The 72,089-nt window shown below is 35.8% G+C and overlaps 3 protein-coding genes and 3 long non-coding RNA genes across 6 annotated transcripts; 1 reads left to right on the top strand and 5 right to left on the bottom strand.

The window, feature by feature from the left end:
* Positions 1-25,259: 25,259 nt before the first annotated feature.
* Positions 25,260-26,021, bottom strand: LOC139193415 (uncharacterized). The gene has a single exon (XM_070816423.1). The coding sequence runs from the start codon at positions 26,019-26,021 to the stop codon at positions 25,260-25,262; it is 762 nt and encodes a 253-aa protein (XP_070672524.1).
* A 108-nt stretch (positions 26,022-26,129) lies between these two features.
* Positions 26,130-26,765, bottom strand: LOC114823117 (uncharacterized). Its single transcript, XM_029098467.2, has one exon. The coding sequence runs from the start codon at positions 26,763-26,765 to the stop codon at positions 26,130-26,132; it is 636 nt and encodes a 211-aa protein (XP_028954300.2).
* Positions 26,766-27,808: 1,043 nt separating this feature from the next.
* Positions 27,809-28,975, bottom strand: LOC103410377 (uncharacterized). Its single transcript, XM_017325520.2, has 3 exons — positions 28,610-28,975; positions 28,335-28,518; positions 27,809-28,239 (listed from the first exon to the last, which is right to left on the bottom strand). The coding sequence occupies exons 1-3, from the start codon at positions 28,973-28,975 to the stop codon at positions 27,809-27,811; spliced, it is 981 nt and encodes a 326-aa protein (XP_017181009.2).
* A 41-nt stretch (positions 28,976-29,016) lies between these two features.
* LOC139193677 (uncharacterized) lies at positions 29,017-30,935 on the bottom strand. The gene is made up of 3 exons (XR_011578043.1): positions 30,668-30,935; positions 29,512-30,536; positions 29,017-29,333 (listed from the first exon to the last, which is right to left on the bottom strand). It is a non-coding gene; the product is annotated as an uncharacterized lncRNA (long non-coding RNA).
* Positions 30,936-32,664: 1,729 nt separating this feature from the next.
* Positions 32,665-33,336, top strand: LOC139193889 (uncharacterized). Its single transcript, XR_011578421.1, has 2 exons — positions 32,665-32,967; positions 33,124-33,336. It is a non-coding gene; the product is annotated as an uncharacterized lncRNA (long non-coding RNA).
* A 14,581-nt stretch (positions 33,337-47,917) lies between these two features.
* Positions 47,918-50,217, bottom strand: LOC139193726 (uncharacterized). The gene is made up of 4 exons (XR_011578174.1): positions 49,995-50,217; positions 49,681-49,818; positions 49,006-49,064; positions 47,918-48,219 (listed from the first exon to the last, which is right to left on the bottom strand). It is a non-coding gene; the product is annotated as an uncharacterized lncRNA (long non-coding RNA).
* Positions 50,218-72,089: the final 21,872 nt, after the last annotated feature.

A 72,089-nucleotide genomic window follows, 5' to 3' on the forward strand; every position in this document is an offset into this window, starting at 1 on the left:
ACTGTAACACAGAATACAGTCTATGACCCGTCAAGTCAGAGACAAAAATGGCGTCGCTCGGATTAAGCTATGGTTGGATGCTCATTTACTCTGGTCTAGCTCACCCCGCCAGTTTCATAAAACAAGGTTGATGTTTTTCTTTTTTGTTAATAAAGTTACACGAGTGTAACAACGGGAACTAGTTTTTGAATTTGTCGTATCGTTTTGTATTCAGAGCTATGGAACTAAAATTGTGAACCCATATTGTTCCAAGAATACATGAAGCATATATGCTAATTAATAAACACGATTTTTACAAATAATTATCTATAAGCAACAATTAAGCTTAGACGGGCTTGGCCCCAATGGCCCGAAGACATAACAGTTCGCCTAAATTTAAGCATTCAATTCAACCAACGATGGACTTGTAGCTTATTTAAGGGTACCCCTTATTTAATTAAGTATTCAACATCTTGAGTTTGATTCTCACCCTTAAATATCGCCCGTCTCGATCTCTATCTCTCCCTCTCATCCATTGCTGCTGAATAATTGCTGGAGGATATTGAGACGTAAAGTAAAGAGGGGAAGTGAAACATGCAGGAAACTTCCATCTAAAAGAAAAAAAATTATATTTTCAATTTTAACTTTGATCTTTATATTACGACCATGGGATTTTTATCAAACGGATAAGAACAGAAGCTCAGGTAAGTGTCCGAGGAAGATAATTAGGACTACACAATTCTTTCCCTATATGGTATTCGTTGACCACAATCAATCTTCAATGTTTCACACGGTAATGTCCTCTGTTCAATTTTTGACGCTTGTGCATACACAATAATGGCTATGGAGGCTAAAATAACTCGGTAAGTCTTTTTGGACTCCAAAAAAATAGACTACCTTGACGAAGCAACCAGATGCTTCTTAATTTGAAAAATAAAATAAAAATAGTGGAACTTTTTAATTTTCCTATTTATGTCCCATCCTCTAATATATGAATATATATTTACGCAAAATATCATTATACCCTTGCATTCCTTTTGCAATCAACTTTATACATTTTATGGATACTCTTACTGTTTTTGTCTATGTAGTCATGCAAGTATGTAGACTAGCTAGATTTTTAAACTCGGTCACAAATATACATTTTACGCAAAATGTTACTATTTTTATTCATGTAGCTAGTGTGCATCACAAGTTTGACTTTCACAATTGTACATGTGCACGCTTTTTTTGTGTCGTACAAGAATCATAAGACTGGTCATACAAGTTGAAACAACATATTTAGATATGCTCTAAATTCAATTAACTTGTGGAAAGAAAATTTTGAACTCGAACATTCCAGACTCATTTACATAAACAAATATCGTAAGACCGACCATACAAGTCGAAACAACATATTTTCGCAGGCAATATTAACACCAACATATCTACTATTCTTGCAAACCAAACACCAGCTTCTCCCTCACATTTGCCCGGCACCTTGCTCTCTCACAATACAAACCAAAACAGCGAAGCAGCCACCTATTGCTAGACCAAAATTGTTGGAGCAGGCTTGGTGTTGTTATTGAAAACAATTCCCAAAAAAAAAAAGCCGTATGAGGCGGCATTGAATCGGAACCCGAGATCGTCGTGTTTGTCATCTCCAAGCCATGACCTGTTTTGTACCCCTTTGGACAAACAGAAAATGAAAATAGAAAAACAAAAAACAAGTGGCCAACCTCCTCCTCACACCTCAGTTGGAAATTGGGATTTCAATTCAACTTTTTTTAAGTATATATGGTATTATTGTCTCGTCAAAAACATTGTTAAATTCAATCTCTGATTACGATTTTGACTGTTCTCCTATTACAATTTTATACATCATAACACACATGATAACTTGTAGAGATTTTTGAAAATCTATCAGGAACAATGTTTGGTATAACAAAATGTAATAAAAGAAAACTAATGAAACAAGTTTGAAAATTTTGAGTTTTAATATAAAAATAAAACAAAGGGTACAATGAATAGTAACATGATTGACTTTTTAGTGTAAAAATGTGATTTTTCGTTAAAGTGAACAATACTGTAACCTTTTCGTTAAAGTTCCCATGTAATAACTTAATTAGTTGAAAAGTTAAAAAAAAAATCTACAAATTGCATTAGAACATTTGGTGTAATGTGTGTTTGTGTATTATGCTAGACCTATTGTATCAGAGACATCTATCAATTCAAGAGCCTTCAATCTCTCTCTATATCATCTTCTTTTGAACTAATCTTTCATTTTTTGCAATGTAGCTAACAGTTCCACAAGATAGATCGTGAGTACTGAATTCCATCTTCTAGTTTTAGCCTTTTAGGTTTGGTCTGTGACCGAGAGCTTGGTCTTGGAGACTTGTTAGGAGAACTCAACGAATTCTTCTCACATCTAGGTAAGACATTGGTTGGCATTTTGGCATTTTGGAGGAAGTGTTCGGTGTGCCCATTTCAAAGGAAGTGTTCAGTGTCAGGAAAATGACATGGTATACCAAGTGTTATAAGACAAATATTTGAATATTTTTTTAAGTATTCAACACTTGGTGTACCTGACATATTATCGGCACATTAAAAAATTTCTCAACAATTTGATGTTGTCTTGGTTTTTGCTCGGAGATTAGTTATTACTATAATGGTAAATCTTATTTATCTGTATTTTCGTTTTTTAAGGCTTATCGAAAATTGCGACACAAGGAGACTTATAATCCATAGCGTTACTGAGCCTAGCATGGAGATTTCCAAGTGCAAGTTATGCTCAATAGGGTGGAACGATGTTCATGATCTAATGTGACAATTCTTAGGCTTCGCATAAAACATTATCCCAGTAGCCGTTTATTCATGCAGTGTTTGATATGTCTTTGTTAGGAAAATGGACTATAAATTAAAAATGTAAATTGTTATTAGCACTCCACAAATTATATTTTTCATTCCAAATTTTTTATGATTAAAATATATATATATATATATATATATATATATATATATATATTTGTGAAGAATGTAGAATAAGATTTTTGAAGTACTAATAACAGTTTTTATTCAATTCAAATTACGTGATTCTGTAATTTTGGTTATGTTTATGCATTTAATTATTTATTTTGGAGAAAAAAAAACTTACCATTTACTCTCTGTTTAATTTCCTATAATCGAGGGGAATCAATACCATTTTCTCCTTCTCTTGACATAGCTGCCAAATTTGGAAAATAGAGCTAATTCACCGGGAGCATAAAAATATCTTCCAATAAGTTGACGGTGTTAAACCATAGAGATACCTTCCAATAATTTAGAATACATATTCTCAAATATCTTCCAAATTGTTGAGGTCGTTAGTGTGAAACCAGTTGGCTAAATCCTAGGCTAGGCTGTTGACAAACGAGAATTAAATTTACAATTTTAATTACGCTTTGACACTAAAAAAAATGGAAGACAATAAGTAAATTAGCATTTTCAATGTGTAATGAAGAATGTTTATTATATTATTAGCCTGAAAACTGAAAAATTATAGGAAAAATTAGAAATAGGTCCAATTTTATAAACATATTTTTGAAATAGGTCTAATTTTTAGTGACTTTTGACTTTTGAAATAGGTCCAATTTTTAGTTACTTTGGACCCATATCAAAATACCCCAAAATTATAAGGAAAATATGATCAAGTAATTAACATATTTTGAAGACTGATTTGTGTTCCCAACAATAAAAAGATTGAACCCAGATATAAGAGCTTTGATTTACTTTGCATTTCGGTTATGGATGGTCTAGAGATACATCTTGTTTCATTGATCTTAATGAAAAGAAATTTCAATCGAACATGTAATTAGTCATCAGTACGCGCTATTCCCTAGTCCTCGATATGTTGATATACTGAGGTGGGTGCAAGCTATGGGCACAAGAAAGAAGATGGACAGATATGAGATGACCTTCATCTACAAATCATTATTATTACTTTCCTTGTTGATCGAATGTTTAATTTCTTCCTAGAAAGCAATTGAGCAAGCAAACTGAAAAAATACAATGGATGTAGCTAGGTTACCAGAGAGGAAGAGAGAGGACAAAAAGTTGAATTGAATGGGCATGTCTATTGGGGGTTTGTATGCTATGCAACTTTCATGTGCCCCAGAAAGTGAAGGGCTTGTTTCTGGGATGGTGACAACTAACAAGGCCGAGCCCTCTCCTCTCTATCTTTCCAACCCGAAACGCATTGATGTGAATAATGCAGTAGATAAAAAAAACAACAAAATAGTACGTACTGAATAAGATATCCCCATTACTCTCACCTACCAACCTCACCTCTTTTCTTTTACCAAGGTATCCCCACTACTCATGCCAAATTATGCGATCACACAACATATTTTAGCGGATATTCATAGGTCATTACAAGGTTAATTTGGGAAGTGAGAGTCAGGTAATTTGAGACATGAAAACCCTACAACCTTTCGCTTCTCTAACACTATATAATAACACTACCACCTTCCCAATTCCAAATCATTTCATACTTCCTTGAGACCCTCATCTTTTCCCAATTCATTCTGCAATCTTCACGCCTCACTCTCTCACCCTTCTCAATTCCTCCCAACTCTCATCACTGCAAGGATATACTTCCTTCTGAAACACAAGAGGCTTTAGCATCATTTTCCAACTATGAAAATGTATTTTATCCCATATCTGAAATGTCGTAATTGCTTCTGTTGATCCTAGACTCAATATTTGTAATTTATTTTAAGATATATGTATAAGATTTGCTAGTGTGATAAGAAATTTAAAGTCGGTGAAAAAAAAATGCAGAGCGCAAAAATAACAGGATTAATGGTATGCGGACTCTTTCAGGATCCTTTATGATATGTCGACAACAGTGGTCAAGAAGGGGACCAATTGCTGAACAAGATATTGGTGGCAGTGGTCAAGAAGTGGGAGCTGTTGCTGAACCGGAAATCAAATTCACCACCGCAACAGTATGCTTCCATGTCTTTCAATGCTTCTTTATAGCACCATCTATTTTATTAATTCTAGCTTTTGCGGCCATCACGTCCCCTATAGATTACCTTTGTACCACAGTTCAATATGTGATTTGTGATATAATTATGGTGGAGATCATTTGTCGATTTAAGTAAAAAATCACCCCAAACATTGTCAAGTTCTTAGGAATAAGATGCATCAGGGAAGCAATAGAGATATTTTTATAGGCTCTGGGTCTTTATTTACAAAATATTATAGATCCCGAATGCATAATTTGTGTTTTTACCCTAGTATGTTGTTCCTACTACCTGATTTCCTATGTCTTATTTTTGAGACATAGTGGAGCCCTAAGTTTTCTGGATTTCGCCCTAGGGATATATGCTGTAATTCCAGTGCGTTTTATAAAATTGATGTACGGTGGAAAAAATCTTTAAGGTTATGAATATGCATTATTCGTTCTTTCAATTACAACTTGCATTTCTCTATTTTTATTTAAAAGTCATTAGGAGAATGTAATTGAAGGGATTGTGAATCCACAAAACTTTGTTTTTCTTTTCATTTTTAGGTGTATCATAATGTTTTTATTTTTAATATGTACCATTTTAATTCGCAACCCTAATAATGAGAAAATATATGATACACCTAAAAATGAAAAAAGGTCTATGGATTCTCAATCCCTTCAATTACAGTCTCCTGATCACTTTTAAATAAAAGTAGAGACATGCAAGTTGTAATTGAAAGCCCGAATAATGCATATTCATAATCTTTCAGATTTTTTCCACTGTCCGTTAATTTTATAAAATGCATTAGAATTACAGCATTTATCCCTAGGGCAAAATCCAGAAAACTTAGGGCTCTACTATGTCTAAATAATAAGACAAAGGAAATCAGGTAGTAGGAACAACATACTAGGGTAAAAAAACGCACATTATGCATTCGAGATCTATAATAATATGTAAATAAATACCTAGAGCCCATAAAAATATCTCTGTTGCTTCCTTGATGCATCATATTCCTAAGAACATGACTATTTTTTGGGATGATTTTTGACCTAAATCAATGAATGATTGCCACCATAATTATATTAGAGATGGAGCTGTGTATGAAGGTATTCTATGGGGGACGTGATGGTTGCGGTAGCTGTAATTAGTAAAATAGACAATGCTATAAAGAAGCATTGAAAAACACTTAAACCCTAAACCATACTGTTGTTGTGGTGAATTTGATTTTCGGTTCAGCAACAACTCCCGCTTTTTGCCACCCTTGCCGACATCTTGTTGATCTCGTCTACGACGACCGCGTGCTTGTTGATGACGGCCACGGTCGCCCCGCCCCTGTTGATCGCGGCTTACTTGTTGACCTTGCTGACCATTCCCCTCCCCATCCTCCAGTGGTTCTACAGTAAGAATAACAGGCGTACAAGACAAACAAGAGGAAAATAGCTCCGTAAATAGAATGGATAATGATAACTAACTTATGAATTGTTCGTGTCAAATGATTATCACTTACTAATTATCTCTATTTTTTTTTTTATGTTCCAACCATGAATAGCTAATGGTGGATACAACATTCGGTTTGTGATAAAGATGAAATTATTTATTTCAGGTAAGCTAGAGTTCAACTCTTATGATATCTTTATGATTTAAATAATAAGATTCAACTAGGAGTTAAGTCGGAATGGATTTCTAATTTTCGACAATAAATTTTTTGAATATGTACACAAATATTTTGAATCTGAATGTTTTTTCAAAAGTTAAAATGAAAGTCAGAATGGCATTTTGCAATTCTGATAACTAGGAATTTCTGATATAAATTTTTTCAAAGTATGCACCCAACTTATTCGGATACCAAAATGGTTTGATTTCTGATAGTTGTCTACTCAATTATAAAAATGAAAAGCCTAGCTCTAGCCTAGATTTTTTAACTCAGTCACGTATATACATTTTACGCAAAATGTTACTGTTTTTGTTCATGTGCTCGTGCGCATTACAAGTTCGATTTTCGCAATTGTACATGTGCACGTTTTATTATGTCGTACAAGAATTGTAAAACCAATCATGCAAGTTGAAATAACATATTTGGATATGCTCTAAATTCACTTAACTTATGGAAAGAGAAATTTGAACTCGAACATTCCAGATTCCTTTGCATAAACAAATATCATAAGACCAGCCATGAAAGTCGAAACAACATATTTTCATAGGCAATATTAACACACTAGAAAACGTATGATAAATATTGAGCGAAGTAGGTTTGATTACTAAATGTGAGTTTATTCATAAATTTTAGTTTTGTTGTTAATTCCAACTTTTACTTGATGATAATTATGAAATAATTATAAACAAAAAAATAACAAAAAAACAATCCACATTTAAAGTTGGTTTTAAGTCATATGAAGTTATTTGAGCTCAAATAAAATTTCTCTTCTTAAAATCTAGGGAGTTTTGTTAAAACACTGAAAATCGTAAGAGGGGTATATATTAAACAACATTAAATTAATTTAATGATTAAAATTTTAATCATTCTTACCTCTCTAACCGAACACCAACATATCTACTATTCTTGCAAACCAAGCTCCAGCTTCTCCCTCACATTTGGCCGGCACCTTGCTCTCCCACAATACAAACCAAAACAACGAAGCAGCCACCTATTGCTAGACCAAAATTGTTGGAGCATGCTTGGTGTTGTTATTGAAAGCAATTCCTGAAAAAATAGAGAAAAAGAAAAGAAAAAAAAAAGGCGTATGAGGCGGCATTGAACCGGGAGCCGAGAACGTCGTCTTTGTCCTCTCCGGGCCATGACCTGTTTTGTACCCCTTTGGATAAACAAAAAATGAAAATAGAAAAACAAAAAAACGTGTAGCCAACCTCCTCCTCTTCACACCTCAATTGGAAACTTGGATTTCAATTCAACTTTGTTTAAGTATATATGGTATAATTGGCTCCTTAAATACATTGTTAAATTCAATCTCCAATTACGATTTTGACAGTTCTCCTATTACAATTTTATCCATCATAACACACATGATAATTTGGAGAGATTTTTGAAAATCTATCAGGAACAATGTTTGGTACAACAAAATGTAATAACTCAATTAGTTGGAAACTTAAAAAAAAAAAAAGAATCTACGAATTGCATTATAACATTTGGTGTAATGTGTGTTTGCATATTATGCTAGACCTATTGTATCATAAAGATCAATCAATTCAAGAGCTTTCATTTTTTCTTTTCAATCTCTCTCTTGTTTCTCTCTATATCATCTTCTTTTGAACTAATCTTTTATCTTTTGCAACGTAGTTAACAGTTCCATTAGATAGATTGTGTGTACTGAATTCCATCTTCTAGTTTTAGGTTTGGTATATGATCGGGGGTTTGGTCTTGGAGACTTGTTAGGAGAACTCAACGAGTTCTTCTCACGTCTAGGTAAGTCATTAGCTGGCATTTTGGAGGAAGTGTTCAATGTGCCCATTTCAGAGGAAGTGTTCAGTGTGTCACGAAAACGGCACAGGATACAAAGTGTTATAATATAAATTGTTAAATTTTTTTTACGTATTCAACACTTAGTGTACTTGACATATTCTCATGACACTGAAATTTTTCTCAACAATTTGATGTTGTCTTGGTTTTTGTCTTTGAGCTCGGAGATTAGTTATTACTATAATGGTAAATCCTATTTATCTGTATTGTCGTACTTTTAGGCATATCGAAAACTGCGACAGAATGAGACCTATAATCCAAATGGTTACTGAGCCTAGCATGGCGATTTTCAGGTGCAAGTTACGCTCAATAGGTGAAACGATGCTTCATGATCTAATGTTACAATTGTTGGGCTTCGCATAAAATATTGTCCCAGTAGCCGTGTTTTCTTGCAGTGTTTGATATGTCTTTGTTAGGAAAATAGACTATATGAAACATGATTATCATTACATTTACACAAAACAGTAACATTATCCATCAAGGTTGCACTAGGTGTTAGTCAGACGGAGGCTAAGAAAAATTACACAAAAACAGTAACATTATCCATCAAGGTTGCACTATTTATACAAAATTGCAATTGTATATGAATATATACATGATCCTCAAAACAGCAAATAATGACTTCATCTCTCAATTATTTACACAAAATTGCAATTGCATATGAATATATATATATATATGCACATATATATGTGTGCGTGTGTGTTTGTGTGTATATATATATCAATGCATAGTACATAACATTACTACAGGTACGCAAATTTAAATTGCCATGATCGATGTCGCTGTTGTGAGATCTCAAACCAATTATTTATTATCGTGAAGAAAAATTAAACAACAAAATAATATGTAATTAATTCAAAATACTATTATAACTAATGACATCTTAACGTTTAAGATGCAAGTAAGTCTCTCTTCGCTCGGTATAAATAATGGCGAATGATGATCTCCTTATTTAGGTGTGAATTGGAATTTCTATTGCTTTATCATTTCTCTTTCAAAATTTAAGCTGTGCTTTAATTGGACAATGGGATGCATGCCTACTCGGTACTAAATCACACATATAATTATGTAAATGCGATCTCTATCCTGCCTAATACTTTCGTGGCTTTTTAGCCAAAATTGTCTATGAAATTTGTATAACTTCTCACTTTGGTCCTTGAAATTTGAAATCAATAAAAGTGGTCCATGAGTTTGTCTACCATCAATCATTTTGGTCATTTCATGAAAAAATTTCATTAAATAATGCTAAAATGACAAAAATACCCTTACTTTTTGTCAAATCATTTGGTCATTGTTCATTAAATTGAGGGTATTTTTGTCATTTTGCTCCTTATTTAACACAATTTTTCATGGAATGACCAAAATGATTGCTTGTAGACAAACTCAAAGACCACTTCTATTGATTTCAAATCTTAGGTATCAAAGTGATGAGTTATGCAAATCTCAGTGATTATTTTAGCTAAAAAGCCTACTTTTGTTGGGATCTCATTAATTTAAGTCCATTTTTGTATGTTTGGCTGCTAGAAAAGAGTACAAAGACTACATCTCTCATGTACCTCATTTTATATATGAAATCAGGAATGGTTTTGCTAGAACAGAGCGCAAGGCTCTATGACGTTTTTGCATTGTACTAAACGCTACTGTATTCTATATTTTAATCCGGTCACATATATACTGTTTGTCTAGAATTTTATTATTTTGTTTCATGTAGCTCGGGACCATCACAATTCGACTTTCACGATTGTACATATACACTTTTTATTTATACCGCACAAGGATGATAAGATCAACCATGCAAATTAATATAATATCTAGATGCTCTAAATTTATCTAGCTTATAAAAGAGATTGTATTAAATACATATATTCACATTAGTTATATATGTATTAAGTGCATATAAGTATGAGAAGTAAACGATTTTCATAAGAATAAGAATAAAAAAGCAAATATTTCCAACTAAAAAAGGAAACAAAACAAAATTTAATTAAACTAGCCTATCAAAGATTGGGTACGAACCATAAAGATGTGGTATACAACTGCGACCAAGAACGACTTTTGGGGCAACTAAAATGCCTAATACTCTTATTTGTGAAGGAAAATATTCCATAGTTACATCCGGTTGAGTCATAACACGAGTAATCAAAGTCAAAATAAATATTGTTTTTTTTCTACCTTTTGACCATAGAGTACAATATACGGCGGAATGGTGGTTGCTCACAAATAATACCCGACCACCAAGTTCAACAACCTTCATCCATTGTGGACCAGCATCAATATCACACTCCAGTTTGAACACTCGAAATCCTTTAGTCTTAGGTGGCTCAGTGTAACTAAGGGCTGATTTGGTATTGTTGTGCTTTGACAAAAAGCTGCTGTGAGAATAAGCGGCTGTGAAATAAATCAGCCGAGTGTTTGGTAAATTTTTTTGTAAAAGTGCTTTTGGAAAAAAAAGCAGTCTGATAGTGGGTATTTTCATTAAAGGAGCACTGTAACTCTGTGTGCTTTGAAAAAAAACTAGTTTTCCAAAGCTGTAAATAGCTGCTTTAGCTTTTTTTTTTTTTTTTTTCAGCTTATTCTCATAGCAGCTTCCAAAATAAGCCTTTTTTTTTAGTTTACCAAACACCTAAAACCCCTACAGCTTTTTTTCATGAGTGTTTTTTTTTTAAGCACCTCACTCCCAAACCACTCCTAAAGGTCTTTCCAAGCATGACCTTATGCCAAGGATCGGCTATTAAACATGTTTCTTGTTTAGGCTTGTAGTTTGGATTGAGGAGCCTCCAAATGTTATTCTGGACCTTCTCATTCAACAAACAATATAATTTTAGGAAAACTAATGAAAATGACTTGAAAACTTTGAGTTTTAACGATAAGGACAAAATAAAGGGTAAAATAAATAGTATCAAGTTTGACTTTTTAGTATAAAAATGTGAATTCTCGTTAAAATAAACAGTACTATGATCTTTTCGTTATAACTCTTTATAATTTTTCAAGTTAATGATGTCGACTTTTCCTTCCAAAAAATAAAAAAGCAACTCCATAGATGCAAAATCTTTTGGCAGGTGAACGAAATCACGGCCATTGTAATGCTCCACTCTTGATCCATCATAGTCAACGAATTTGTATCAATTGGACGTGTCCACCCATCAGCCACAGACCAAAGCAACGAGGTCATAGTCTGAGGAGATAAGCTGCCTACATCGTACCAAAATCGTAGGACAAAAGCTGATATTGTCCAGTCTTAGTCTTAGCTAGGGGGTGTCTACCCCTACCCCCAAACAACAAAAACAAACAAATTTTAGAGAAAACCTCTCAGTACTGTATATTTTAACGAAAAATTACATTTTTACACTAAAATATCAATTATGATATTATTTATTTTACCTTTTATTTTGTCTTTATGATTAAAACTCAAAGTTTTCAAACATTTCATTAGTTTTCTTAAAAAACAAAGCTCCAAAAAAAGGGTTTAGGACATCTATAGCCTGCAGCATGGCATATCAGAGGGATAAGGATTGTCTGCCCTCCACTTCTGATGCCCTCCCCGTGCTCTTCTATTTTGTGTGGTCATGGTTAAGCCACGTCAACATTTTATATTGTTTTTTTTATATATATAATGAGACAAAAATGAATAGTAATATAAAATGTTGACGTGGCGTAACCGTGATTACACAAACAGGAGGGCACGGGGAGGGCACTGGAAATGGAGGGCAGACAATCCTTGTCCATATCAGAGCCAGACACGCAGTCTGCGCCTGAGCCTATAAAACAAAGACAAGTCCGGCTTCTAAGCAGTCGGTGATCTGCCATCAACAATTGTTGTACAGGCGTGACATTTGCTGAGTCCAAGTTTTATGGAGTAGGAACTCCCCTCCTAATCTCTCCCCCCTTCCATCACCTCTTATTTAAACGGTTGCAATTACGCCATGTTTATATCTTGTTTTGAAAATTTTATATAGAAAATAAGGCAAAAAGAAGAGTGAGAGGAGGGGATGTAATGGGATGGTAATAGGAAGGGAGAAAATCCTACACCCATTGGCAGGGTCACTGGGACCCACCTCCTCCTTACTCCTCAATTGGAAATCTGGAATTCAATTAACCCTATTCAAGTAGATATCGTATTATTGTCTCCTTGAAAACATTGTTAAATTCCATCTGCTATTACGATTTTATCCATCATAACACACGTGCTAACATGGAGAGATTTTTTAAAATATAACGAGAACAATGTTTGTACATTACTCTAGCTACCTTAAGCCACACCATAGTTCATAAAAAAAATAACATACAACCTAAATCAATCACTTGGGTTCCAAACCCGCATGTTGCATCTAATCCTAACATTTTATTTTCTCAAGTACTGTAGTGTGTAAAAGCTTTGACACAACCCACGTTGAGGCCCCATCAACTTTTACAAGATCCAGCCCAAGTCAAGAGGCCTAGTGGACCGAGTCATATAGCTGACTAAACCTTTGGTTACCCACTGAGTTGAAGTGCTGATGTGTCCAATTTTTTTTTTTTTGAGAAACTGGATAAATTCATAACCAGGGCCAGAGCTAAAACACAAGGAAGCCTACCAGGAGGCAACAACCAGAGGAGAAAAATAGAAAGCAGTGAAGATGGGAGTACAGACTAAAGACACAGCACCAAGTGCCAAGCTTCACCCCTTTCACTACCAAAATACAATTATAGGGGACAAGGGAGACCATCCTTGTTCAAAATATGAACCAACGACGATGGGGGACGGCTAATCCAAGTAGACCCGCACATCTCCGTGTTACTTCTCGACGCCAAGCGGTTCGTCGCCAGATTGACCGATCTCGGAACCCAAGACCAGCGGCATGATTGGAAGATATCCTTAAGCCTTAAGATTTTAGTCAACGTAGGATAAGCCTCCTAGCGGCCAGAGGACATATCATGAGCCAAAGCAGAAATGTTCTCTTTAGAATCTGATTCAACAATAATTCTATGCAAGCCCATAGACTTAGCAAACTCACAACCATACCAAATGGCAAGTGCCTTGAAGTGTTCATTTACTTATATAATAACACTTGGTTATCAATTTATGTGTGCGGTACAAGAAAGTATGGGATGTGCTATCCACACATCTCATTTTACTTCTCACACACCCATTGATAAATTATGTCAGTTGATATTCTTCAATTCATCCAATCTTACGGTTGAAAATTAAAAAGGTATGTGTGAGAAGTAAAATAGGGTGTGTGAATATCACACCCCTAAAGTATTCTCTGTCAACTATTCACACACCCTAAATATCCAAAAACCATTTCCCGCCCCCCGGCTGAGTTACGGGTGGTTCTATCCTGAATATCCAAAAAACCAGTAATACCTTTGCACTCCTTCTATAATCAACTTAAAGCAAGACCACCCATGAACCTCGAACCTACTTCATTAGGCTTAATCCAAAGGTATTAGTATTATTTTCCCTAACTTAAGTAGAATGGTGCACATAGTGTTACCGCACAAGACCTCCAATTTTCTAAAACCCTCAAGTTTTTAGTCTAACAGAGACAATCTATGAATCTAAATCCGATCACTTATGTACAATCTATGAATAGTGTAACTATTTTTGTTCATGTATCTTGGGAGCATCAAGATCTCGACTTTAATACACAACTGTACATGTACACTTTTTATTTATGTCGCACAAGGATTATAAGACCGACCATGTAAGTTGATGAATACTCCAAATTCATATAACTTATGAGAAAAAAGATTTGAACTCGAACGCATATACCAAACCTACGACACCATGCTTGGGGATTCAAACCGGGGCACATATATTTTCAAAGATTTAATTCACATAACTGTAAGTTCAGAAAGTGTAAAAGAACAATATAAAGAGAAAAACTTAATTAATTGGTGCTATGTTCAATTAATAGAGCGGATGCAATCTGCAATTATATTAATTAAAGCCCAAGTAATGAGAAGTAAATATTAAACGGCATTGTTGTAACTATTCGAGATTTATTTGTTTAATATATAGTTCTATTATTTAATTAAAGTGCTTTGTTAAATTATGTTTTTTTCATAAATCAATGAAACATTATAATTAAATTTTATTTCTCAAATAAAAAGGGGTACATCTTAAAAATCTAATAAGATAACCTAATAATTATATGTACCCAAACCAATTTGTGATGCTAGGTTCGTCTTCACTGAGGTTCGAGGTGCCTCATCACATAAAAGATTTCTTCTTCTTGTCGCTTTCCTTAATTTGTGCCTACAAAAAGCTTGTGTGTTCGGCGATGCTTTGTCGTCAACCTTCATGAACATAGCTTCCCAATCTCTTTTATCAATCTGAAGTTCCTTGCATACTCAACTTGACTTCTATAAAATAAACCACTCTACTTGTCAGTCTCACCTTTTAACGTCGTCTCCTTTGGAACAACGTTAGAAACACACTTAATAATTCAGTATGTTGGGCAAATTTTCACAACCTTCCAACATTTGTGATGGTTGAACCTTGTGATGAATTTGGGCAAAATTAGGTACCAACTGTTTGCTCACATCAACTAAAACAAATAAAATGGGAAAAAAAATAATTATCTCAAAAAAATAAAAGTAGGTGCTGACAAAAAAAAAAAAGAAAATTGTTACCTCATCCCCATTATTTGTGTCACCTTGATAATTTTTCACCGCTTTTGTCTGAGCATCTCAACAACTGCCTAATGCAAAACTCAAATTTTTTATCATACTAGTAAGTGCACTTTTCCTACGACCAGTTCCATACCGACTGCTATAACTTCATGAAATTTCTTCCGCACAAGAAAACATCTTTTAGCGATTAACCATGCAGTTTCGGTTTCGACCCTACCTTCAACGGGATATGCCTTTTCGTAAGCACAAACAACATAGGAATGTAATCAATTAAATAAGAATGTAATAAAAGATTGTACATAATTTCGCATTCTTGCTTTCCTTTTTTATTTTATTTTTGAGACATAGTAGAGCTCTAAGTTTTCTGGATTTTGTCTGGGGATAAATGTTGTAATTCTAGTGCATTTTATAAAATTGATAGACAGTGGAAAAAACATTAAAGGTTATGAATATGCATTATTTGGTCTTTCAATTACAACTTGCATCCTGTACTTTTATTTTAAAGTCATCAAGAGACTGTAATTGAAGGGATTGAGAATCCACGAACTTTTTTTTTTTTCATTTTTGGGGTATCATACCTTTTTCATTTTATGTATGATACCCGAAAAATGAAGAAAAAAAAAAGTTCGTGGATTCTCAATCCCTTCAATTACAGTCTCTTGATGACTTTAAAATAAAAGTACAAGATGCAAGTTGTAATTGAAAGACCAAATAATGCATATTCATAACCTTTAAGATTTTTTCCACTGCCTATCAATTTCATAAAATGCACTAGAAATACAGCATTTATTCCTAGGGCAAAATCCAGAAAACTTAGGGCTATGTCTAATAAATAAGACAAAGGAAATCAGGTGGTAGGAAGAGCATACTATGTAAAAATGCAAATTATGCATTCGGGATCTATAATCTTCGTTACATAAACCTAGAGGACATAAAAATATCTCTATTGCTTTCCCTGATGCATCATATTCCTAAGAACCTGACTATCTTTAGGATGATTTTTGTCCTAAATTGACAATTGATCGCCACCATATCATCTCACAAATGGAATTAGAAAAATAAACGGTGCTATAAAGATGCATTGAAAGACATGGAAGCATACTGTGATGAATTTGATTTCGGTTCAGCAACAGCTCCCGCTTCTAAGTCGATGTTGGGATGGTAGATCTGCACAGATGGTATGCATTATACAACACCAGATATTAAGATGATTTGGATCCTAACCAATAGACTCGAAAGTTAAGTTCCGATATAACGTATGGGTTTCGTTACCTTGGTTTTGCACTTGACCTTCGGAGGCTCGTGAGGGTTAAAACTGCGGGAACTTTAGGACTAAAATTTTGACTTTTCGTCAATTTTCCTGAGAAAATAGCATACAGAATTTGAAAGAAATAGAAAGAGCTATAAATAACAATGAGAATTGTATTAGCACTCTACATGTAACATCTCATCACAAAATTTATTTTATTTTAATCTTAGTAGTAATAAAATTATTAAAATATTTTTGAAATGCTACGTATGTCTTTCACTTTAATTTTCCTTTCACTTTTTACTCTTATTTTATTATTTTTAAATAATACTTATTTTAAAGAACACGTAATTGCCGGCAAAACTCAAATCGAAATTTTAAACAGACATATTAGGCTTAAAACAGTGAAAATTTTAAATGTTAACTGATGGTATAAATAGAGGGCCTTGTGCAGTATGCGCCACTGCCCTCGTCATTGTTTGTCAGCGCCACTGCCCGTCTGAAACCGGAGACATGCATGGTCAGATATCATTTCTTTTTAATTTTTTAAATACACTACCTCACTCTATCTCATTAAATACACTCTTGTCATCCATCAAACATCATCCTTCACATCCCACCAACATCTCTCTGTCACCTTCGATCATGTTTTCCAGCAAGTTGTAGGATTTTTTGAAGCTAAATCTTGTTGAATTAATCGGGTTTTTTCAAGTTGTAGGATTTGTAAGACGACGATTCAGGATGCTTTTTTGAGCAGTTCCTTAGGAATATTAGGATTCCGTAATCTTGTCCGTTCATTTTATATTATGCGATCAATTTTCATTAAGTACTATTTATATTTGAATTTTAAAATTTAAATAATTTTGACCGTAAGATATACGATGAACGGACATGATTGCAGGATCCCTAAGGAACTGCTCAAGAGAGGATCCTGGTTCTAAGACGACTTCCCACAAACCCTAAACCACAGAATTGAGTTTCGAACAATAAACCTGTCTAGAAAGTCTGAATTTCCACAAACCCTTAAATCACATAACTGAGTTTCGAACAAAAAACCTGTCTAGAAAGTCTGAATTCGGCCGTGGCTTATAGGCCATTGATTTTGTTTATTCCAACTATCTCAGCAATCACCTCATAGTTGGGTTCTTAGAAATTGGATATTTTAGAGAATTAATAGATGTATTTTTATGGGATCTAAGATTGTATTTACAGAATATTATCAATCATGAATACATAATATGCTTTTCTAACCGTCTCCTCTCTCCCTTCAGCTTTCTATAGACTCACTTCCTCATTCTCTCTTCTTCTTTTCTAAAATGAATGCTCGTTTCGATATCATTCTTCCTTCCATTTACGCGCGCAGCTAGTCTCTTGTATTCCAACATGTACGCTCAATTTTCTTACCGAACCTAAGGAGCGCCAGAGAGAAATGCTTAATCGGGACAACCATATATTCCTAAGTCGCATAAATAACCGGATTCCTGAGCAAGATGTCAGCATCGGTGATTAATAAGGGGGAGCAGTTGATGACCTGGAAATAATATTCATCGTAGCAACGGTATTCTTCCTTATCTATCACCAATTCATCGTGCCCTCTATTTTATTTATTCTAATTTTTTTAGCAATTACCTGAAATTAGCCGAGTTTCTAAAACTTGGATACGGTAGAGTATTTATATGTATTTTTTTATAAATTTTAAAACTGTATTCACAGAACATCATCAAACCTAAATACATAATATTCCTCTTCGTTTCATGTAACTTTTAAATAAGATTAAAGATATCAGGTAATACGACAAGTTACGTGAATTGAAAATAAATATTATGTATTCAAGTTTGATGATGTTCTGTAAATACAATTCTAGAACTTATAAAAAAAAACCTATATTAATTCTCTAATGTATCAATTTTTTTAAAAACCCGACTACTTTTAGGTAATTGCTGAAAAATCTGGAATAAACAAAATAAAGGACACGATGAATACGTGAAAGTTATGAAAGGCTACCGTGGCTCTGGTGAATATGATTTTCACTTCAGCAGCTGCTCTCCCTTGTTGATCACCCAAGCAACATCTTGCTTAGGAAACGGTGGTCCTTCTGTTGAGTAAGAAAATCGAACATACATGATAAAATACAAGAAACTAGCTGCGTAAAAGGAAGAAGAATGATATTTTCACGAGCATCCATTTTAGAAAAAGGAGAAGGAGAGGGAGTGAGTCTATAGAAAAAGCTAAGAGGGAGAACGTAAGGAAGGAGAAGTGGACTGACTCTACAGAGAGAAGAAGAGGTTGACTACCTCTCAATTAAAATTTCCTGCTAACTTTTAAACAAAATAAAAAATGAAAGTTGTAATAGATAAACCAAGTAATGTCTACTTGTAACATTTAAGTTATTTACTAGTATCAACTAATTTAATAAAATATACGAAAATAATGGTATTTATTTCTAAGATTAAAGTCCTAAAATAAGTTTAAGAGTTGTGATGTCTCGGAAATAGGATGATAGAAATTAAGTAATACGAACAATTTAGTAGAATGAGACATTATTTGGAGTCGATAATGTTCTATAAATACAATTATAAAGCTCATAAAAATACCTACATTAATTCCCTAACGTATCATATTTTTAAGAATCCGACTATTTTCGGGGTAATTGTTTAGAAAGCTGGAATAAACAAAATAAAAGGCACGATGAATACTTGAAAGCTATGAAAGAATACAGCCACTCTGGTCAATATGATTTCCAGTTAAGCAAGCTACTCCCCTTCTTGACCATCGACCATGACCATCGACCATCGACGCCGACATCTTGCTCAGTAAAGGTTGTTCATGCGAGTCAGGAGCCAGTGGTTGTCAGCATTCCCCTCCTCCCCTCTCTCTTAGCTTTCTGTAAACTCAGGAGTGAGTCTACAAAAAACTAAAAGAGGGAGGAGGAGGGGAATGCTCAGCCGAAACAACTATTGGGTCCTAAGTCGCATTAACAACCATCGGTTACTGAGCATAATGTCAGTGTCGATGGTCAACAAGAGGAGCAGCTGCTAGTCTACACGAAGCTAAGAAAGTAAGGGGAGGAGACAAGAAAAGAAGGGAAGGAAAGAGAAATTGAGTCTACTGAGAAAAAGAGAAGAGGGTGAGTGAATGAGGAGAGGGTTGGCGGGAGTAGCTGTATATATAGGGCTTTGTTGTACGTGGCAGCTGGCACGAATGGGGTACTAAAGATTCATTTGGACAAATAAAAAGGAAAATAGAAAAACAAAAAATACTAGCCAATGTGACCGGAACGGTATACACAAAACTTTCTCAACCTAAAACTTAGGACTGGTTTGATATTGCTGTGCTTTGAAAAAAAATTATTGTGAGAATAAGTGGTTGTGCTGTGAAAATAAACGGCTGTGAAATAAAGCAGCAGAGTGTTAGGTAAACTTTTTTGTAAAAGTGCTTTTGAAAAAAAAAACAGTCTGATAGTTGGTCTTTTCATTAAAAGAGCACTGTAGCTCCGTGTGCTTTGAAAAAAAACCAGTTTTCCAAAGCTGCAAATAGCAGCTTCAGCTTTTTCCTTTGATTTCAGCTTATTCTCACAACAGCTTCCAAAATAAACCTTTTTTTTTTAGTTTACCAAACACCTAAAACCCTCACAGTTTTTTTTTATTGGTGCTTTTTTTTTTAAGCACCTCACTCCCAAACCACCCCTTAATACCACAACCCACCCTCCCCCTCAGTTCATTGATATCCAAAATACCATTATACCCTTGCATTCCTTTTGCAATCAACTTCATACATTTTATGGATAATATACTACTGTTTTTGTCCATGTAGTCATCTAAGTATGTAAACAAGCTAAATTTTTAAATTCGGTCACGTATATGCATTTTATGCAAAATGTTACTGTTTTTGTCCTTGTAGCTCGGGCGCATCACAAGGTTGATTTTCACAATTGTACATTGTTGAATCTCATATTGGTCGTTCTAAGAGATAATTAATAGTTTAAATATCTTAACTTCATTATAACTAATACTGATAAAACTTCACACTTGACAGATTGTGTATTGTGTAAGTAATAATTACCCAGTTGGAAACAATAATTGTGTTATTGAAAATGAGCCCTTGGCCCCGTGTGTAGGGTAAGTCTCTATTGCCTCCACGTGGTTGCTGATGCGAGGATCTCTCATTTGTGACCCACTAATTGGATTCCACATGAGGGGGCGTGTTGAATCTCACATCGGTCCTACCAAAAAAGATAAGTAATCATTTAAATATCTTAACTCCACTCTAAGACCATCTTCAACCCATGGGCTAAAACCCAAATTTTTTAGCCCGGAAAATTTAGCTTTTAGCCCAGAAACAACTTTTCTGGCAAAAAAATTTAGCCCGGGATTATTGAAGAATAAACTTAGGCTAATTTTTTTTCTTAAATTCACTTTTAAAAAAAATTATGTAGACTATCGTAAATTAATTTTATGAACATTTTAATCTAAAAATATTTAAATTCCGATAAATATTGAAAAATCACTAAATCTTTCCAAAAGCAAGCCTTCAATTTTTTTTAATTATGTTAGCCGTTGGATTTAAATTTGGGTCGTTAGATTTTTTTTTTTTACCATCAGATTTGATTATATTCGATCTCAACTGTTGGATTCAATGCATTTTAAAATAACATTTTAAAAATAAATAAATTTGAATCTGGACCTTTGGATCAACCAACGGTCCAATAATGCCAACTGTCTGATGAACAAAAGAGCCGTTGGGCTCATAATTGCTTCCGACAGCGGCCCTAACAGTAGGTCCTACCCTGTCGGGCGCTGAAGGCTAATGCTCACATGGGACGAGTGGCGCGAGTGACCGGGCCGAGAGTGGGCTGGGAAAGAGAGAGTCCACGCGTTTCTGGGCTATTTCTTATGGGGAATTTGGCCCTCAATTGAGATTTGACTTGTAGCCCAAAGATTTGGCTTGGGTTGGGTTTGAGGGGGGGGAATAGGGGGAATTTGGCATTTAGCCCAGGGTTGGAGAGAGTCTAAATAACACCGAGATTTTTTGTGATAAAACTTCACACCTAAATGATTGTGTAGATGGTAATTACCAAGTTGTGATAATATTGGTGTAGTTGAATGTGAACTCTTGGCTTGTCATTCTGATAATTCTACATACATGTGCACATTTTATTTCTGTCGTACAACGATCATAAAACTGGTCATGCAAGTTGAAATAACATATTTGGATATGCTCTAAATTCACTTAATTTATGGAAAGAGAAATTTGAGTTGGAACGTTCCAATCTCCTTTGCATAAAAGACAAAAAAAATCTTAACAGGTGTATGTATTAAACAACATTAAATTAATTTAATAATTAAAGTGGAGGTACCGCCCCTCTGGTTCGTTGATGTTTATATGAGTTCCACAAATAATACTGTGGTTAGGACTTTGTACCCCTTTGGACAAACAAAAAAGGAAAAATAGAAAAGCATAAAAACGTGTAGCCAAAGGGTCATATTGGTGAAAAACATCAACCGAAACCCTGATAACAAAATTGGAAGAAAAAAAAAAACAGATAAAAAAGAAACGTGTGGCCAATGTGACCGGTACGCAACGGCTGCATTGGTGCACAACATCAACAGAAAGCCTAATACCAGAAAATTGGAAAAGAAAAAATAAATGAAATACCAAAACTTGTGGGGGACCCCCAGTAAAAATTATTTGAAAAAAGGAAGGCAGGCGAGCCAAAAACTTGTAGGGCATATTTGAAAGGAGAATGGCATCCGCGAGTGAGGGCGAGTGGGGAAATTGGATCGTCTCCACCTATATCAGCCGCAGACCGGGTCAATGAGGTTAGGCCATCTCTAATCGAGTGCTGGTCAGATAGCTCGTTTTAGTCCTCTGGCTCTCCAAGATTCCTCAAGATATTAATGTTTTAATGAACAGTATAGAGTCATATTTGCCTCCGTCTCCAACCGAGGGTCAGAGGGCCAGATGACTCGTTTTAGCCCTGTCACAAAAAATCGTCTCCAACCGAGGGTTATATGGCCAAACATAATTTATTATTTAAATTTAAAAACTACAACAACTTATATTTAAAAACTACAAATTAATTTTAAATACTACAAATTAAATTTAAAAACAATATTAACTTAAATTTAAAAATTACAACGACTTAAATTTAATATCCATAATCAACATTATCTTCATCATCTGCCATTGTAGGAGTATAGTCAGAGGTAAACAAAAGCCGCCGAGACATAATTTCTTTTTTTTTTTTCTATCAAAATAGGCCTTACTCATTGGAGTGTAATTCGAAGTGTTCATTTCCATATTCTTATCATCAATCTCTTCTTGTATTTGTTTGGCCCATTCTTCATATCTACACTTCCTTTCTTCCGCCTCAAGGGCATTTTGCTCCGCCAGTAATCGCAATGAGGCCACCACTTCATGTTGAGCGGCGTAATCAGCATTTGCTTTGCCATTTTCCCTCAACCTTCGAGCCTTGTTTCGTCCCATAGCCCTAGGTAAAGAACTTTCGGACGGAGTCGGATTTTCCACCCTTGTTTGTTGAATGGTAGGAGATCCATCTTCATTCATATCTATAGATGGGGATGCAGCTCCCAAAGGATCCACTCTATGTTGAGGTGGATTTTCAAATAACACCCACCCTTTACAAATTTCCCAACAACCGTGAAACTGAAAGGGTTTTGAGCTACCCTCCATATACAATTCCTTCGCTTGGCGTAACTGGAAAATATAATTACAAAAATTTTAGGAAATTAATTGTAATGTAATGACATATAATTACAAAAATTAAATATAATATAATTAAACATTTAAAATAAACTGTGAAAACACTAACTTCGTCATAGTAATTGGCGCCGCTTTCATGTCTACTTGCTGCTGCTAATAGTGCTTGATGTCATTTATTCAAACTTGGATGAAGATGTTTCTTCCATCTTGAAGAACAACTTTCGTGGTTTCGGGTATTCGGTGGAATGGTGCCTTCATAGAACTCTAAGTATTTTTTGGATACACGAGTCCAAACACCTTCACTTGTTTGAGAAATCCCCCTCACACTATCTTCTGAGACCCATCTATAAGTCTTGCAAAGAGCTTCATCTTCTTTTCGGGTCCAAGCCCTACCTTTCATTGCAGATGAGACCTTTTTTTTGAAAAAAATGAAGGAAATATTGAAGGAAATTATTGAAAAATTGAAACAAATATTATAGATGAAGGAAATATTGGAAAATATATTGAAGGAAATATTGAGAAATATATTGAAGGAAATATTGAAAAATATTGAAGAAGGAAATATTGCAAATGAAGTGATGAATTGAAAGAACTTCACCATATTTATAGAAGAAAAGAAATGTTTAAAAAAAAAAAACCCAACGGCTAGCTGACTCAGCTAGCCGTTATATTTTAAAAAAATTCAAACTATTAGTGTCGGTTATAATCGACACTAATAGTAAAACTATATAAAAAAAAGAATTTCTCTTTAATGATGTCGGTTATAACCAACAGCAATAGGAAAACTACAAAAAAAAAAAAAGCAGCCAGCCTTTTGGCCCTTTGGCCCTTTGAAATTCCGTGGGGCCCTCCCAGATTCTCGAGCCCTCTGACCTAACCATCAGTTGGAGACGGTTTTAGGGTTATTTTCAGCAATCTGGCCCTCTGGACCCTTCGCTTAGAGATGACCTTATAGTTTGAAGGGGTACCTACCTCCCTTCTTTTTTAGTCGATCCTACCCCCACCCCATTTTTTTTTGTCAATCCTACCCCTACCTCTTGGTGCTGCCTGCATCGTACCAAAACCGAAGGACATAGGTGCAGTTTGGGATTGAGGTGATTAAAAAAAAAACTGTGAGCTTTTTTATGTTTAGTAAACATTCAGTTTCAGTTTTTTTTTCACTGTTTTTTGTGAAAAAAAACCAAAAAAACAAGAAGTTGCAAAACCCAGCTTTGAAAAATCGGTTTTTTCACATTTGTTTTACATAAAAATTTACCAAACACTATAATACTGTTTTTTTTTTCAAAAGCATTTTACAAAAAAGTTTACCAAACACTCTATAGTTTTATTTCACAACTGCTTATTTCTACAGCACATCAGAAACAATTTTTTTTCAAACCACAGCAATACCAAACCAGCCCATAAGCTGATCTTGTCCAATCTTAGTCTGGGACAAGGATTGTCTGCCCTCTTTTTTCCGGTGCCCTCCCATGCCCTCATGATTATGTAGTCACGGTTAAATCACGTCAATATTTTATATTACTATTTATTTTTGTCTTATTATCTTTATAAAAAAAACTAGCCTCTCCGCACGCACGTTGCATCACGGGCGCTATGCGCCCCTAAAGGTATATTGTGTTTTTTTTTCTATTGTAATTATCAAGATATATTTTAGATGTATTGGGCAAATATGAACTTTATCTTTATCATGCACGTCTTAAAAAATTGTCATATTTTTTGTTTTCACTTTGCCTAAAGTAATGATTTAAATGTTATTTATGCAATTATCAAACAACATCATCTGGAGGCAATTTGCTACCTAAAGTTCATAAACAATAGTAAGTAGATGTGAATAAAAAAAAAGTAGATGAAAAAATTAAATACTTGTAGAAAAATACAAAACAACTTAAATGTCAAAATATAAAACCTACATCACAATATGTACATTTTCACAATACGCATAAAGTCTATATGTCATTGTTTCTTTTGAAAAGAAAATTGACATCAATGCTGCAATTTCCACCCATTCGTTCCTGATTGACACTTCAGATTTTCATTGCCAATCTACAAACAATAGTGAGAAAATTAAAAATCAAATAAAAAGAGGTAAATGATAAGTGAGAAATGCATATTGAAATATTATCGTTAATAAAGTTGTTACCTATTAGGAATCACCATAATTAGCGGGAATGAAGCAAGACTTCTTTGTATACTACATTCCGTGTAAATACATCTTGTTGGCCGACTATGGAGCCATTTTTTACTAACACAGTTGTGGTTGACTTTGAGACCCCCTGGATAAAGCCACATATAATTGTCCATGACTGAAGACGTGATCTGGAAGGTAAACGCCTACATGTGGTACTGTCTGACCTTGAGATTTGTTTATAGTGATAGAGAAACTTAGTTTCACTGGAAACTGCTTTCTTGTAAGTTCAAATGGAAGCCCGGCAGTATCAGTACTTTTGAGAGGGATTCTTGGTAAGAAAACTCTGGATCTGGCAAATTGTCCAGTTAGAATTTCAGCTTCAATAAGATTTCGGTAAGAACCACGACACAATAATCTTGTACCATTACACAATCCCAATTTCGGATCAACATTCCTTAAAAGCATGATTGGATCACCTCTTTTCAGAGTTAACTTGTGCGGAGGCAAACCACCAAGTGAGATTGAATTCAAGAACTCTGGCTGATACAAATTCCTTTCATCATCCTCAACTGAATTAAATGAATACATTGTCTCTTCTAAACCTGGAAACATATTGATTATCTTTTCATTTAACATATCAACGTCTTCATTTGTAGGAGTTATCACTGCCCTTTCCACCATGTAGGTTGCATCATTCATATAATCCTCTAAGTCAGGGAAGATTTTGGCAATTAATTGATTGATGGAATGCTCACTCTCCCATGGTATGACCATGCATTCAGGTAGTTTTACCATATCATCCATAATAACATTTTCATTCCCATCACCAACACGAAGTAAAAATTCTGAAAATTCACGATCATTTATGGATCTCATGTTTTGTTTGAGTTTTAAAATGTTTACCTCTGACCAAAATGATGCCTTAACAACACTTGCTTGGATTAGTTCGGACTTGGTTCCTTTCCGGATAACAGGAAGAACTTGTCAAAAATCTCCCCCAAATATCATTATTTTTCCCCCAAATGGTAAGTCAATATCCGTTAGGTCTTGGAATGTTCGATCGAGTGCTTCAAATGCATGATGATGCGTCATTGTTGCTTCATCCCAGATAATTGCCTTTGCCTTTTGTATTAGCTTTGCTAAATCAGATTGCTTACCAATCGAACACATCGATGATGCATTGAGACTAAGTGGTATCTTGAATTTAGAATGTGCTGTCCTCCTACCAGGCAATATCGTAGCTGCTATTCCAGATGATGCTTTTGCTAAAACTATGTGCCCCAACCTTCTCAAGCTTGCTAACAATGTGTGATATAAGTAAGTTTTTCCAGTTCCACCGGGACCATCCACAAAAAAAGTTACATTCTCTGATCGTTGAACTGCACCCATTATTATGTTAAACGCATTTCTTTGGTCATTATTTAAGAGTTCAATTGCATCAAGATCTTGTTGTGGAATACCTATGGATATCTCATCTTCAATACATCTTGTCATTCCTGAACTTGATTCATTTCCTCTTGTCATTTGGGGGAAATCAAACTCGTTTATACTCTTATTAAATTGAACCAAAAGTATGTTCAACTCACGCAAGAGTCTGTTGGTAGCAAGTGTGGGAGTCATGTTAGTCATGGAAACATAATCTTCTATCATGAATGGATATAACTCATCCTATAACCCTCGAACACCAATTGGTGCACAATATACCAATATGGTGACGAATAATCTTCGTAAAGCCGATGACATTTGAATTGTGGAGGCCTCTAGCAAACATTGTCGAATACTGTCATCTCTTTCTAATAAACCTCGTTGTTCTGCTGCCTATTTAAATGTTGGATGCAAAACCCCATTAATCGTTCTCAAGTTTGTGAAGGATGTTGGTCCTCTAACATGATTAAGAAGAATTCGAAGGTAAAATTTTTCACCTTCAGCAGGTGAAACTGCATATATTCGCCCAATAACCTTGTTACGATTCATTCTTTTAGACCACTTTCTTTGAGCTTGAATCCATATGTAATGTGATGGGATTTCCATGTATAAGTACCGTCACGCTTCTGCATCCACATGATTAAGTGTAAAAAATTCAGTTAATATTGTCTTTCTTGTACTCTTATCATGTAGAATATTTATTATGCTCTCGTCGGCACGAAACTGAACTTGGTGCATATTAGGAAGATGTATTTGCAATCGCTCAACAGATGGGTAAATTCGATTAATAATGAACTTGAATATCTTCCATAATGCATCTGGTGCGCAAACCCATCTTGCATCCTGAAACTGCTTTATTTCATCATATTCAAGGTCTGATTGCACTTCGACTGTCACTCTATCTGGGCCTTTGTAAACATACTTATATAAGTACTTGACACTTTTTATGCTTGCACAAATTTCAACATTGATGTGACAATCATACCTTAACAGCAACCATGGATTATATGGAATGACCCAACTATTATCAACCATTATGTTTCCTGTCGATCAAGAGAAACGGGCAATCGATTTCCTTGCCTTTGATAAATTGGATACGAATCATTCCCTTGAACAGTGACTGGTGCAAATGGTTTGGGATACTTTCTCTTACAGCTCCCATTTTTCATACATGGAGATTGAGGATTATGAATCCCACATGGGCCATGAATCATATGCTTTAACACCACATTGTAAAGTTAAGGCTCTACGTCTTCGTTTGGTATTTCAGCTCTAACAATTCGGTCATACTCATCTGGGTTATTGATCTTATCATTTTCATCTAACACCACCAGCATATGCACATGTGGAAGACCACGTTTCTGAAACTCTATAACGTATGCGTACGCAACAACACTGCCCAGTACCCCATTTTCAATGATGTCTTCTTTTAGTTGCTCAAGTTTTGCACGAAATACTCTAGTGAGTAAGTCAGGACGATCTTGTGGAGTTTGTCCAGCGAGTAATTCACTTTTGATTTCTTCCCAACTTGGGTTACATGTCATGGTAATAGAAAGATATGGTTTTCCGAATCTTTGAACCAGAGTCATTGCATCTTGATATCGTTGGTACATGTCACGTGGGCTTCCAACAAATGATGATGGTAAAATTATTCTACACCCAATGCTACCTGTTAATTTTTTATTTTCAATTAACTATGCATATTGTACAGATTTTGAACAAACTTATATTTTTAAATAACGATAACTGAACTGATATATATACCTGCATTGTGTTGACCTGCATTTAAAGAGTCTTGAAGTCCTTTATAGAGATCTGCTCTAACTGTGGCTTGATTAGAACGCAGCCATCGAAGTTTTTGTGATTCAATTTTAATGTAGTTATCTACAACATATTGTTGCAAGAGACGCCCACCTCGAAGCAAAAGTGATGATCCATTATGGCGTATCTGCAGAAGCAAATTTCATATATTGCTTTTAATATGGGAATCATCATTCATTTATATATATTGGGAAGTAAATTATGTTATTGGTACAAACCTGTAACATATAAGCATAATAGTCGCAACATGTTATTGCTCTTCCACCATCATCACGACTATTAACATCCCAACCACATGTACCGTAAGGTAGCAATAGTGGATACTGTAACGGATCATAAAATCCGACATAGTCTCGGACGTGAGAAAGTCTTCCACTAATTGTCTCGACCACGATATCCCTTCCATTTGCAATGGTGGCATCATCTCCATCTATTATAATTGCTGCAACTTGTGATGCTGATGGTAGACTATACTGACGCCGATCTATTGGTTGCTCTTTTAGGATCAACTTGCAATTCGGCAAATCTTGGTGTTGTCCGAGGCTTCGCAATGTATGAACAAAAGGATTATGGTTGTTCAACATTTGTTGTATCTTTTCAACCACACGTCTATCTAAAACTTCACTTTCACACATCAAATAATTTGCATATTTAATTTAAAAATTAGTCTATCTAACATTATTCTTCCGCACAAATATGAAGAAAACTCTTAAACATTTGCTATTAAAAACTAACATATCAATCTGTGGTAATTAAATCTCTAATTACAATTGGTATATAGAGTACAATGCCCAGGTTCATGTTATACTTGACCCTCTCTTATCTTAATCCCATTCGTCACCATGTCAGAGTCTAGTAATCTGCACACCATGGTCACCTCGGACCTTATTCGACGACGACGTCGAAGTGGAAGTGGAAGTGGTCGTATCCTATCACCAAGGGCTGGTAGTAAAAAAAAATTTGGTTAGAAAGAAATCATACTTTAAACCAACTCCACCCTACTGTTTGTTTAAAAAAAAAAACATGAAAAATGTGAACTAAAAATAGAAAAACGAACTGGTTATCAGACAAATCCTTAAACTGCCCAAGAAAAGAATGTAAAAAAATAAAATCAAATTACCAGAAAACAGAAATGAGATGTTCTACAAAATCATAATTTCATAGTTCTTTCTTCAACTCAAGCAATTGGAATTGCACAGCCTAGCCCATACTGCAATTCCATGAATCAGGAGCTCCAGGACCAGAAAATCCTCCCTCTCTAATGTTGAACATTCTAGTCCTAACCCGAATTGGCACACTCATAATTATGTACTCACTCACTCCTCTAATTGTGTCAACCCTCCTATTCGCACAACCATATGAACATATGATCCACCACCTGCTCGAACGACGTCAATGCACTCACACTCTTCCCCATTTTATTTGCTCCGAATCACGTCAATCCAACCAGTTGCCCCATGTATTTCATCACATCCCTGACGCAGATCATGTGCCGGCATTCTATGTTCATCCCATGTTGTTTTATCGTATGCAGACTCGCGTCCCTTCAATCCCAAGCATCCTCTGCACTTCCAGAATGTCATTTCTTACCAATTGGAAAACTATTAGCAACCAAACTCAGAAATTAGGAGCCTTCAAGAATATAACGAACAAACTAAAAACTTAACTTTGAGAATATTAGTTTAAGTGGTACCTGAATCCGAAGCACAAAGCCAAGAAAATAAAGAGAGCTATACCAAAATTAGAAGCACATAGCCAAATTGGTAAATATTAGTTTATAGATTTACAAAATATAAAGAAACCCAATTCTAGAACCAGAAGCACATAGCCAAGAAACTAAAAAGAAAAAACCACAAAGTAATCCAAAAAACCCAAAAGTCACACAAATCAGTCAAATTCTTTTTGGCAGAAAAGAAGAACATACAATGGGAAACTTGTTGCTGGTATAGCAAATAAGCATACAGGTCTTCCCCACAGCCCCATCTCCCAGAGTCACAACTTGATGAACCTTGAAGAGCTTCAAGCCATTGGAAACTAAGAAAATACTCAGAGAGGCAAAATCTACATAGAAAACGAAAAGAAAAGGTGGGTTGTGGTTGGGTTGTTGGGATATGCACAAACAGAATGATCCGGTAAAACTACAGGCTGCAGGATAAGATTCAAAACATATTAAACCAAAAACCAGTGTATAATTCATACCAGTGTGAGATGACTCTTGGCAAATAAATAGAATCCAACGAAACTGAAATTCACTTAGGAGAAAGAGTAAGTTGTACCAATGTGAGATGATTCTAACCGACGGGAAATATCTGATGAATTTCAAAAGAAACTTCGAAAAACCACTCGGAGGAGATGAGTCTGCGCAGAAGACGAAAGTGAGTTTGTTTACTCTTTGTATATGTTGTGGGGGTTAAGTGATGATTTAAGATCTTTAGAACGTGCGGTAAATGGCGGTTACTTCTCCAGTATTGGCAACTGCTGCAACTACTGTTCTGAGTGGAAGTATGGAAAGTTTCGGTTCCATCTGGAGTGGTTTTCTTTTCTTTTTTTTTATTTACTATTTTTGTGTTTTTTTTATGGTGAAAAGATTAGAGTGCGATACAATAGTTATAAGAAGATCAATCTTTATATATATAGATGAAACTGCTCTGACTTGTTGCGCTATACATACGTCTTTTTTCTGCTTCTTCAGTACTGTAACCTTTACCAATGGCCTCCGCTGGGATATCTGCAGTTTGAGATAAATTGATGGAATGGCCTCCGCCTATCCTCTTCGTCCTCGGCAAGGATATCTAACAGTTTGCGAAAAACTGATTTGCAAACGTGGTGGAATTTGCTCTTCCACGTTTGATTTCCAAATGGTACAATATTACTATTTTGTCCCTATTTTGTTGGGTAGTTGTTAATTATTTTCTGTATCACATTACACAATGGTATGGTAATTAACAACTACCCAACAAAATAGGAACAAAATAGTAATATTGTACCATTTGGAAATCAAACGTGGAAGAGCAAATTCCACCACGTTTGCAAATCAGTTTTTCTCAAACTGTTAGATATCCTTGCCGAGGACGAAGAGGATAGGCGGAGGCCATTCCATCAATTTATCTCAAACTGCAGATATCCCAGTGGAGGCCATTGGTAAAGGTTACAGTACTGAAGAAGCAGAAAAAAGACGTATGTATAGCGCAACAAGTCAGAGCAGTTTCATCTATATATATAAACATTGGAGGTTACGGGCACTAAGTACCAATTGTCTACGCTACAGTTTCAATCTTTGAGTGTGCAATTAGGGATGATGGATGATGAATTCCAGATGGTTGCGACTTATTATTTAAAGCTACTTCTTGCTTCCGCTTTAGTTTTTTACTTGCACATGTTTCTATTTGCATTTTGATATGTACGTTCTCTACCATTGTTGGTTGTAGTTTGACTGTTTACTTTTACTCTTCAGTGTTGTATGTATGTATTTCATCAACAGTGATTAATGCATTTGTTATTGTTTTCCACAAAGAGTTTGCACTCTCTCATCCAAACGTTAGTGACATTGGTGATTAATTTTAGCAACAAAAATACATTGAATCCATCGCCATGGATCTGGGGATTGGTGGTGATCAGAGATTGAAAACCCTAGAAACTGGATGTTGACGTGTAGGATTGAGTTGAGGAAAAGTAACGCGAAACCTAAACGGGCAAACGAAATCATTTGGTACTTCAAATGTAGGTTGGTTTTCTTCTCTCTCATTTTTTTCTTTTTTTGTTCTTCTTCCTTTTCCAACAAATTTTCTTATAACTCTAGGCCACGATTGCTTATAAAGTATTAGAAAAAAGGATAAATGAATGAAAAAAAAGATATATCACAGTAGCATATTTTTGCCCATGAGTAGCCTCTCCATAAAATGGGGGTAAGGCTAGCCGACATTCACCTCTCCCAGACCCTGCGTAAAGCGGGAGCCTTGTGCACTGGGTACGACCTTTTTATCCTTTTTTCTTTGTTTATTAATTTTATTGACACAAGTTTTTTCATTAGGGATAGAAATTTGGCCAAAATATGCTACTGTGATATATCTTACAAGGCTAAAGACGCTTATATGCATGTTTGAAGGAACAAATTGAGTTTGTCAAACAGTAGCGTGGTCATACAGGTTCGATTTTTCCCAATTGTAATCTTAATTATTCATGTTCTTCACTATCTTGGTTAATTTGCTGCCTTTTTATCTTATCGCTTTATTGTGTTCACTTCCAATATCATACTTGGAATCTCAACGCATTCCAAATTGAGGAAGAGTAAACATATAGAATATTTGCGTTTAGCTTCTTCTCTGTTCTTTAAGTTTGATATATATTTAAAAAAGTGGGTTGAAAAACATAAGTAAAATCATGTGTCATAGTTCCCTTCTAAGAGTGTCAATATTAGCATGGATGTTGGCAATGGCCACAGCTCAAGTCGTGGCTTGAACGAAGAGGTGAAGAAAATGAGGGAGGAGTGGATGAATAAAGAAGAACACAGAAAGGCTGTGGAGTTGGTTTAGTAAGATTATGCTACCAAGCTTGATGATTTGGAGGCTCAAATTAGGTCAGTTTTAATATCAAATTAGCCTTAAAAAAAAAAAAAAAAACTACAGAATATGTGTTGCTAGGTTCATTTTATAGTTTCCATTTTTTTTTCCTTGCAAGATTGATTTGAACAAGATGTTTAGCTTCATTCTGTTTATGTGTTTTTCTTTGCCAGGTACGGAGGTTTAAACAATATTAGTTCAAGACTAATAAAATTGACCTCTTCATTATCCCATGGAAATAAAATTTGGGAGGATCAAGAAATGAATAGAGATTGAATTGTTAGGTAATTTTGTCTTATTTATTTGTTAATTTTATACTCATAACAACATTTGAACGAGTTTAAGTTTTTTTCCTTAATCAAGGTATAAATTGCTTTTTTTTTTTTTTTTTTTTGTAGCTCACTATGATCTCCATGCTTATTGTTCTATGTGGGCTGTTACAAAACATTTCAGAGCAAGAGCCAATTTATTCGACCTTGGATTGGTTAAAAGAAGAAGAGCATGTGTTTTTTTGCAATAATCAATTTTCATTGAACTTGGAGAAATACTATTTAACCAACTAGGATTTTAGTTTGTTTGTAACTTAAGTTAATGCTAAGGAAAATTAATGAAAATGGCTTGAAAACTAACATGACAATCTGTGGTAATTAAATCTCTAATTACAACTGCTTATTTTTACAGCACAGCAGAAACAACTTTTTTTCAAACCACAGCAATATCAAACCAGCTCATAAGCTGATCTTGTCCAATCTTAGTCTGGGACAAGGGTTGTCTACCCTCTTTTTTCCGGTGCCCTCCCATGCCCTCATGTTTATGTAGTCACGGTTAAATCACATTAATATTTTATATTAATATTTATTTTTATCTAATTATCTTTATAAAAAATAATATAAAATATTGACGTGTAGCCAATGTAATGTGATTTTTCCAAAAAATAAAAAAAAATCGAAACGTGTAGCCAATGTGACCAGTTCGCAACGGCCCCATTGGTGCACAACATCACCAGAATGCCTAATACCAGAATTGGAAAAGAAAAAATAAATGAAATACAAAACTGGTGGTGGGCCCCAGTAAAAATTGTGGTAATTAAATCTCTCTTCACAACTGCTTATTTTTACAGCACAGCAGAAACAACTTTTTTTCAAACCACAGCAATACCAAACCAGCCCATAAGCTGATCTCGTCCAATCTTAGTCTGGGACAAGGATTGTCTGCCCTTTTTTTTCCGGTGTCGTCCCATGCCCTCATGTTTATGTAGTCACGGTTAAATCACGTCAATATTTTATATTACTATTTATTTTTGTCTTATTATCTTTATAAAAAATAATATAAAATATTCACATGTAGCCAATGTAATGTGATTTTTCCAAAAAAAAATAAAAAATCGAAACTTGTAGCCAATGTGACCAGTTCGCAACGGCCCCATTGGTGCACAACATCACCAGAAAGCCTAATACCAGAATTGGAAAAGAAAAAATATATGAAATACAAAACTGGTGGTGGGCCCCAGTAAAAATTGTTTTAAAAAAGGAAGGCATGCGGGCCAAGAAACTTGTAAGGCACACCGAAGAAAACCTGCTTGACGAAATGCCGCAGAAAAGCAAAAGGAAAGGAAATGGAATGGGAAAGCAAAGACGGGAGAGACACAATAAAGACGGACAAGGAATGAAACGGATTCACAGTCTTCCTTTCTTCTTTGTTCTTGTCTTCCTACTACTTGTTCCCGTGGCCATAGGGTTCCCTTTCCAAAATACAAATCATATCAACGACATATCGTCGGTTGTATCTGAAGAAAGAAAAATAAATAAATAAATAAATAAATAAAGATATTATCGCCGTTGCCGGGGATCAAACTCGGATCACCTGGGTAACAGGCAGGAATACTTTCCACTATACTACAACAACATTCTTGGAAAATTGGCATGTCTATTTAAGTACGTCTAAAATATTGCCACTTTAAGTCCATAACTTCATTTGTACTCTTTATATTTAACTACATGCAAAAGCTGATGGAAGCTGAAAAAAATGGAGATAATCGACACAACGTCAAATGATATCATCGTTTACGATAGGTGCATTTTAACACTTTAATTATTTAGTTAATTTAATGGTGCTTGATTTCAAATACACTTCTTGAGAATTCTCGTGTTTTCACAAAACCCTTTAGATTTAGAAAATTGGACAAAATTCCCTTCATTACATAAGACTTGTTGTCACAACCCGTCCCTAAATATTTGTATCGATGGCGTGGAATGTCGATTCTACCCTTGAGAGTTGAATTGTGATTGGTGTAATAAGCTAAGGAATTAAACATTTGAATTCATTTATTTTTCTTCCTAACCTTTTGGACCCAATTAGAACTAAAGGTTCTAATTATTTTTGTTGGTTGTAAGACAATAAGGACCACACACATACTCTCTCTCCCGTTGACCCTCTTTCTCTCTCTTCCCTCTCGGTTTTTCTTCTTCTTCAGTACAAGTGTACGGTCAATTGGTGAATCAACCAGTTCGTGCACAGATCAAGGTGGTGAAGGTGATGATCGTGTTCCTTGCAAGCTCCTGAGTACACTCGTAACCTTTTCTGTTCGTGAAACCTTCGAAAACCCGAGAACCCGATTTGAGCATTGTTCATGCACACGTAAATGTGAAGGATTCAGAGCATTTTAAGCTTATAGGGAGCTTTAGATCATCTCCACGAAGCTTGGAGAAGAAAAATGAGGTGAATTGGACGTCGGGAAGTCGAGATCGACGAGTTCAAAGTTTGGTCGGATTATCGAAACTTCTTTGACGAGTTCTCGAGGATTTCAGGTCCCAATCTTAGTAAGGTTTTGTTCTTTATGTTATAAGCTTCATTTTGGAACAAGTTTCATGAAATTTGGATGAAAAATGATTGAGTTATATTGGTTTGAAATTTTCTCCAGTTTCCGACGACGACGACGACGGTCATCGGCGCTTGATTCGAGAAGACAAGAGAATATTCCATCAAGGTTGACGGAATATTCTGACGTCGTCAGGTAGAGTTAATGGTTTCTATTACTTTTTAACGGAATATTCCTAACGGCATCACAGATTCTGCCAGGATTCCCTACGCGTGGCCGCGCGTCTGGCCGTGCCTTGGCCGGCGTGTGAAGTTGCGTAGGTGGTCGGAAAAATTTTCTAAAATTATGGTGATGTTCGTGAGGTTGTGTAAATCACGTTGGTATATTCAAATACCAAAATTGAGTTTTATATGAGAAGTTATTCTCTAGTTTTGGTTGTGTGCTTTAATTGACGTTTATTCAGTTATTTCGCATATAAGTGAGACCTATCCTAATGATGAGCGCAACCAATCGAGGGTTAGGGGCTACGACCCTTCGACTTATCAGTGAGTGGGCTTTTGGTTTTCAGTATATATATATGCTTAATATATTTTCCTAGAAAAATTAATTTAAGTGATTATTGTGTTTTAAAATGCCATGCCAAATATTCATATTTATATTATGCATATAGTAATTGCTTATATATAAGGTTTTAAAAAATGTTAGGCGCTAGTTGGGCGATGGGCTGGCGCCTAGCGCCTAGGCGGCCTAAGCGGATTTAGGTAAATTTCTTGTATATTTTGGAAATAAGTGCATACTGACATTTACAAAAAAACTATTCTTGTATATCTTGGAATAAATATATTATATATCATATAAATTAGTTAAATTTATTTTATAGTAGATGATTAAATATTGAGAAATACGTTATTTAAAAAAAATATACATATATAAACATAAGAGTATAATATAAGATTATCTTATTCTAATCATAAAAAGAAAAATAATAAAATAATATAATGCAAGAGTGTAATAGGGTGTTGTTTTAAAAAAAACAAATAATAAAATATTATCAAAATAATTTATATAATTTATTTATTAGGGGATAGTGGGTAATTACTGTTTACCCCTTTATTTTGTGATGGGCAAAGGTTGGTGCATTTCACCACGCCAAACTATGCATCTTTTTAGAGACTTTTTCACTTTCCCAAGTTCCCTACTGCCCGTTCACATCTTTTCATCTTTTCAGACTTTTTTTTTCTACATCTTCCTCTTCATTTTTCAAACTTTTCTCTTTTCTTTCTCCACTCCATCTTCTTCTTCATCTTTTCACTTTTCTTCTTATTCTGACTTTTCAAACTTTTCAAACTTTTCTTCTTCTTCTTCATCTTTTCAAATTTTCTCTTTTACCTCGTCTTTTCAATTTATATCCCTCCATTTTCTTTTTTCCTGAAAACCCACAAATCAAACATCGAAAATATATCCCTCTATCCCTCCAAATTAAAACAACTCCCTCAATCCCTTCATCTCTCCACCGCACATCTCCTATCCACCACCGCACTTCTCCATTTTCATACACAAAAGTCTTGGGTTTGCAATACTGGTCAAATCTGAGATGCTACACGATGAGAGGCATATAGATGTTCTGGGTTTGCAGTTTGCACAAACATAGAGCAGAGAGACGAGGAACCACCTACCATGCCACCTAGCACCGCCTAGCGCCGCCTAGTCGACCGCCTAAACCTTATCCGTTTTATTGAACGTTTTGCCCAAAATCACCACTGAAGCCTAGCCCACCGGGCAGGCCGATTTTTAGAACACTGCTTATATATGTGAATCGACGTGGTGGACGCTCAGGTAAGTACCAGGTGAGTTATAGATGGTTGATGTGAAATTATGATATGTGAGATGTGTTGAGAACTCATAAACCTACACCCCGGTGTTAGTGCTCCCGCCATAGTTAGAGCACAGTCTTTCACCTGATGTTCACCTCCCGCACCATATGCTCACCTTGGATCCAAGTTAGGTGCACATGCTTGTCGTACAGACCACTATAGGTGGTTCTGACTCGTAGGTGACCCGCGATCATTCGCACAGTCTTCACGTGATTGTAGCACTAGAGCATATTCATTTTACACCCAGCCCTGTCGTACAGACCACTATATGTGGTTCTGAATCGTGTGCATGCATACTTATTGAGCTATAGATTCTATCATTTAGACCACTCAAGGTGGTTCCAATTGTTATGTGATATATGTGTTTTCTGATGATATTCACCTGAGTTACTTGTGTTGTTATAATGGGATATTGACATGGCATACTTCTGGCATATTTATGATTATCACTTTTGCTGAGCATGGTTTTGAGATATATGAGTATTTACTTTAGTTTTTACGGTGATAGGTTAGAACTTTTGAGAAGTGAAATGATTTTGATAAACTTTATTTTTGTCCACTCACGCTTTTTGTTTTTCGCCCCTCCAGGTTCTAAGTAAAAGCTCTTGTTGGTGGTTCACGAGGATTTCCGGAGGTGGTTCTGACAGTGCATCATAAAGTAGGATTCACCTTTGGGTTGTAATTTAATAATAGCCTTGCTAGACTGCACCTAGACTATCTACGCTCATATTGTGTATTTCACTTTTAGATTTGCACTAGCAGCTTATCTTATTAGTACTGCTTGTAGTTGGTTTTTATTTATTCGTATTTTCTCTTATCTGTATTGCTTCCGCACTGTGCACATGGTTACGTCATTCTCACGTAACGGCCAGCATGCCTCGATCTCGGTCGGGGTATGTCAGTTGTAACATATGGAGAGATGCTGTATGGCACAGAATGTTGGGCGGTGAAGCATCAACACATACACAAAATGAGTGTAGCGGAGATGAGGATGCTTCGTTGGATGTGTGGGCACACGAGAAAGGATAAGATTAGGAATGAGGATATCCGGGGTAAAGTAGGAGTAGCCGAAATTGAAGGCAAGATGAGAGAAAATCGGTTACGGTGGTTTGGACATGTGCAACGAAGGCCTACTGACACTCCGATTAGTTGATGCGATTATGGGACAGAGGTTCAGGGCCGAAGGGGTAGAGGAAGACCTAGGAAAACTTTGGAAGAGACTCTAAGAAAAGACTTAGAGTACTTGGATCTAACGAAGGACATGACACAAGACCGAGCACAATGGCGTTCTAAGATTCATATAGCCGATCCCACTCAGTAACTTGGATTTTCCAAGTCTCCAACCGAGAAGTTTTCCTCACTCGGGAAATTAAGGGAACACTACCCCAACCTACATGCTCCACTCAGAAAGCTTCAACATACAAGCTTCAACAAAAGAAAATTCAAAGAACTTAGCGAAGAAGGTTTTGGTGTATTTAACATAATACGTTGAAATGAAGGAAAACTTATTTATTGATATCCCCGATAAGCTACAAATATGTACATATACATGAGTCAAAATAAACAAACAAGAGGGAGCCTTCACAAGGGTTGCTTAGGAGAAGTCTCAGCAGTCGGTAGAGCCCCAGAAAGAGAAGGCACCGGAGGGGGATCATTCGGAGCCTCAGTACTGGACAGAACCCTAGAAGGAGGAGGCATCAGAGGTTGATCATTTGGAGCTTCATTACGCGGTACAGCCCCAGAAGACGAAGGCAATAAATGCCTTTGGAACAAACCCACAAATCTCTGATGATCAAGTAAAACCTGACCATCAGTTTCCTTCATCTGGTCAAGCTTCCTCTTCATGTTTGTAGCATAGTCATGTGCGAGCCGGTGCAACTGTTTATTCTCATGCTTGAGCCCTCTAATCTCCTGTTTGAGACTCATCACCTCAGCCGCCAATGATTCAACTTGGCGGGTTCGAGCAAATAGGCGTTGGGCCATATTAGACACAGAACCTGCACACTGAACACTGAGAGCCAGCGAATCCTTAACAGCTAACTCATCAGACCGTTTGGAAAGTAGTCTGTTATCTTTGGGAGTGAGAAGGTTCCTGGCCACCACCGCAGCAGTCATATCATTCTTCATCACGGAATCCCCAACGGTAAGAGGACCAGTAGGGGAGACGAAGGATGGGCGCCATATGTTGTCTGGAGAAGCCGGGGCTGCCTCTTCAACAAGGTTCAAGTCAAAACGACGGTCGGAGGGGCCAGACATTTTCAAAGGTGTTGAAGAGAGAAGAGGTTGGACAAAACAAGATCTTAGAAGTGCGAGAATGGAGCTTCTACTGGTGGAGATTCAAGTGTGCTTTGGAACTTAATGCCAGCCCCTATAAAAATCTGCACTCGACGGAGCTTCAGAAATCGAAGAGGCGCCTGCCCAGAAATCGAAGAGGCGTTTGCTTTCTCAAAAGCTGGGCTGCTTAGAGACCACGAGGGTTGATCTCAGAAATCGAAGAGGCGTTTGCTTTCTCAAAAGTTAGGCAGCTCAAAGACCACGAAGGCCGATCTCAGAAATCGAAGAGGCGCTCGCTTTCTCAAAAGTTGGGCTCCTCAGAGACCACGATGGCCGATCTCAGAAATCGAAGAGGCACTTACTTTTCCAGCCTTGTCAGCACCTGTCACACGCACACTCAACTTTGCTGAAATTATAGGCATTCTGTCGAAGACTTCTGAGGAAGTAGAAAACATATGAATCTTACTGTTCAATCACCCACTTCCCACACGCAACAATAGCTCATGGGTACCACAGATAACTTTGCCAAAGTTCTCTGCCAAAATTGAGCACGTAAAGCTTGCAGCTCCCACTACATCGCTCTGACCAAGAAAGGTAAAAGAATAGCAAAGAAACAGCACTAACAAAGTTTAGACCCATAAATTTTGAAGGTCTAGCTACCATATTATTACCCACAAGGGTAAAGGAACAGTACCACTGCTGGATAATTGGAAAGTCCCTGTGTGTCAACCTCTGTGCTTCGTGGGAAGGTAGACTAGCAAACATGCCCAACCTTTACTCACACTCGAGAAAACACTTCCAATAAGATTGCTTGCTCCAAAATCGAAGAGGCACCGTCCTCCGAATCTCGAGAGCCAGACTCCCAACATGACTACTTTCTCAAAAATCGAAGTGACACTGCTCCCCGAATCTCGAGAGCCATACCCCCAGCATGATTGCTTTCTTAAAAATCGAAGATGCATCGTTCTCCGAATCAATCGAAGAGACGCTCGCTTTCTCAAAAGCTGGGCTGCTCAGAGACCACGAGGGCCGATCTCAGAAATCGATGAGGCACCTACTTTTCTAGCCTTGTCAGCACCTGTCACACGCACTCAGCTTTGCGGAAATTATGGGCATTCTGTCGAAGACTTCTCGAGAGCCAGATACCACAGACCACTTTTTCAAAGTGCTCTGACAGAGTTAAAACATGTGAAGCTGGCAGCTCTTACTACCGTGCTATGACCAAGCAGTGTAAAGGAATAGCATTACTACTTGTTGTTAGGGAGACTCCTATATATGTCGACCTCCATCCCCAACGGACAGGCAGACCTGCAAAAATGCTCAACCCTTCCTCATATCTAAGAGGGCATTCCCAACGAAGCCTTTTGAAATATTCAGCTTTCTTTCCCCCCGATAATACCTCTGCAAAGAAGCTATACTAGAGCAAGAATATCTCATATCATCAGGGTTAAAAGCAAGAGTATCCCATATCATGCTTTTTCCCTGTCTTTTCCTTTGGCCTTGTTTTTACCTGCAAGACAAGAAGAAAGAGAGCAATCAGTCAGCACTTGGAATCAAGCTTCCAGCCACGAACTGACTGCCTGGAACCCCTTACCTGATTACTTACCTGGCATTGCTCTCGAGTACCCATCTTCAACATCTTATGTTTCCAGGGAAGATACCGCATCTGCTTGAGGAACAGATAGGGCAAGTGTGAAGGATACAAGGAAGCATGTGGAGACAAGCGTAACAGCACACGTGCCGATACATCCATTACTCTGTCAAAAGCAAAAGTATCCCATATCAGCAGGGTCGAACGTACTCTAGACTTGATGGACTTGTTTTGACCCTCAAATTCTTCAGTCGGCTCTGGAGGAAACCAGAAAACCCTCCAGCTCAGTTCAAGAATAAGCCTGTGGAAAGTTACTTCTTCAAAAGCAAAAGTATCCCATATCATCTCTTCTCATTTTTCTTCTCTTTATCCTTCATGCTGCTGCAAGATGGGGAGAAGGTGAACAATCAGCCGGAGCTCTGATTGCTTACCTTGTCTGTCACCTCTTTCAGCAGATCCCCTAGCTCGGCGACTTGGGGGACTCCTACTACATGGTTTGTATCGCGCTTGACCAAGCCTAAAACTACAAGTAAGCTTCAAGTGAAATTGATACATTACCTTGTGCATCTCCACCAGTTAAAGATACCACCCCTGGATGGAGGAAGAGTACTTCCAGAGAAGATGCCACATCTACCTATGAGACAGATAAGGCAAGTCAAGACGATACCACACTCCGATACTTAGAAGTTTCGTGATTACGAGATCATTCTCTCACAATATTTCCTAATGTCATTTGTACTAAATCATTCACTTGTACTCACTAAAGGAGAGCTTGAACCTATGTAATTGTGTAAACCCTTCACAATTAATGAGAACTCTTCTATTCCGTGGACGTAGCCAATCTGGGTGAACCACGTACATCTTGTGTTTGCTTTCCTATCTCTATTCATTTATATACTTATCCACACTAATCACCGGAACAATCTAGCGAAGATCACAAAAAGCGACCTTTTTCGCTACCTAGGATCTATCTTGCAAGAGAACGGAGAATTAGATGGAGATCTCAACCATAGAATACGAGCTGGATGGATGAAGTGTAAGAGTGCATCCGGCGTGTTATGTGACCGTCGTAGGCCACTGAAGCTCAAGGGAAAATTTTATAGGACGACAATAAGGCCACGATGTTGTATGACACAGAATGTTGGACGGTGAAGCATCAACACGTACACAAAATGGGTGTAGCGGAGATGAGGATGCTTCGTGGGATGTGTGGGCACACGAGAAAGGATAAGATTGGGCATGAGGATATCCGAGGTAAAGTAGGAGTAGCCGAAATTGAAGGAAAGATGAGAGAAAATCGGTTCCGGTGATTTGGACATGGGCAAAGAAGGCCGACTGACGCTCCGGTTCGAAGATGTGACTACGGGACAGAGGTTCAGGGCCGAAGGGGTAGAGGAAGACCTAGGAAAACTTTGGAAGAGACTCTAAGAAAAGATTTAGAGTACTTGGATCTAACGGAGAACATGACACAAACCGAGCGCAATGGCGTTCTAGGATTCATATAGCCGACCCCACTTAGTGGGAAAAGGCTTTGTTGTTGTTGTTGTTGTTGTTGTAGCCATATGTTCTAATCCATTGAAATTTTCTTTTAACATATGTGCAGAAGAAGTTAAAACTACAAAAAACACCGTTGTAGATTTCAACTAGCGTTTAGTTAACAAATTTTGATTAAATCAAGTAAAATCCTCGAAGTACTCGGCCAAACCCTAAAAACCCTCGCAAGGTGGCTGTTACACTACTACAATATTAGCTTTAGGTGGCAGATATTAGAAAAATCATGTTGAATAAATTATATCCGACACATCATTTAATTAGTGGCGGATATTAGAAAAATCATGTCGGTTATATCCGACATAAATTCCTAGCGGATAATTAGTGGCGAATATAAAAAAAATCCTAACCGACAGTATTTTTGAATCTTTTTTTTTTTAAAATATTTTTGACAGATTTTGGCAATTTTTAAGTTAATGGTGGCGGTTATAACCGACAGAAATTGACTATTTTATTATTTTACTTTCTGACGGTTATTATTTTAGTATTCTGGCGGTTATAATCGACAAAAATGAAAAATTTATTATTTAAAATGTTATATTGATTAAAAATAAATAAATAAACACATATTTAAAATTTTTTTTTCGCTCATGACCCTAAAGTCTAATGAACCCAATTCCCACGAGCCATAAATTTTATGAGAGAATAATAACAACAAACTACTATCTGAAGCTCTATCATTTTTGTAATAAAGATTATGCTCCCTCATAGGCAAGCAACAAGATTCAAAGAAATTCAAACAATTTTTTTCAATGCGTTACAAAGCACATTGTCTGACATATAAACACAAATGAACATCTGGTGTACTCTATCATGTCTGATTTTATTATTTTAAAATGTTATAATGATTAAAAATAAATAAATAAACACATGTTTTAAATATTTTTTTTCACTCACTGCCTTGTCGGATATTACCGACACGAACAAAGCAAAATTTTGGATGGCCGCCAGAATAATCTCTTAATATTTTTTTATTTTGCGATTTTTTACACATGCTATCTCGGAGTATATACAAACATATTTGACGGTTGAATCGTTAAAACTAGTTTCGTAGAATGCATATCCTATCAAATTGATAGATTTAACAAACACTTAAGAGTTAATGTTATACTTCTATTAAGTATAAAATAAGATTTATCCACTAATGTAAATATTTTAAATTGAAGATCGAATTCATTCATTGCATTCTTATAGGATCGAGGAGTGTAGCTGCAAAAAATCAACAAAATCGAAGCTAAAATAACCGTTAAATTGTGAATTTTCGTTTATAACCATCGAAATTTTTTATTATTTTACCAAATCTCTTAATGTTTGTTTTTTACGATTTTTTACGTATGCGATCTTGGAGTGTGTACAAAAACGTTTAACGGTTAGATCGTTGAAAAACGTTTCATAGAATGCGTATCACATCAAAACGGTAGATTAAACCAACACTTAGAGTCAATATTATACTTCCATTAAGTATAAAATAGTGTAAATATTTTTAATTGAATATCAAATTCATTCATTGCATTCTTATAGAGTCGAGGAGTGTAGCTGTAAAAAAATCATCAAAACCAAAGCTAAAATAACCGTTAAATTGTGATTTTTCGTTTATAACCGTCGAAAACTATTATTCCATTACCTAATCTCTGAAAGTTTTTTTTTGTGATTTTTTACGTATGTGATCTCGAAGTGTGTACAAACAAGTTTGACGGTTAGATCATTGAAAAAAGTTTTGTAGAATGTGTATCACTTCAAAACGGTAGATTAAATAAACATTTAAGAGTTAATGTTATACTTCCATTAAGTATAAAATAGTGTAAATATTTTAAATTGAAGATCAAATTTATTCATTGCATTCTTATAGGGTTGAGGAGTGTAGCTGTAAAAAATCATTAAAATCGGAGCTAAAATAACCGTTTAATTGTGATTTTTTGTTTATAACCGTCGAAAACTTTTGTTCCGTTACATAATCTCTGAATGTTTGTTTTTTTACGATTTTTTACGTATGCAATCTTGGAATGTGTACAAATAAGTTTGACGGTTGGATCATTGAAAAAAGTTTCGTAGAATGCATATCGCGTCAAAATGGTAGATTAAACAAACACTTAAGAGTTAATATTATACTTCCATTAGGTATAAAATAAGATTTTGTGCTGTCCAATAATGTAAATATTTTAAATTGAAGATCAAATTCATTCATTGCATTCTTATAGGGCCGAGGAGTGTAGCTGTAAAAAAATCATCAAAACCGGAGCTAAAATAACCATTAAATTGTGATATTTCGTTTATAACCGTCGAAAACTTTTATTCCGTTACGTAATCTTTGAATGTTTGTTTTTTACAATTTTTTACATATACAATCTAGGAGTGTGTACAAATAAGTTTGACGGTTGAATCGTTGAAAAAAAAGTTTCATAGAAGGCATATCACGACAAAATGATAGATTAAATAAACACTTAGAGTTAATATGAGTATAAAATAAGATTTTGTGGTATCTACTAGTGTAAATATTTTAAATTGAAGATCAAATTCGTTCATTGCATTCTTATAGGGTCGAGGAGTGTAGCTGTAAAAAAATCATTAAAACCAGAGCTAAAATAACCATTAAATTGTGATTTTTCATTTATAATCGACGAAAACTTTTGTTTCTTTACCTAATCTCTTAGCGTTAATTCGTTCATTGCATTCTTATAGTTTCGTAGAATGTATATCTCCGTTAAATTTGCCTAAATTTTGAAGTGTGAAAACTAATTTGTGTTAAATTTTTATTTATGGTTTTCAAGCATTGATTAGACAATATTTAGTTTGTGTGATGACATTTTCATTGTACAATTATCTTTTTGTTTCTTTATTGCATATTTTACATGGGTTATTATCTATTAAACCAAACAATTATTTATTTTTGACAAAAAAATAATAATAATTTATTTAATTTTAAAAAATGTATTCTACTTAAATACATTTTATTTATTTATTTATTAAACCAAACAATTACTATTTTATTTTTTAAATCGTAACAAAATTTTGGGGGGAATTTTTCCGCCATTTTTGTTCTGTCGGTTATAATCGACATGAATGAAATTTTTTTGTCGGTTTATAGTTAAAAAAATGTTTCTGTCAGATTTAACTGACAGTAATGAAATTTTTCTTATACCCACATCCGGCCCCTACTCATCTCCATCATTTTTCTGAAACCTAACTCTAACTTTCGACACTCTCCCTCTCTCTAAGCTCCGAGAAGGAACCCCCACCATTCCTTTCAATTCTGACCAAATCAACCCTAAAAAATCTGAACCTCGAACCCTTGGGACATGGAGAATCAACCAGCAGCATTGCATGTATCATCGATGCATCACCGTGTGCTCTACCATTAACGCCGAGAGCTTCAGCTCTCTCGAACTCCATCTTAGGTATGAATTATTTTCCCCTCTTGGTTGTGTGGGTTCTAATCCATCTGTGATGAGTATTATGTCGAAAATCTCTGGGGTTTAATCTCTGCTTTGAATTTGTGAATGCATGTCATCACAGCGACGAATTCTGACGAATGTCGTTAAGTTCGAAGCTAAGTGGTGACTGTCTTCTTGGGAACCCACTCATCGTCTTCGTTTCGCTTCAAAGATCCGAGATTTTCTACATGTCAGTGAAGTAAAAATTTCTTCCATAATTCTCGATTCAATCGTTGTTTAATGCATTAATTTCAATTGTCATTTTTCCCCTTTTTTCCCTTATTTCTTCTTCCTCTACTTTGTTTTTGCTGCTGCTTCTTCTTCTTCTTCCCCCTTTGGTTACCCCCTCTTACTTCATTTCTTTTGTTATTTTCTCTCGCTTTCTCTCGCTCTCTTCAAAATCCCACAACAGTCTTTGGAGTTGGAGGCTTTTGCTCTGTTGGGTTGTTTTTTACCAACAACTCAAAGGGCCGACATGTATTCCTTTTTCATATCTTTTCTCCCAATTTCTTTAGGGTTAATTTCGATTTTCTTATGATATCACTACTACAATATTAGCTTTAAGTGTCGGATGATGGTGGCGGTTAACGAGTTATTCTGTCGAATAAAAGATATCTGACACATAATTTATTTAGTGTCGGAAAAAAGTACATTTCTGTCGTATATAACCGACAGAAATTACTGTCGGATATTTACTGTCGTATAAAACTGACACAAAATATTCATAACCGTCAGGAATTTTGAATATTTTTTAAAAATATTTTTTTTTATATAGTTTGGCGGTTTGGAAGTTCATAGTGTTGGTTACAAACCGACAGAAAGGTAATACTTTATTATTTTAGCATTCTAGCCGTTATTATTTGAATTTTCTGTCGGTTAAAACCGACAGAAATTTAATAGTTTATTATTTTTATTCTCGCCTTCATCTTCAACCCGCAATCTTCATCATCGATCTTTTTGTTCTCTTCATCTCATCTCACAGTAAGTTTTTCATTTCTTTTACTTTTATACTTTTTATTTATTTCTTCATCAAGCACTTCACCTTATTCTTCTCTTCATCTCATAGTAAGTTTTTCATTTTCTTTTGCTCCCATACTTGTATCTTCTATTAGTTTCTTCATCAAGCACTTCATGGCTTATTTTTATTTTATGATTTGATTTTGCAGGAGCTTTATTTAGATGGTTGACTACATAAAGAGTAGATCGACGATAGAATTCTTCAATAGTTCAGGTTTTATTACTGAACTTCTTTAATGTTTAAATTGTTTGTTTAACTAGTAAGGTAAATTAGGAATATTTGTGGTCCATTACCTTATTTGATTATTTATTTAGAGATTTTAATTTAATTAGTAATATAAATTAGGAATGTTTGTGTTCCATTACTTTATTTGATTTGCTTAAATTGTTATAAAGAAATTGAGATAAATATTATTTGTAAATATTTATGTTAAATTGACAATATTTAATATAGCATAAATTGGTAATATTTAGTAATATAGGTATATATTATGTTAACTAATTAAATATTTCACTCTAATTGACACACCCCGTCCCGAAGGAGGGCGTGCTGGCCGTCACGTGAGAGTGACGTAACCATTTACACAGTTCGGAAGCTTTAAAAAAAATTACAATTACTAAGATGACCCACCCGAGGGTGAGTCCAACTTTTGTAAATTCTGTCAGAACACCGTTGGATTCCTCGTGGCCACCAAAGCTCTGCTATCTAGGACCTGGAGGGGCGTAAAACAAAATTGAGTGGGTCAGTAAAACAAAGTTTTTCGAAAACTTTCCATTTAAAACATTTCTAACCCCTCACTGTAAAACCTGTATACTTTCCCAGAAAATAGCATATATATATACATATATATATAAGCAAAAATCTCAAATCACAATCCTTTAACACTTTTCAAAAAAATATACCATGCCAAGTGTCAAAAACATAATCAGAATGCATCAATATAAATCAGGTGAAAATAAATCAACCGAAGACCCTATAATGGTCCTGTACGGTTGATTCTAAAGCTCATCATCCAAACTAACCGGAGTCACCTCGGTAACCTGTACGGTCTAACTCTGCACGTCACTTGGAACTACATAAGGTAGTCTGTACGATGACAGGTGTATAAATACGCTCTAGTGCTTCTCACATCAATCATCAGCGCGCATATCTAAGGTCACCCACCAGTCGGAACCCCTCTAATGGTCTGTACGACTGGCATGTCGGAACCCTCACATGGTCTGTACGACATCCACCTACTTGGATCCAAGGCGAACGTGCGGTGTGGTGAAAATAATATAAGCACTATCACCTAAGTGCAAGTTATGAGCTTTCAATATATAAATAAACTCACCTGAGCGTCCACCGCGTCATTTCACATATATATGCATCAATACTCAAGCTAGATATCCCAATAATTTCATGCATGGCAATTAAATTCATATATTCATATAAACACGTTATTTTCTGGGAAAAACAGTTGTATATAGGTAATACGAAAATAAAACTGCCCACTCACCTGGAGTTCGCCCAACAACTCCCTAGCACCGTACATCAAGGCGTCATGACGATTAGTGCCTAGAACAATAATCAAATCCAACCTCAGAAATCATGCCGATAGAATACATATTATATAAGACACGTCACTATGTAGTTCGATCCGGATAATCTGCAACTCAGATTTCAAATCCGTAACTTCCAGAGGTCCACAATATACCTCTAGGACAACATCCTAAAATTTCATTACCATCCAACGGTCGGATCTCCGTCAATTTCCAAAACTAAGTGACGGTTAACATTCTATTTTATGAACTTACAACTCCAATTCCGGAAGATCCGTAAATCGGATTCCCAATCCGTAAGTTCCTATAATCCTCAAATATTACGTATTACAACGTATCAAAGTTTGGTGACGATCCAACGGTCAGATCGTCAATTCACATTTTCACCTAACCACGAATCGTAACTAACTTAGGTTCAATTACTCAATTTACGTCCATCAATTATCAAAACTGAATCTAGAACCTTAAACACATGCTAAGAATGACATTGGCAGGCCATTGGCCACGCGCCGCCGCGTGGGCCGCTGCGGGTGGCGGTTGGCCGCCCTGGCTCGCCGGAAAATTCAACTATTTCAAAAAATTACCAAAATTTGCATATTTGAAGATCTCAATGAGTAGAACAACTTTCATACCTGTGGCCAATGCCAATTTGGCCTGGAAGTGCTTCAATTTCACCAAAACCGTGAAGAACCCTAGAATTGGGTGAGTTCCAATTCGACCTCCAAACTTGTTCCAACGCCTCTACTACCTCTTGGGCTTTGTTCTAGGTCCTAAAGGAATGCTAATGGTGTTAGTAATTGAAAGAAAACATTTCAAAATTTGGAGAATTTAAACAAAAGGGTCGCGGCACCCGTAGGGGTGTTCTTCGTGAAATCACAACGAAATTCAATGATTCTTGGGGTGAAACGTGAAGAGGGAAGGCCTAGATATTGATTGGGAGTGGTACCTTGATTCAATTCGTCAGAAAATTGGACGAAAATGGCGAAAACCCGCCGATTTGGAAGCTTGGGTCGCGCAGGTCTACGGGTTGGGGAAAAACCCATTTCTTCCTTCTCTCCTCCGCTTCTCGCCCTCTCTCCTTTCCTCCTTTCCCTCCTCTGGTTGGTCAGTTTTTCCCTCTCTCTTTTTCTGATTTGCCTCTCCTCCTTCTCCGATTGGGCAGTTTTGCCCAATCCCTCTTCTTCTTTTCTGTTTTCTTGTTCTTCTTCTCATACACATACACACACAAAAAACCTTTCCCTCATCTCAGCCATCCATTTCAAATTCCATTAAATCTGGGCCATCCATTTTCATAAAAGAATTTCTATATTTTACTAAAATTGTAATTCCTTAAAATCCCAAATTTCAAACGTTAATAACTTCTTCGATAAAACTCCAAATCACGAACCATCTGCGCCTACGCGTCCGTAAAGACGAGTACTACGGGGATACGTCAAGAAAACAAATCTTAGATGGCACGACATGGTGATTAACCTCGAATAATGCACGTACCTCCAAAGGACATTTTTTTAAAATCCTTTATTAAAATTTTAAAAATTCTTAAAATTAGGGACGGGCTGTCACACTAATTGCTATGAGGATATACAAAACTTAAATGTAATAAATAATAAAGAGTGTAGATAAACATATTTTTGTTAACATTTTATTGCTTTTTTAATTTGTTTTACTGTGATAGGTGTTGGAAATTAAATTGCAATTGTGATAGTTCGAGGTTGAAAGATAGGGATTGGAATTTCTAATAGTTATGCCTACATGATAGGGATTGAAAGATTGTAGGCATCTTAGTTTCAAAGTAATATTTGCTCCCGTACAGTGGTAAAATATGGAAAATGGTTGGTTGACAATTTCGCGAAATTTGGAGGCGTATACAGATGGAATTAATTTGTTTTTGGATCAAGCAGTTGTGAATGGTGTTGGCCCCGATAAGTTTAGATGTCTTTGCAAAATATGTTGTAATCGATATACTTTTGTTAGAAAAACTATTGTCGAACATCTGTGTTGTATGATATGGATAAAGATTACAAAAATGCTTCGTGGCGATATCATGGGGAATCTTTCATGGGAGAGCAAAATATTGGGATTGGAGAAGAAGGTGTTGGGCCATCTATTGAAACAGGAGATCAGTTGACTGGTATTCATGATGTTCTTAATGATGTATTTGTCCAACGATTAACGGAAGAAGGTATTGGGCCGTCTACTGAGCCCCTTTCTAGGGAAGGGCATCCGAAAGGGGTCGAGACTTTTTTTAAGTTGCTTGAAGAGGCAGATCAGGATTTGTGGCTAGGTTGTAAGGAATTTAAAAAATTGGAGGCAATTGTAAGATTGTATCAGATTAAGTGTTTAGCAAGAATGCCGGACGGGATCTTCACCACGTTACTCGAGTTAATTAAAAAAATGTTGCCTGATGGAGATTGTTTGCCTGAATCTTGTTATAAGGCAAAAAAACTTATAAATGACTTGGGTCTGACGTATGTGAAGATTGATGCGTGTCCTAATAATTGCATGATTTATTGGAAAGAAACTGCAGAGTTGACCGCATGCTCAGTTTGTGGTGAATCAAGATATAAAAATGTCAATGAAGATGATGGCTCTAGAAAAAAAATCGCAGCTAAGGTTATGTGGTATTTTCCTTTAAAACCACGATTGCAGCGGTTATATATGTCAAAGCATACGGCTGAGCATATGAGGTGGCACGCAACTGAATGTCATAAGGATGGGTTTATGAGACATCCTTCAGATTCTCCAGCATGGAAGCATTTGGATAATTTATATCCGGAGTTTTGATCAGAAATTCGAAATGTCCGATTGGGGTTGGCTAGTGATGGATTTAATCCTTTTGGAAAAATGAGGCAAAATCATAGCACATGGCCTGTGGTGCTTTTTGGGGTATAACTATTTGATTTCACAACAATGGCAGAGCATGGTGGAGAACTTGCAGCTAGCGCACCAGGAGCTCTCCATTATCATAGATTTCATCAACACTGTAAGTATTTCGATTTTCATTCGATTTCGGGGAGAGATTCAATTGAATGAGCAATGCTTGCTGTGATTGAGTGATTATAATGGAATGTGAATGTGTGCAGGTAGAAACAAACGATCCTGTGATTGAGTGATTTTAATGGAATGTGAATGTTTGATCTTGCTGTGAATATGGAAAATGCAGTGAATGCAGGGGATATGGAAAATGCAGAAAGTGGTTGTTTATATATATATTTTAATTATTAATATATTTTTTGTCAGTTTTATCCCACAATAGTGCTTTTATTTATTCTTATTAATAAATTCTCTGTCGGTTATATCCGACAAAATTCCTGACGGTTTTAGATTTTCTGTTGGTTTTATCCGACAAAAATTCTCTTATTTATTTATTATATAACTGACATGATTTCTGTCAGTTTTAGAGTATTTTCTGTCGGAAAATTCATTTCTTGAAGCAGACAATTCTATCGCTTATTATATCCGCCACTGCATCCATTTTCTATCGGATTTTATTTAAAATCCGACAGTAATATACGTTTTTTGTAGATTTTTGAACCGCCAGTTATAGATAATTTTGCAGTAGTGTTAAATCCTAGGCATGCACTATAAAGAACTTGTGACTTCGTATCCCAACATGCTCCATTCCCATGCATGGGATTCTTCAAAACCATTATCCTACGTTTATGGGGAAAGTATAGTTTTCTTGTTTAATTTAAATAGCAGTCGACCATACTATTTTCATATTGGGAGAGAAAAACTAAATATGGCATACGAGGGAAAAAATAAAGAAAAAGAAATAAAAAATAGCATACAGATTTTGAAAGAAATAAAAAGAAATTGGATATTTCTGAGAATTATTAGAGTTTTCATTTTCATTAGTTTTACTTTTATTTTTTTAATCCCACTATTTCAGCAATCACCTCGTAGTTGGGTTCTTAGAAATTGGATATTTCAGAGAATTAATAGAGGTATTTTTATGGACTTTAGAATTGTATTTACAAAATATCTTCGACTCCGAACACATAATATGCCTTTTTAACTACTAAACTGTTTGTATTACCTGGTTTTTGTCATCGTATTTCAAAGATCTATTAGAGTCCTAAGGCCATCTCCAACCGAGGGCTGGCCAGATGACTCGTTTTAGCCCCCTGGTCCTCCAAGATATTAATATTTTAATGATTAGTTACATGGCCATATTTGCCTCCGTCTCCAACCGAGGGCCAAAGGGTCAGAGGGCTCGTTTTAACCCTGTCACAAAAAACAGTCTCCAACCGAAGGCCAAAGGGTCATAAGGCCAAACATAATTTATTATTTAAAAACTACAACTTAAATGTTGTTTAAGTTTCATTTTGTTAAATGTTTTTTTATGTTTATAATTTTTATGTTGGTTAATGTTATTTAATGTTGTTTCATATTGTTTAATGTTGTTTTATGTTACTTAATTTAATTTAATGTTGTATGATGATTTAGGAAGTTATAGGAAAAAAATAGAATTAAAAAAAATATGAAACAAATTTTGTGAAATAGAAGTTATAAGAAAAAAAATAGAATTTAAAATAAAAATTAAACAAATTTTGTGAAATAAAAGTTATAAGAAAAAATAGAATTTAAAATAAAATGAAACAAATTTTGTGAAATAGAAGTTATAGGAAAAAATGAAATTTAAAAACAATATGAAACAAATTTTGTAAAATAAAAGTTATAGGAAAAAAAATAGAATTTAAAAAAAATGAAAAATAGAAGTTATAGGAAAAATTTTGTAAATAAAAAAAAATAATAAAACTGTACAAAAAAATCAAAGCATTCCAATAGGTTATAACCGACAGTAATACCAGTTTTTTTGGCCAGCCCCGGCAGCCAGCACTCCAGCCTTTTGGCCCTTTTAGTTTCCGTGGGGTCCTCTCAAATTCCACATCTCTTTGGCCTACCCCTCGGTCGGAGACGATTTTCGTACTATTTTCGATCATCTGACCCTCTAGACCATTCGGTTGGAGATAACCTAACTATTTTGAGCTCTACCCTAAAAATAGATGCCGTTATTTTAGTGCATTTTATAAAATTAATTAATACTAGCAAAAAACTTAAACTTACGAAAACGGATTAGTTGATCGAGAATCCACGAACCAATTTTTCATTTTTGGGCATACTTCTCTCACCCTATAGATGATTCGCCAAAAGTATCTGGAATTGATTGAAAATTATGTAAAATCCCCAAACTACTCGGCCAAACCCAAAAAATGCACTCAAGGTCGTTATTAAATCCTTGCCATGCATCACAAACAACTTCTGACTTCATATCCCATCATGCCTCTATCCAATACATAGGAATTATTCAAAACCATTACGGGCAATGTATACTGTACAGTTTTCTTGTTTAATTTAAATAAATGTGGACCCATACTATATTTTATAAGGAAAATTAATAAAAAAATTGTTTAAAAATTTTGAGTTTTAACGATAACGATAAAATAAATGATTAAGTTAATTGTATCAAGATTGATTTTTTTAGTAAAAAAATATTTTTTTTGGTTATAATAAACATTACTGCTAATTTTTCATTAAAATTCCCTATTTTATGCTGAGGGTGAAAAATTAAATATGGCATGTGAGGAAAAAAAATCATGAAAAAGAAATAAAAAAAACAGCATACAGATTTTGAAAGATATAAAAGAACGAGTAAGAAAGACCTAAACATAATAATAAAAATTGTTATTGGCACTCTATATATAACATTTTGTTTTAAAATTTCTTAAATTTTATTTTTAATAGTAATGAAATTATTAAAATACTTCTAAGATACATGTAAGCTTTGCTCGTAGACCTTAATTTTCTCTTTACTTTTTCAATTTTATTTTATTAATTATAAATAATACATATTTTTACAAACATGTGATCGTAAATGGAATTCGAAATTTTAACGGTCACATTATACTTAAAATTTAACTGTTAACTGATCGTCTAACTACCTCTATCCATCTCATTGCACTCATCCATAAATCGAGATATTTTTTTATATGAATAGAATACAATTTGACATTTATCGTGTTATAATGTAAATAATAAAATAAGTATATTAATAAATTAATAAATTAATAAATATAAATTTTTAGTGTTTATATAAAAACATGTGTCCAATCACAATAATAAAAAATTTCTCCATCAATTCCATCAATTCCATCAAACGTCAGCCTAACATCCCACCAACACCTCCCTCTCACCTCTCAAATTTTTCTATCAACTCCATCAAACGTCAACCTTAACATCTCTCTCTCGCCTCGCAAACTCTCTTCCGTAGCTCTCTCTCAACCTTCCACTCTCTTCTTCTCGGCCAAACACCACAAAATACTACCGCCACATCAAAACTCCACCAGGACCCAGCAAAGGCTCTCATAACTACCTGGGAGTCTCTGCAACTTATTGGTCTGTCACACTTGGAGGAAAACGAAAATTTCATTCTTAATATTATCGAAATCCAAGCAACTGTATCGTCTCCGTAAGGTTTCATTTCTCACTCTCAAACTCCCGCTCAAGTTTTCTGTGAATATTCTTTGCAAGCATGCTCGTTTTTACTGAAGAACTTAATTTTCTGCTCGAATAAAACCCATTAACTAAACTTTACATAAGCAAATACATTAATTATGTTTGACTTTATCCATTTAAAATTTTTCGGATGCCTAAAACACTCTTATTGAATGTTTAATGTACACAATTAATTCTATGCAAATTGTAAGGAAAAAGTAATGATTTTACAAAAATAATATTTTGCATATAAATGTAGAGATTTGTTGGTGTAAGACGACTTCCCACAACCCCTAGACTACAGAATTGAGCTTGCATGTTCGAATATCCCTCGATCTAGAAAGTCCGAATTTGGCATTGGCTTATAGGCCATTTTCCGAGCACCTTCGGCAACCTTTGTCCCCAAAGAGGTATAAACGTGTTGATACGTCTTGTGCATAAAATGGTTGAGAAATGACTGTTGTCTTAATTTGGAATATTCCAGCGGAAACTCTGTTCTTGAGCAGACTAAAGGAAATTATGTTTATTACATTAATTATTATTAGTTTAATATTTAGTGTAGTAATTATTTGTGTTGGAGAGGAGAGCCTGGAGAAGTACCGCGGGCATAATAGTTGGGCAGTTATGATTTACATGTACTTGTGTGAGTGAGTCTTTTCAGTTTTACGTGTGTGTGTATATATGTGATTTTTTTTCTCGACAACCGTTTTTATATACTATGATGTAATATGCCATGTTTATTCTTATAAATAGACTTTTCATACACTTTATATTTATAATATAATTTGTGAGTATGAACTTGTGGCGTAACATTCTTGCGTTTTATCTTCGCATTATTACACATTTGCACGGTGTCTCTTAGTTATTTGAATTGTTGTGGGCAAATAAGTACCTTCACATGTAGTTCAGATGTACTATTACATTTGCTTTAGATCCAAAATTAGGTATCAGCTTGTCCTTTTGTGTGATGTTTTAGGCTCGTACATGATATGACTAACGCAACTTACGTGATGTAATACCAGAATATAAAACCTACACCCTGCCTATTTCATGAATATCTTTGCAATGGAATTGTGTCTATATAAATTAATGAACATTGATTTATCGTGATAATGAATTAAGATTTGATGTTGAGATACCTTGTTGTAGGGTCTACATCTTTTGACTCACTTGTGTTGCAGATTTCCTATTACAAACTATTATTATAGTATTTTTAAGAAGGTATGTACTTGTTTTACAGTGGGGTTACACATTTTCAAAAACGGTCTACCAAATTCTATTTTTCAAACCCACTCACATTTGTTTTTCTCATTTCCAGGATATTAGTGGCAAAGAGTTTTGTGACGACGAGGATTGCTGGTAAAACCTGTTATGTGGGAGACTTCTCATTTCGGTATAAATGTTATTATTATTTTACGACAATTTACTTATGCTCTGAACATCACTTATGTGAATAGGTCGATCACGCTCACATGCGCGCTCTAGAATTAGTTACTTTAGGTTTAAATTAATAGTACTTTTGACATCATCATCACTTAATGGCTTGGTCACCTTTAGGGTGTCGGTCAGCACAACTCGATTCGCGTGTCCAAATGGATATTACGGGTCGGGATGTGTGACCACAAATCTTGTTTTGCACTTTAAACTTCCTGTAGTTAAATAAAATATATACTTGTGGAGCGTAAAATGATATTTTTTGAGAGTTAATAACAGTTTAGATAACAATTATTCAAAACACAAACAAGTATAGTTATTATTCAATTCAAATTTATAACACGTGATTCTATAATTTGGTTATGTTTATGCATTTAATTATTTATTTTGAAGAAAAAAAAATTACCGTTTACTCTATGTTTAATTTCATATAATTGAGGGGAATCAATGCCCTATTCTCCTTATCTCGGACATAGTCACAAAATTTGAAAGAAAAAAAAATTCTAATTCACTTGGAGAATAAAGATATCTTCACCTTGCAATAAATTATAATACATATTCTCAATATATCTACTATATTGTTGAGGTCGTTGCTTCGGATGGGTGTGAAAGCAGTTGGTTAAACTCTAGGCTAGAGCTAGGCTAGGCTCTTGACAAACGAGAATTAACTTTTCATTTTTAATTATGCTTTGACCCCAAAAAAATGGATGGTAAAAGTAAATTAACATTTTCAATGTGTAAAAGGTTCCTGTTCAACCTAGACACTTTTGAGAGAAATATTGATTATATTATCAGCTTGAAAATTGAAAACTTTATGAAAAATATGATCAAGTAATTGATATATTTAATGTTGCGTGAGGAAATCTTAGGAAATAAGGAATGAGGAGATATTTTGGGTATAAAATTATGTAATTGGTATCCTTGTGGATTTGGGATACTTGTTTCCTAGTTTGTAGGAGATTGTATAAGTTTATAGAGTAAATTGTACAAATGGTCTCTCAACTTTAATCAAATTGGAGCAATGGTCCTTCAACTAAAAATCCATTACCTTTGGTCCCTCAACTTATTAAAACGTGCAGCTATGGTCCTTCAACTAAAAATCCATTACCATTGGTCCCTAAACTTTAATTCAAGTGGAGAAATTGTCCTTTAACTTTAACCCAATTGTAGCAATGGTCCTTCCAATATAACTCGTTTTGACAAATTTTTTGACATAGTTGACGAAAAGAACCATAATTATACACTTTGATGAGTTAAGGGACCCTAATTATATAAATGGTCATTCCAACATAGCTTATTTTGACAAAATTTTGACAACATTGATGAAAATGACTATAGTTACACATTTTGATAAGTTGAGGGACCATTGCTCCAATTTGATTAAAGTTGAGGGACCATTTGTACAATTTACTCTAAGTTTATATATTCCTCTATGTGAGAAGAATAAAGTAGAGAAAAATATTCATCTAAAACCTAGAATTTAACTTGGTACAAGAGCAGGTTTCGACCTGTCTCGTCTCGGAAAAAAACCCCTAGCCGTCAAAACTCTGATGTTCATCAAATCTTGAACCCAGAAACCAAAGCACCATAGCCTTTGCAATCAACAAAGCTACAGAAAAAAAAAAACAAATATACATAACCTGCACATCTGTCCGTGCAATGGCAGACATCAAAACTGGAGATATAATTCCCATGCAAACCATATCGGTCCAAGGTGAGTCCTCCAACGTCAACTCCATTCCGTTTAGGTATCGATTGAGCGACTCGAACTTTAAGGTTTGGTCGAAGATGATGGAGGTTCATGCTTCAAGTCTTGGTAAACAAGGGTATCTAACGGAAAAATCCCGGTGGTAGATGAAGATGATCCAGGATATGTGAAGTGGTCAACGGAAGATGCTATTGTGCGTGGGTGGTTGCTCAAAACCATGGAACCCCACCTGCTTGGCCTTTTTATAGACTTGCCCACGTGTAAAGATATCTGGGAGAGTGTCACCCAGATATTTTATGATGGTTATGATGAGTCCCAATACTATGAACTCCGGTGCAAAGCTACACGGACAAGACAGGATGGTCGTCCAATTAATTTGTACTTCACTGAATTAAAGAGTGTGTGGCAGGACCTTGACAAACGACGTCCTCTCCGTATGGTGTGTGGAGCATATTTGAAAACTCGTAAAGAAGAACTCGCAAAAGATAGGGTGTATGATTTTCTTGCGGGATTAGATAATGTGTTTGACCAAGTTCGGAGTGAGATTCTAAGGATGAAACCTATCCCCGGAATCGAAGAATGCTTCAATTTGGTACGACGTGAATCCCAAAGGCAGGTCACTATGATGGGAACAAAGACTACAATGACAGCACCTCATATGGCTATGGCAACTAAGGCACCTGGGTCGCGTCCACCATCTAATGGAAGTTCTCGGTCATTCCGAACCCATGAGGATATTGATAAAGACAAACTCCATTGCAATCATTGTAATGGAACAAGACACATTGAAGAGACTTGTTTTGAAATTCATGGGTACCCAGAATGGTACTGGGAAAGGAAGAATGAGCTAAAGGCACGGGGGAACAAACGGGCTGGACAGGCCCGTATGGCAGCCATTGGATCAGGAGCCGCATCTAATGCAGCAGGGAGCCAAGCTGGGTCCAAAGCCCAACAAGAGAAATCTGATGCGAGTAGGGGGATAGCTGCTGTTGCAGCGAGTCAACTAAGGCCCAGCCCATTAAGTCCAATAGCGGCAGCCCAGTTTGCGGTGCCAATTTCAGAGGCAGCTTCCAAGGAGACAGAAACGGGCCCACTTCTATCCTTAATCAATCAAATTTCAATGGGTGACAACTCAGAAGATTCAGATAAAATCGGTACTATTTTAATAACATCCACCAAAAGAGATACTGGTTGGATAATTGACTCTGGAGCTACAGACCATATGATTTACGATGCATCATTATTTTATCACATGACTTCACCATCTAAAGAAGATGTCATTACAGCCAACGGTGATGTTGTTTTTGTAACGGGAGCGAGTTCTATTTCCCTTACTCCATCTTTGTCTATTCACAATGCACTACTTGTTCCAACATTATCTAATCATCTACTTTCTGTTGGTCAAGTTATTGAGCAATTAGATTGTGTTGTGTTAATGTTTCCCACATTTTGCCTACTTCAGGATATCCAGACTCGGGCGATAATTGGGCGTGGTACTAAGAGGAGAGGGTTGTATTATGTGGATGATGTATCGGCAAGTCACGTAAATCAAGTGCGCAGTGGTCATTCGAACAAGAATAAGACAATTTGGTTATGGCATCGTCGATTAGGGCATGCATCTTTTGGTTATTTGAAAAAATTGCTACTGTCTTTATTTCATGGCATTTCAGACTCTGATTTTCAGTGTAATGATTGCATTCTTGCAAAAAGTCATCGTACTTCTTATCATTCGAGTTTCAATAAAAGAACAATTCCTTTTGAGTTAGTTCATTCTGATGTGTGGGGGCCTTCTCCAGTAGCCACTAATCATGGGGTTCGTTGGTTTGTTATCTTTGTGGATGACTGCACCCGAATGACATGGCTTTATACTATGAAGCATAAAAGTGATGTTGGACAGATTTTTAACCAGTTCTACTGCATGGTTAAAACTCAATTCTCTCTACCCCTTAAGGTTCTTAGGTCAGATAATGGTGGGAATATATCAATACCGAACTTTCTCAATTTTTTCAGGAGCACGGCATTCTTCATGAGACTACTTGCCCACACACTCCACAGCAAAATGGTGTAGCCGAGCGCAAAAATAGACATATTTTGGAAACCACTCGAGCACTCCTTATTGGTGCTCACGCTCCTCACTCTTATTGGGCGGATGCCGTCAGATACTCCGTTTATCTAATGAACCGCATGCCATCCCGAGTGCATAGTTTTCGCACTCCTATGAAAGTTCTTGCTGACCATGTGACATTACCATCTTCTCTTCATTTGTCCCCACGTATCTTTGTTTGTGTGGCATGTGTGCATCTCCATAAAAATCAGCGCAGTAAGTTGGATCCATGTGCGGTTCGTTGTATTTTTCTGGGATTTAATAGTCAACAAAAGGGGTACCGATGTTATCACCCACCAACTAAGCATTTGTACGTCACCAACCCACCAACTAAGCATTTGTACGTCACTATGGATGTTACATTTTCCAAGCATGAGATGTTTTTTCCCACTGAACACACTTACTATAATCTTCAGGAGGAGATGAGCACAAATGAAGATTATAGTTGGATTGATCTGCCAACTGTGCAGGTGGATGACACCTACCGTAATACCATATGCCAGTCAGCCGAGAGTTGTAGTGGCCTAAGTAGCTATGAGTGCAGTAGCTTACGTGAGCCCAATCTAGGCTTATGCCGTGAGTCCAGCAACCTGTGTGAGCCTAATATGGGCTTGTGCCGTGAGGACAGCAACTTGTGTGAGCCCAATCTGGGCTTGTCTACTTTGGATTATGTGACAAGTGGGTCTAAGGGCCTAGGGGCCGAAAGCCTTTCTAAGTCCAGCACACAAATTGGACCGAGCAGCAGCACACAAATTGGACCATGTAGTGACAGCTCAAGCACTTCAAGAAATAACCCTCCTCTAGTTGTACCCGTCCGTGTGCTCGAGGATATCCATGAGGTAAGCTTATTCCAATCTAATGAAGCTCATAATTTGACTAACATTGAAAGTAATTATGTATTGCCCCCGAGACAAAATCGTGGGAAACCTCCTGACAGGTATTCTCCGGATGGGAAAATTAGATATGCTATTGCAAAGTATGTTTCTACGCATCGACTGTCTTCCAAGTACCAAGCCTTTGTGGATACAATGGATGCTATCAAAATTCCAACAAAAGTGGAAGAAGCTTTGCGAGATCCTAGATGGAAAGAGGCAATGGAGGTAGAAATGAAAGCCCTAAAAAAAATGAAACTTGGAGCGTGGAGTCACTACCCCAAGGAAAAAGACCAGTGGGATGCAAATGGGTGTTCACCATCAAATACAAAGCTGATGGAACCATTGATAGATACAAGGCACGGTTGGTTGCTAAAGGGTACACACAAACTTTTGGAGTAGATTATCAGGAAACATTTGCCCCAGTAGCAAAGATGAATACCATACGAGTTCTTTTGTCTTTAGCTGCAAACTTTGATTGGCCGTTGAAACAATTTGATGTGAAGAATGCTTTTCTACATGGCGACTTGGAGGAAGAAGTATACATGGAACTCCCACCTGGGTATGAAGTGCAGAATAAAGCAGGCAAAGTATGCAGACTACGAAAGGCTCTTTATGGACTCAAACAATCGCCAAGGGCTTGGTTTGGAAGATTCACTGATGCAATGAAGAAATACGGGTACCAACAAGGGAATGCGGATCACACTTTGTTTATCAAACGCAGGGGAGGAAAGGTTACCTTGTTGATAATCTATGTGGATGATATGGTAGTCACAGGTGATGATACAGAGGAAATGGAAAGATTATAGGAGTATCTTTCTTCTGAGTTTGAGATGAAAGATTTAGGGGGTTTGAAGTATTTCTTGGGAATTGAAGTTGCTCGTTCCCGTGATGGTATTTACTTATCCCAGTGGAAGTATGTTATGGATCTTTTGTCTGAAACTTGGATGTTGGCATGTAAACCCGCAGAAACACCTATAGTTCAGAATCATCATTTGGCTGTCTACCTGGACGAGGTTCCTGCAAACAGGGAAAGATACCAAAGGTTAGTAGGGAGGTTAATTTACTTGTCTCTCACAAGACCAGATATTGCATATGCTGTTAGTGTAGTAAGTCAATTTATGCACTCTCCTAGTGAAGATCACATGGCTGCAGTAATGCGAATATTGAGTTATTTGAAAGGTGCACTTGGAAAAAGGTTGATTTTCAGGAAACATGGGCATTTAGAGATAAAAGGGTACACTGATGCTGATTGGGCCGGGAACATTACTGATAGACGCTCTACATCAGGGTACTTTACATTTGTTGCAGGAAATCTTGTGACTTGGAGGAGCAAGAAACAGAATGTGGTGGCAAGGTCTACGGCAGAGGCTGAATACCGTAGGATGGCACATGGGATTTGTGAGCTATTATGGCTAAGGATTCTTCTTACAGAGATTGGGTTCAAGCCACGTGGAACGATGCTTTTATATTGTGATAATCAAGTTGCGCGAGAAATAGCTAATAATCCAGTTCAGCATGATCGTACAAAACATGTTGAGGTGGATAGACATTTTATTAAAGAAAAGTTAGATGTTAAGCTAATTGACATTCCATATGTGAGATCCGAAGACCAGCTAGCTGATGTGTTAACGCATGCAGTGGCGACAAGAGTGTTTCAGAACTCACTTGACAAGTTGGGCCTAGGAGATATCTACGCACCAACTTGAGGGGGAGTGTTGCGTGAGGAAATCTTAGGAAATAATGAGGAGATATTTTGGGTATAAAATTATGTAATTGGTATCCTTGTGGATTTGGGATACTTGTTTCCTAGTTTGTAGGAGATTGTATAAGTTTATATATTCCTCTATGTGAGAAGAATAAAGTAGAGAAAAATATTCATCTAAAACCTAGAATTTAACTTTTAATACCAATTTGTGTGCCCAAAAATAAAAGATTGAGCCCAGATATATGAGTTTTGATTATGGGTGGTCTAGGGATAGACCATGTTTCATTGATCTTAATTAAAAGAAATTTCCATCGAACATGTAATTAGTCATCAGTACACGCTACTCACTAGTTCTCGATATGCTAATATACTGAGGTGGGTGTATGCTCTTGTCGGCCTTCATCTACAAACCATTATTATTACTTTATTTGTTTATCGAGTCTTTGATTTTTTTCCTATAAAGCAATTGAGCAAGCAAATTTAAAAGGGTTTTTATCACAAATGGTCCCTGACATTGATCAAACACATCATTTTGGTCCTTGACATTGAAAATCAATAGAAATGGTCCATGACATTGATCAAACACATCACAAATGGTCATTCCATTAAAAACTTTTTGGGCAATTTTCAAAGCTTCGTAACTCAATCGTTTCTTAACCAAATTCGACCCATGATATATCAAAATGAAGATAGGAAAGTGTAGAACATGATTATACCTATTTGGAAACCCAATGGTTGCCGGAGATGGCCGGAAAATAGCCTCAAATGTGACTGGTCCGCGAAAAAACTGGAAAACTCGCCTGAAATGGGGTAAACTTTAAACACTCATAACATCTTCAATAATCAACGAAATCGAATGATTCAAAAACAAAAATAATACTTCTCGATGAGACTAAGAGAATGGTAGCTTTCTTGATGGCTAACTCATCGTAGTTTGGCCGGAAAACGACTCAAAATTGGCTAACTCGAAAATGGTTATCCAAGTTCGAGCCATATTCCGGTCAAACCACGATAAACTAGCAGTCAATAAAGGTACCATTCTCTTTGTCTCGTTGAGAAGTATGATTTTCATTTTTGAATCACTCAATTTCGTTGAGTATTGAAGAAGTTATGAATGTTTAAAATTTACCCCATTTTAGGCGAGTTTTCCAGTTTTTTTGCAGACCAGTCACATTTGAGGCTATTTTCCGGCCATCTCCGACAATAATTGGATTTCCAAATAGGTATAATCTTGTTCTACACTTTCCTATCTTCATTTTGATATATCATGGGTCGAATTTGGTTAAGAAACGATTGAGTTACGAAGCTTTGAAAATTGCCCAAAACGTTTTTAACGGAAGGACCATTTGTGATGTGTTTGATCAATGTCAGGGACCATTTCTATTGATTTTCATTGTCAGGGACCAAAATGATGTGTTTGATCAATGTCAGGGACTATTTGTGATAAAAATCCAATTTAAAAAATACTATGGAGTTAGGTATGTTACTAGATAGGAAGAGATGACAAAAAGTTGAATTGAATGGACATATCTATTGGGGATTTATATACTATGCAACTTTCATGTGCCATAGAAAAAGAAGGGCTAATTTCTGGGTTGGTGACAACTGACAAGGTTGAGCTCTTTCTTTTCTCTTTCCAACCTAAAACGCATTGTTGTGAATAAAGAAATAGATAAGGAAAACAACAAAATAATACGTATTGAGAAGTCCTAGTTGGAAGATCAGGATTGTGATTTTGCTGCATGCATGCACGTACTACATTGATATACCCTACCAAATCTTAGCTCCTTCTTGTTTATGTTACATAGACACCATCAATTTTGTTTTATCTTTTAATGAGGGTCATTACACCCCATTAGTCTCACCCACCAACCTTACCTCTTCTGCTCTAATTGCAAAACTTACAAAGTATTTTTTTGTTTAACCATGATATCCTCTCCACTCATGCCAAATTATGAGATCACCAAACACATTTTAATGGATATTCATAGGTCATTACAAGGTTAATTTGGAAAGTTAAAGTCAAGTAACTTGAGAGATGAAAACCCTAAAACCTCTCGCTTCTAACACTATATAATAATACTATCATATTTCCAATTCTAAATCTTCCCATTAGACCATCATCTTTTACTAATTCTCTGCAATCTTCACGCCTCATTTTTTCTATTCTCAATTCCTCCCGACTATCGTCCCTGCAAGGATATACTTTCTTCTAAATCACGAGGTTACCGACTGTCAAGAGGTTCCACCTTTCTCATTCTTGCAAGGATATACATCCTTTTGAAGCACAAGAGGCTACCGACTCTCTTTCTTCTCAATTCATCCCAACTCGTCCCTACAATACCTTTCCATATTAAAAATTGATGCTAAAGTCTCTTGTGTTTCAGAAGGAAGTATATATTCTTGCAGGAATGAAAATCGGGAGGAATTGAGTAGAGAGAGTGAGACATGAAAATTGCATAATGAATTAGGAAAAGATGAGGGTCTCAAGAAAGTATGAGATGATTTAGGATTGGGAAATGGTAGTGTTAGAGAAGCGAGAGGTTTTAAGGTTTTCATCTCTCAAGCTACCTGACTCTCACTTCTCAAATTAACCTTGTAATGACCTGTGAATATTCGCTAAAATTTGTTGGATGATCGCTTAATTTGGCATGAGTGGTGAGGATATCTTGGTAAAACAAAAAAGAAAACTTGGTAGGTTTTGCAATTAGAGCAGAAGATATGAGGTTGGTGGGTGAGAGTAATGGGGTGTAATGACCCTCATTAAAAGATACCACAAAGCTGATGGTGTCTATGTAACATATATGACAAGGGGCCAAGAATTTAGTAGGGCATATCAATGTAGCACATGCATGTATGCTGCGAAATCACGTTATTGATCTTCCAACCATAAACAAGCCCTTCACTTTTTGTAGCACATGAAAGTTGCATAGCATACAAACACCCAATAGACATGTCTATTCAATTCAACTTCATGTCATCTCTCTTCCTCTCTGGCAACCTAGCTCCATACTATTTTTTTAGTTCGCTTGTTCAATTGCTTTCTACTAAGAAATCAAACGTTCGATTAACAAAGAAAGTAATAGTAATGGTTTGCAAATGAAAACCATTTCATGTCCGTCCATCTTCTTTCTTGTGCCTAGAGCTTACACCTAACTCAGTATATCAGCATATCGATGACTAGTGATGACTAATTACATGTTTGATGGAAATTTCTTTTAATTAAGACAAAAGAAACAAGGTCTATCCCTGGACCACCTATAACCGAGTTGCAAAGTAATTCAAAGCTCTTATATCTAGGCTCATTTTTTTTATTGTTGGGAACACAGATGGTAAATATGTTAATTACTTGATCATATTTTCCCTACATTTTTTTAGTTTTCATGCTGATAATATAATAAGCGTATCTCATAAAAGTGTCTAGGTTGAACACAAACCTATTACACATTAGAAATGCTAATTTACTTAAGTTACTTCTCGTTTGTCGAGAGCCTAGACTAGGGTTAAACCAACTAGTTTCACACCGGGTAACAAGAGTAACGACCTCAACAATTTGGAAGATATTTTGAGAATATGTATTCTAATTTATTCGAAGTATCTTTATGGTGTAACACCGTCAACTTATTGTAAGGCATCTTTATGCTCCCGGTGAATTAGTTTTCTTTTCCAAATTTTGTAGCTATGTCCAGAGAAGGAGAAGAGGATATTGATTCCCCTTGATTATAGGAAATTAAACGGAGAGTAAATAGTAAGTTTTTTTTGTTCTCCAAAATAAATAATTAAATGCATAAACATAACCAAAATTATAGAATCATGTGTTATAATTTGAATTGAATAAAAATTGTTATTAACATTCCAAAAATCTTATTTTACTATTTCTCACAATATTTTTCTTTCAAATAATAAAAAATTTGGAGTCCAAAATGAGATTTGTAAAGTACCAGTAATAATTCCTATTATTAGTTATAGCTCTTTTTACTATTTCTTTCAAAATATGTATGCTATTTTTTTCATTTATTTATCATTATTTTCCCCCTCTTCATATGCCATATTTAGTTTTTCTCTCCCAAGATGAAATATAGTATCGTTGACTGCTATTTAAATTAAACAAGAAAACTATACTTTCCACACAAACGTAGGAAAATGGTTTTGAAGAAAGACAAGGATTGTTTGCCCTCCTTGTTCCCGTGCCCTTCCATGCCCTCCTGTTTTGTGTGGTCACGGTTAAGCTACGTCAACATTTTATATTTTTTTTATAGAGATAATAAGATAAAAATAAATAGTAATATAAAATATTGACGTGATTTAACTGTGACCACACAAACAATAAGACATGAAAGGGTACGAGAATAAGGAGGGCAGACAATTCTTGTCCTTTGAAGAATCCCATGCATAGGATAGGAGCATGATGGGATATGAAGTCAAAATTTCTTTATGATGCATGGCTAGGATTTAATAACCATCTTGCGAGGATCTTTAGGGTTTGGCCGAGTTGTTCGGGGATTTTATATATATTGTTTTTTTCTAGCGGGTTTGGGGATTTTACTTGATTTAATCAAAATAAGTAACTAAACGCTAGTTGAAATTTGCGAGGGTGTTTTTGTAATTTTAATTTATTCTGCACATATGTTAATGAAACTTTTAGTGTATTTGAAGATATTGATCGATATACCAAATGTCATAATATAATTAGTTAGAATTTTTTTTTTCAAGTTTCCAATCAATTATGTTATTATACTTGGTATACCGAGTTATATACCGGACTTCCCGACACATTGAAACATCTCTTCATATGTTACAGGTCATGTAATGGGGGAAGTTTTGTGTAGTTTTTTTTAAATCTAGAGGGTTTTGTGAAAACACTAGAATTCTCAAGAGGTGTATTTGAAATTAAGCACCATTAAATTAACTCAATAATTAAAGTGCTAAAATGCACCTATCTTAAACGATGATATCATTGGGTCGATATTCTCCATTTTTTCAGCTTCCATCAGCTTTGCATGTAGTTAAATATAAAAGTAAAATATATAATGTATAAAATGAAATCATGGACTTAAAGAAGCAGTATTTAAGACGTGCAAATTTTGGAGGCACTTAAATTAGACATGCAAATTTCCAGTAAGTATTTCTACCTGTTAGCCGGGTGAGGTGACCCTGGTTCGATTCCTGACAACAGCAATAATATTTTTAGTTTTATTTTTTATTTTTCCAGATAGAGCCGATAATATGTCGTTAATATGATTTGTATTGTGTCTTCATTGCAACAAAACTTGTGATGAACCCAAGTTACATGGACAAAAACAGTGACATTTTGCATAAATTGCATATACGTGACCGAATTTAAAAATCTAACTTGTCTACATACTTGCATGACTACATGGACAAAAACAGTAATATTATCCATAAAATTTATAAAGTTGATTGCAAAAGGAATGCAAGGGTATAATGTATTTTGGATATCAATAGACTGCGAGGAAGAGTGGGTTGTGGTATTAAGTTTTAAGTTGAGGAAGTTTTGCACCAGTATACCTTTGCGGTCACGGTGGCCACATGTTTTATTTTTGTTTTTTTTAATTTTTTTATTTTAATTGTCCGAAGGAATCTTTAGTTCGCCATTCCTGCTAGCCGCCACGTAAATCAAATCCCTATATATGCAGCTACAATCCTCTACTCAGGCCATCTCCAACCGAAGGGTCCAGATGGCCAGAGTGCCGAAAATAGCCCTAAAATCGTCTCCAACCGAGGGCTAGGCCAGAGGGCTCCGACACTAATAGTTTGAAATGTTTTTTAATGTAACGGCTAGTAGCCGTTGTATTATTAGGCCTCTTTTTTTTTTAAATGAATTTAAACTTCTTTTTTTTTTAATGAATTTAAACTTCTTTTTTTCCCTTTTTTTTTCCTTTTCATATGAATCAAATTTTGTTTCATATTTTGTTTCCTATAACTTCTATTTCACAAAATTTGTTTCATATTTTTTTTCAATTCTATTTTTTTCGTATAACTTCCTATGATTGGCCCTATGGCCATTTGGCTCTCGGTTGGAGACGGTTTTTTGTGACAGGGCTAAAACGAGCCCTTTGGCCCTCTGGCCCTCGGTTGGAGACGGAGGCAAATATGGCCCTGTACTGTTCATTAAAATATTAATATCTTGAGGAATCTTGGAGGGCTAGAGGGCTCAAACGAGCCCTTTGGCCAGCCCTCGGTTGGAGATGGCCTCACTCCCTCACTCCCTCTTATCTCTCTCTCTTAGCTCTGTAGACTCACTATCTCTCTCCTTCCTCTCTTTCCCTCCCTCCGCCTCTCTTAACTTTCTGTAGATTCACTCGCTTTCTCTCTCCTTCTTCCCTCTCATTCTTCTTTCTTCTCATTTTCTAAAATGCATACTCATGAGTGGCTATCATTATCCCTTCAATCTACGCAGTTATTTTCTTACATTTTGTTGTGTACGTCTGTTTTTCTTATCTAACTGTAGGACCATTGGAGGATGGGGAGGGGAATGGTTAGCGGGGTCAACAAGTCAAGGAGTAAGGGCGCGGCGGCCATGGCTGTCGTCAACAAGCGCTTGGCGGCGGTGGTTAAGAAGCAAGAGCTGTTGCTGAAACAGTGGGTGAACCGAAAATCAGATTCACCACAACAACAATATGATTCCATGTCTTTCAATGCTTCTTTTATAGTGTAGTCTATTTTACTAATTCCAGCTGTTGCAGCCATCACGTCTCCCATAAATTACCTTCGTATCATAGTTTCAGTTGTGATTTTTGATATAATTATGGTGGCGATCATTCATCGATATAGGTTAAATATATCAAAAATCACCATCATAATTATATCAAAAATCACAAATGAAACTATGGTACGAAGGTAATCTATGGGGATGTGATGGCTGCAACAACTGGAATTAGTAAAATAGACGGGACTATAAAGAAGCATTGAAAGACATGGAAGCATACTGTTGCTGTGGTGAATCTGTTTTCCGGTTCACCCAAGCAACAGCACCCACTTCTTAACCATCGCCGCTGAAAGCTTGTTGACAACGACCACGGCCGCCACACCTTTGCCACACCCTTGTTGACCCCGCTGACAATTCCCCTCCCCATCCGCAAGTGGTCCTACGGTTAGATTGGTATCCCACTTCGTTCGTCTTATGAGTTGATGGCTAAGCATGTTGGAGGAAGGGAATCTCTTGGTTATACAAAGGTTGATCAGAAGAACCTTCTTTTGTCTAAAAGGCAAAGAAAAATGGCGTATGGTGAAGCAGGAAGCTTGTTGAGATATTTTCTAAGACAGTTGAAAATCCTTCATTTTTATGCCGTACAATTGGAAAATGAAGAGCAAATAACCAATTTATTTTTGACATTCTTCAGTCTGCATTACCAGAGCTTAATTGAAAATTTTGCTGCTAATTTAAAGTACAAGAGGTTGTAGGCAAAGTTATTGAGTTAGATAGTTTTGGATCCTGTCAGCTTCTGCAAAACAAATTTTTGTGTTATAATACAACTGATTGTAATTTTTTTTTATCCAATACTTGGTGTACATGATATGTTCTTGGTATAATGAAAAATTTGTCAACAATGTTGTCTTGGTTTTTGTGCTTATGAGCTAGGAGATTAGTTATTACTATAATGGTAAATTTATCTGTATTTTCGTACTTTTAGGCGTATCGAAAACTGCGGCACAGGGAGACTCATAATCCACAGGGTTCCTGAGCCTAGCATGGAGATTTCCAGGTGCAAGTTATGCTCAATGGGTGAAACGATGTTTCGTGATCTAACCAGCAGCAGGTTATGCTTATATCCAATTCTGACTACACATATGTTCAAGTTTTATTAACAAAATCAAAACTTAGACACGTGTTCAGTCAAACTTAGGTGTAAGCAGGACTTGCTGCTGAATTTACAGCAGCCAAGTCCAGTTCATAAAACTTTGTCCCAGTAGCCGTATTTTTCTTGCAGTGTTTAATATGCCTTTGTTATGAAAATTGACTATACGAAACAGGATTATCATTATATTAGCATCTTGCTACAATAATATAAAATTATTGAATCAAGACTCCACATAACGTTAAATCTATTTTATACAATTTGATCTTAATGTAGTTATGTTCCTTTCATGAATGAATCAATGTAGTGATTGTATTAAATACACATAATCACATGATTTATATATATATATATATATATATATATGTTAAGTGCATATAAGTATGAGAAGTAAACAATTTTCGGAAAAATAAAAATAAAAAGCAAATCTTTCCAACTAAAAAAAGGAAACAAAACAAAATTTAATTAAACTAACCTATCAAAGATTGGGTACAAACCATAAAGGTGCGGTATGAAACGAAGAAAGACCCTTGGGGCAACTAAAATGCCTAATACTTTTATTTGTGAAGGAAAATATTTCAAAGTTACATTCGGTTGATTCGTACAAGGGTAATCAAAGGCAAAATAAATAATGTTTCTTTCAACATTCTGACCATGGGGTACGATATAACGGCGGAATGGTGGTTGCTCACAAATAATACCCGATCACCAAGTTCAACAACCTCCATCCATTGTGGACCACCATCAATATCACACTCCAGTTTGAACACTCAAAATCCTTTAGTCTTCAGTGTAGTGAAAGGTCTTTCCAAGCATGACCTTATGCCAAGGATCGGATATTAAGCACGTTTCTTGTTTAGGCTTGTATGCATAGTCTACCTTATGAAAAAATCATAA

Source organism: Malus domestica, chromosome 17 (assembly GCF_042453785.1).
Source record: "Malus domestica chromosome 17, GDT2T_hap1".
Lineage (NCBI taxonomy): Eukaryota > Viridiplantae > Streptophyta > Magnoliopsida > Rosales > Rosaceae > Malus > Malus domestica.

Excerpts from the sequence above, each read along its gene's own strand:
- LOC139193415 (XM_070816423.1), bottom strand. The coding sequence starts at position 26,021 with ATGAGATCCATAAATGATCGTGAATTTTCAGAATTTTTACTTCGTGTT.
- LOC114823117 (XM_029098467.2), bottom strand. The coding sequence starts at position 26,765 with ATGACTCCCACACTTGCTACCAACAGACTCTTGCGTGAGTTGAACATA.
- LOC103410377 (XM_017325520.2), bottom strand. The coding sequence starts at position 28,975 with ATGTTGAACAACCATAATCCTTTTGTTCATACATTGCGAAGCCTCGGA. Across the intron at positions 28,519-28,609 it reads ATTATGCTTATATGTTACAG|ATACGCCATAATGGATCATC; the intron begins GTTTGTACCAAT and ends TTGCTTCTGCAG. Across the intron at positions 28,240-28,334 it reads TGCAGGTCAACACAATGCAG|GTAGCATTGGGTGTAGAATA; the intron begins GTATATATATCA and ends AAAAATTAACAG.